General features: G+C 40.7%; 1 protein-coding gene across 2 annotated transcripts; it reads right to left on the bottom strand.

Moving 5' to 3' along the window:
- Positions 1–1,983: 1,983 nt before the first annotated feature.
- On the bottom strand, positions 1,984–52,749 carry LOC103114370 (CCR4-NOT transcription complex subunit 10). Of its 2 annotated transcripts, none has more exons than XM_060184800.1 (13): positions 52,499–52,748; positions 31,788–31,882; positions 28,034–28,195; positions 26,126–26,276; positions 21,638–21,780; positions 19,600–19,686; positions 15,636–15,719; positions 14,473–14,590; positions 12,064–12,213; positions 10,127–10,329; positions 6,281–6,402; positions 3,661–3,837; positions 1,984–2,086 (listed from the first exon to the last, which is right to left on the bottom strand). In XM_060184800.1, exons 1-13 carry the CDS (start codon positions 52,518–52,520, stop codon positions 2,002–2,004), a joined length of 1,599 nt encoding a protein of 532 aa, XP_060040783.1. In that variant the 5' UTR covers positions 52,521–52,748; the 3' UTR covers positions 1,984–2,001. The 2 variants fall into 2 exon arrangements, with proteins under 2 accessions (XP_060040783.1, XP_060040784.1); XM_060184801.1 differs by having other exon boundaries at positions 1,987–2,083; positions 52,499–52,749.
- Positions 52,750–61,269: the final 8,520 nt, after the last annotated feature.

Genomic DNA, 61,269 nt, shown 5'->3' with positions numbered 1-61,269 from the left:
CACCCCCTATATAAAGCAAGTGATACATTATTATCTTTATCTGAGACAAATAATTTTTTAAAAATTTCCTATAATGAGAACTTTTAAGATTTATTCTCTTAGCTACTTTCAGCTATACAATACAGTATTATTAGTCACCATGTTTTTGTTTTTTGTTTTTTTAATCCCCAGGACTTCTTTATCTTATAGCTGAGTTTTATTTTAAATTTTTATTTATAAAATGGAAATACTGACCAGACTATAAGGATAAGAAGGATACATTTCCGGGAGTCAGGCGGTAGTGTAGCAGGTTAAGCACACGTGGCACAAAGTGCAAGGACCGGCGTAAGGATCCCAGTTTGAGCCCCTGGATCCTCACCTGCATGGGAGTCGCTTCACAAGTGGTGAAGCAGGCCTGCAGGTGTCTCTCTTTCTCTCCCCGTCTTCCCCATCTCTCTACATTTCTCCCTGTCCTATCTAACAATGACAACATCAATAACAACAATAATAATAACAACAATAAAAAACAAGGGCAACAAAAGGTAAAATAAATATATATTTTTAAAAAAGGTACATTTCCACACAATTCCCACCTCTAGAACTCCGTATCCAATCCCCTCCCTTGATAGCTTTCCTATTCTTTATCCTTTTGGGAATATGGATCCAGGATCATTATGGGGTGCAGAAGGTGGAAGGTCTGGCTTCTCTGCTTCCCCGGACAAATAAAAATTTTAAAAGTCTCAGAGGTAATAGCCCACCCAGCAGAACACACACTTTGCTGTGTGTAAGGTCCAGGGTTTTTGAAGCCCAATACTACACAGAAGTATGAACAGCACAAGTGGGGAAGATATTTGGGTGATGAAGCATCACAGTGGCATCACTTCCTCTTTCTCTCTCCTCTCTCTCAAAAAAGGGAAAAAAATGAATAAAATTTAAAAATTGGGCTGAGGCAGTCTAGGAGGAGGTGTAGTGGGTGAGGTGAGTTCTCTCTAGCATGAGGTCTCAAGTTCGAGGACTATAAAAGCTGGACACTGGCTCACTTAATGGTGGCCTTTTTGGTCAGTACCAAGCCACCCCATCACCTGGGGCACTAGTCAGGGAATCTTTGGTTTCCCCATAGATATGATGGGGCTAGACCTTTAGCTGATCCCTCTTGACACCATCACTGGTCACTTCCATCATGGGTCTTTTGGGGGGCCTCTCTAGGACCATGCCCTCATAGTGGACTACCCCACTCAGAAGAGAGGCTGGGTCAGCCTACTCTGCCATTTGAAGACAACTTGTCCTGAGATGAGAGAAGCCTAGAATGTTCCCAGCTGCGACCAGGGATTGTGAGCTCAGTCTGACAGGGATTTGAAGGTTATACAGGCTCCTGTGCGTGTCAATGGATATGGACTCCAGGTCAGATTGGTGTGGTAAACAGTTATTTGTGTTTATATGTGTGGGAGTTACTCTCTGCTCTAATCCATCTTTTTTTTTTTTTAATATTTCTATATTTATTTATTTATTCCCTTTTGCTGCCCTTGTTTTATTGTTGTAGTTATTGATGTCATTGTTGTTGGATAGGACAGGGAGAAATGGAGAGAAGAGGAGAAGACAGAGAGGGGGAGAGAAAGACAGACACCTGCAGACCTGCTTCACTGCTTGTGAAGCGACTCCCCTGCAGGTGGGGAGCCGGGGGCTCGAACCGGGATCCTTACGCTGGTCCTTGTGCTTCGCGCTACCTGCGCTTAACCCGCTGCGCTACCGCCCGACTCCCTAATCCATCTTTTTAGTTCTATTCTCAACTCTGACACAATCTTCCCACACAATATTTTTAGTTCACCTCCATGTTAGCTATTATTTTCAAACAAATATTACTAATATGTTGGGGGCCAGGCGGTAGTGCAGCGGGTAGAGCACACATGGTGCGAAGAGCAAGGACTGGTGTAAAGAACTACATCACTGTACTCTTACAGTCTGTAAACCACAAAAACAATGTGCTCATTTCAAATAGATACAACAGTAGTTCTGTTTACATACTCACTTTAAGTTTTCTAATTCCTGCTTTCTCAATGGGGAAGAAGGTGGAGCTGGAATGAATTTATCTCCATCATGGCTTTTACTGCTAAAACAGAAACATACACAATTATGAAGAGGAACAAGCTAAGTGTAAAATGCTACTTCTTTATATCCACTTCCATGTAGTTTAAGAAAAAAAAAGTTGAATTTATTAGAGACAGAGAGAAATTAAGGTGGGGAAGGCAGATGACACCTGCAGTAATGATTCGCCACTTGTGAAACTTCCCCCTGCAGATGGGGACCAGGGGCTCCAATTCAGGTCACTGAGTATGGTAATAAATATATACTCTATAAAGAGTGCCACTGCCGACCCCAATTTTTAAAAATATTTTTATTTATTTTGAATAAAGACAAGAGAGAAATAGAGAGGAGAGGGGGAGATGGAGAAGGAGAGAGACTGGGAGACACCTGCAGCCATTTCACCACTTGTGAAGCTTTCCGCCTGCAGGTGGGGACCAGGGGCTTGAGCCTGGGTCCTTGTGTACTGTAATATGTGCATTTAACCAGGTGTGCCACTGCCTGGTCCCAATCCCATGTATTTTTTTGACAATAGTGGAAGAAAGCCAACACAATGAAAAATGCTTAATTATGTGGTGTCACTGATGTGTTAAAGCTCTACCGTGCACTAGTTTTTTCTAATATGCACTGCTGCTTTAAAAAAAAAAACCCTAAAAACAGTATCTCTACTATACAAAGAAAATCACCTCAGTATTACTATACATTTCCCATTCTAGTTACCTTTTATCTAGAGTTAAAATATAACCCGACAGAGGAAAAAAAAAAAAAAAAGAATCCTCCAAATTTTTTAAAAAAATTTTTCTATAATAAACATGCATTCTATTATAATAAAAATATGTTGCAATAAGAGACTTGACTTTATTGGTTCATACGTTTAAAAACTGAGCTTCTTGTATTTGTTTTGGTTTTGTTATAATGAGTTCTCTTAATTTTTACAAACTGGCATAGTTGTTAGTGCATGCTTGAAAAAAAAAATTCTATAGGAAGGCTAGGGAGTGTAATTACGCACAAAGATTCTCATGCTTGCTGCTGCTGTGAGGTTTCAGGTTTATCCCCAGCACCACTGTAAGCCAGAGCTAACTAGTGCTATGGTCTCTGTCTCTCCTATTAACTCCCTCCCTATAATTAAGCTTTCTCATAATAATTCTTTTTTTTTAATATTTATTTTATTTATTTATTCCCTTTTGTTGCCCTTGTTATTTTATTGTTGTAGTTATTATTGTTGTTGTCGTTGTTGGATAGGACAGAGAGAAATGGAGAGAGGAGGGGAAGACAGAGAGGAAGAGAGAAAGATAGACACCTGCAGACCTGCTTCACCGCCTGTGAAGCAACTCCCCTGCAGGTGGGGAGCCAGGGTTTGAACCGGGATCCTTACGCCGGTCCTTGTGCTTTGCGCCACCTGCGCTTAACCCGCTGCACTACAGCCCGACTCCCAATAATTCTATGAGAAATACTTAACCATTCATACTTACTATTCAAAGCAGAGAATTTTGGCAATTTAGACTCCAGATTTAAAGAATACATCTAAAGGATAAAGAAGCTTACTAATGAAGCTCTGAATGGATTGTGTCAAGGTGGGTAATGGTAAAGGGATTAGAGTACCTGCAAGTTTCACTGCTTTCACTGTTTTCACTGTTCCCGCTGAGCTGACTACTACTTTTAGATCCATTTTCCTGCTTTGGATCTTGCTGTTCTTCTGGTAACAACAACAGGGCGTTTCTGAGACAAATGGCTGCAAACTCCATACTGGCCACAGGAATGGCTGAAGACTGCCCATCACTTCAAACAAACAAAGACACATCAAAACTAAACAAATGACATAAAAACAAGTATGACCTTTTCTATGATCAGGAAGCACTGTAAATGAAAACTTTACTTATCGAGGTGGAAACTTTAAGCAGTTAAAATAAAATTTATAAAGAAATGGGGAAAAAAAAAGGACAATGCTGGAATGTTTGTGTTATTTGACTATAGAACTGTATCAAATCTAAATACATTTAATATGTAAACAGTACAAATAGTAGACTGCAAGTCTATACATTATATATACTGTGTCCAGGCATGGGCTTTATCTTCAATGTCAATGTTACTACAAAAGAGGGTACTATAGGGAGCCGGGTGGTAGCCCAGCAGGTTAAACGCAGGTGGGGCAAAGCACAAGGACTGGATTAAGGATCCCGGTTCGAGCCCCCGGCTCCCCACTTGCAGGGGTGTCACTTCACAAGCAGTGAAGCAGGTCTGCAAGTGTCAATCTTTCTTTCTCCCTCTCAGTCTTCCCCTCCCCTCTCCATTTCTCTCTGTCCTATCTAACAATGATATCAGTAATAACAACAACAAAATAAAAAGGGCAGCAAAAGGGAATAAATAATTATTTAAAAAAAGAAGGTACTATAGATAAGAAAGATTGGGTCAGGATAGGTATAGTAAGTATTAGAGAAAGTGGGAAAGTAAAATTTTATACTGAGTCTTACTTTGGTTGATTTTTGCTTTCAAAAATGTCTTATTTAAGCTATGAAAAAGTAGCATTATCTTTTGTCTTATATATATATATATATATATATGTATTTAAATCTTTATTTATTTACTGGATAGAGACAATCAGAAATCAAGAGGGAAGAGGGAGATCGGGAGAGAGACAGAGAGACTGCTTCACCACTTGTGAACCCTTCCCCCTGCAGATAGGGTAGAAAAGCTATTAAAACTTTGAAAAGGGGCCAGGTGGTGGCACACCTGGTTGAGCACACATTATAATGCGTAAGTACCTGGGTTCAAGCCTCCAGTCCCCACCTAAAGGGGGAAAGCTTTGTGAGTGGTGAAATAGCGCTGCAGGTATCTCTCTGTCTCTCACTCTCTATCACCCCTTCCCTCTTTTCTGATTTCTGTCTCTATTCAATAAATAAATAAAGATAAGATTTAAAAAAAACCTTTAAAGCGACAGTACATATAATTTTAGTTTTTGAAAAAAAAATTTTTTCTTCCTCCAGGGTTATTTCTTGGGCTCAGGGCCTACACTATGAATCCACTGCTCCTGGAAGCTATTTTTTTCCCTTTTGTTGCCCTCGTTGTTTATTGTTATTATTATTGTTGTTACTGTCACTGTTGTTGGATAGGACAGAGAGAAACCGAGAGAGGAAAGGAAAACGGGGGGCAAAGGGGGCATGTACACCTGCAGACCGGCTTCACTGCTTGTGAAGCGACCCCCCCCGTAGGTGGGGAGCCAGGGGCCCAAACCAGGATCCTTATGCTGGTCCTTGCGTTTTGTGCCATGTGCGCTCAACCTGCTGTGCTACCGCCCCCCACCCTTTAAGTTTAGTACTTTGGGGCTAGAGAAACAGGTCACTGGGTGGGGTGTCTACACTCCCACATATATGAACCAGGTCTGAGCCCCAGAACCACAAGGGAAGTGCTATGGTAAGAGCAAGTTTTGGTGCTATGGTGTTTTCCATGTGTCTGTCTGTCTATCTGAATGAAAAAAGTAGCCTGGAGTGGGAAAATCCTGTGTTCCAACAAAACAAAATGCAAAGTTCAGTGCATACTGTTCAACTAAAGGTTTCAGAAGAGACAGTTTTGCTTTGGTTTAAACTGCTCTAGTTGCTTTATGTATTAGTATTTGTTTCTCCTGGTATTAAGAGTTAAGTTTTAGAGGGGGGTGGGCAGTAGCACACTGGGTTAAGCGCACACATAGTATGAAGCACAAGGACCAGTGCAAGGACTAGCGCAAGGATCTCGGTTTGAGTCCCCGGCTCTCTACCTGCAGGGGGGGTCACTTCACAGGTGGTGAAGCAGGTCTGCAAGTGTCTATCTTTCTCTCTATCTTCCCCCTCCCCTCTCAACTTCTCTCTATCCTATCCAAAAAAAAAAAAAAAAGTTAGTTTTAGGGACTATAAGAAAGTAAATCCTAAATGAAAATATCCTCTATAACCAAACTTTATTAAAAAAGGAAATATCCATATGCCCTCTTCTGGACATTCTGAATAATAGCATTAAGTATACAAAGGTTTAAACCATGAACAGTTTCAGAATCTATGGAGAAGATAAACTAAATTCCTATGCCAGATAATATTTCCTACAGGTCTGGGTAAGGGAGTCAATTTGTTGAAGAAGCAATAAACCCTAATTATAAAATGGTTCCTCCTACAAAATTAGTCTTAAGCAAAATTTCATTCATAAGTAACATTTATGCATATTATATATACACATTTTCTTTTTGCAAAATACTTACTTATATACAGTATTCTGTATGGATTGTGATGCCAGCACTATTTTACGATGATAACCTTGACCAACAATAGACTGTACAATTCCTTTCTTACTTGGAAGACCTTTAGTTTCTTGTTCAGAAGTCTACAAGATACAAATAATTTACAATTAATTTAATACAGGATCTGAAAAATGATCCAACACTTTTCACAATATTCATAATTTTTTTTTTTAAGAAATGCTTTATTTTATTTTTTGATAGGACAGAGAGGAATTGAGAGAGGAGCAAGAGAGATACCTACAGACCTGCTTCACCACTCTCGAAGCATCTCCCCTGCAGATGGGGAGTGGGGACTCAAACCCTGGTCCTTATGTTTGGTAACATATGCACTTAACCAGGTATGCCACTACCTGACCCCCCCTCATAAGAGTTCTTATGATTTTTAACAGTGTATATTTATTTATTTATGAGAGGGATAGGAGGAGAAAGAACCAGATCTCTGGTATATGTGCTGCTGGGGATTGAACTGAGGACCTCATGCTTGAGTGTCCAACACCTTATCCATTGCGCCACCTCATGGATCACACAGTGGAGTTTTTTTTTTTTTAATTATGTTATTTATTTATTATTTGATAGATACTTCAAACACGCAGGTCTTGTGCCACTGCGCCACCACCTGGCCATGCTAAATTAGTTTTAATGTAAAAGGGTTGGATATAATTTAAATATTCTTTAGTTTATAGTGCCTGGAAATTATAACATTCAACTAACTCAGAAAAATAAATGCTACACTTTCAGAATATTGTAGTACAATTTATTATTTTATTTATTATTTTAAAAAAAATTTATTTATTTATTCCCTTTTGTTGCCCTTGTTTTATTGTTGTTGTCGTTGTTGGATAGGACAGAGAGAAATGGAGAGAGGAGGGGAAGACAGAGAGGAGGAGAGAAAGATAGACACCTGCAGACCTGCTTCACCGCCTGTGAAGCGACTCCCCTGCAGGTGGGGAGCCGGGGTTCAAACCGGGATCCTTATGCCGGTCCTTGTGCTTTGCGCCACCTGCGCTTAACCCGCTGCACTACAGCCAGACTCCCTTATTATTTTATTTTAAAAAATATTTATTTATTCTCTTTTGTTGCCCTTGTTGTTTTATTGTTGTAGTTATTTTTGTTGTTGTCATTGTTGGATAGCAGAGGAAAATGGAGAGAGGAGGGGAAGACAGGGGGAGAGAGGAAAGACAGACACCTGCAGACCTGCTTCACGGCTTGTGAAGCAAACCCCCTCCCTGCAGGTGGGGAGCCGGGGGCTTGAACTGGGATCCTTATGCCGGTCCTTGTGCTTTGCGCCACCTGCACTTAATGCCACCTGCACTTAACCCGCTGTGCTACTGCCCGACTCCCAATTTATTATTTTATTAAGCAAACCTCTTAGTTGATCACCTCCCCTGCAACTGGACCCATATTTTATATTTAGCAACCTTATATACTACACACTGCTCAGATAAGCATAAGGCCTGCTTCTACCGAAAGAGATCTGAAACAACATGAGTGATTCATCCAGGGAAAAAATGATCTTAGCAGAATCAATTTAGTCAACTGGTTCTTTTTATTCAAAATGAGTTTATCACTAAGGGATCCCTTCTGCTCTGAATAGTTATATTTTATAGACTTACTTTATTTGATGTTACTAATTTCTTCTATCTGAACTTTGCTCTCTGATTTAATGCCAGTGTTTGAGGACTGCTTTTACTTACTGAGGTCAGCTCAAACTCCCTCTCCTCCCCTCTCCTCTCTCTCTGATAGAGGGTAAGAGGCAGAGAGAGTGGGAGAGAGAGAACAAGAGACACCTGCAGCATTTGCTCCACTACTTATGAAACTTCCCTGCTGCAGCTGTAGTTGTGCACTTCAACTCACGTCTTCATGATTAGCAATGTGTGTGCTCTACTGGATAAGCTGCCACCTGGACCTTAAAAATCTTATTTTTTATTTTTTAATTTTAATGATTTGAGAGACAGAGTAAAGGGTGGGAGAGAGAGAAGAGAGAGACAGAGAGAAAGATCAAAGCACTCTCAGCTCAAGTTTATGATGGTGTTGAGGACTGACCCTGGGACTCTGGAGCCTCAGGCATGAAAATCATTTTAAACAACCATTATGCCGCATCTCCAACTCTCAAATTCTTTTTAGAAGGAAGAGAAGTATTGATAAGAGCAGATAATTACCTATGGAAAAATTTGTTACTAGTAGCACAGACTGAACCACTTATTTTTCTTTTCTTTACTTTTTACCAGAGCACTACTCAGTTCTGGTATATGGCAATACATGGGACTGAACCTGGGACTTTGGAGCCACAGGCTTGAAAGTCTCTTTGCATAACCATTATGTTATCTATCCCCTGCCCTTTAACCAATTTACCCCCCTTAATTACAAATTTAGAACTTTCTAGGAGAAAATGAAGATTTTGTAATGAAATCCACAAAACAAAGACAACCCTGCAAGTGCTACTGCTAAAAATAATTTTAAAACATTATTAAGCCTTACTTTATTATTCTGCCAGAAAAATGTAACGCTTGGTTCCCAAGAATTATACAAAAGACTTCTAACACTTAAATTTATGAATGGATTAAAGATAGTAAATGATTTTTAAAGTCCTTTTTATTAAAAAGTAATATATACTACCTAGATTACCAGTTAATTGAGAATTATCCAGCGAAAAATGTTGCCTTTTCAGAGGCAAGGTATAATTAAGTCAAGTCATTAAAGATTTTCAAAGACAACACGGACCTCTTATCCTAGTGGTATTTTCAAATCATGAATGTCTTATGTGCATCTGTAAAAAGTGCCAGGCTTTTCAAAACCCTCCTTGTAACTATTTTTTCTAGGAGTGCTGCTTGGAAGGAGAGTTTCAACATTTTCTTTCTTTCTTTCTTTCTTTCTTTCTTTCTCTCTCTCTCTTTCTTTCTTTCAAGATTTCTTTTACTTATTCATGAGAAAGATAGGAGGAGAGAGAGAAAGAACCTGACATCACTCTGACACACGTGCTGCCAGGGATTGAACTGTCATGCTTGAGAGTCCGATGCACAGCCTCCCGGACCTCAACATTTTCTATCATCTATGACAGGCATGCCAAACAAAGTCTCAGGATGCCATGCTTCCCCAATCTCCACACACCCAAACAGCACTATAAGGGGTGTGAACAGGAAAGGGGGCGGCAAAGACATCTGAGAATCCCTGATTACTAACTTCTCTTTCCCTGACACCCACTGACCTCACTTTGTGATTCTAAAGGTTTTTACTAGCTGCCAATTGGAGACAATCTAGGCACGGACACAGGTGTAAGCTATGGCAAGCAAGTGTCAGAGAGGAAACAGCTCAGTAATCCATGAACTCCAAACTATCTGCTGAAGCAAATGTAAAATCCCCAGGCACTGGAGGAAAGGCAATTCGGAGCAGTTCTTTCCACACTTACTATGTTATCATCAGGTCTTCTCTCATCACCAATGCACATAGCGTTCTCACGCCGGCAGATAGCGTGACCCCTGCCCTGCCAGCTAGCAGACCACTGTTCTAACAGATAAGACCTCCTTATTGGCTTCAGCTCTTTAATGTGACTGCTGATACATGTTGCCACATTTACCCAGAACTGGAATATTAACAAATAATATTATGAAACTAAACATTTTGTCTAACTGTTAAGACCAGAAGCTTAGAAATTTCCTAAGAGTTACGAAATGGAGAAGGTCTTGTGTAATTCCAAGTACTTTTGCCTTTTGCTTTTTATGTATCAAATGTGTGTGTGTGTGTGTGTGTGTGTGTTGGGGGTGGTGGTGGTGGTGGGTGGGTTCAAAAAGATAGCCCAGCAGCACTCACCCCTTTATTGGCAGCAATGCAGCACTCAGCAAGCCGTAGCCAGAGGCGGGGATTTGCGTGATAAACCTGAACAGCTTCAATCAGACACTCAAAGGCAGCTAGAGGCCTTCCGATGTGAAGAAGCTGAATTCCACAGTTATACAGCAACTCATACCTTTTGTTGATGAGTAATGTACACATGGGTCTTCCTGAAAATTTTTTGCCTAATGAAAATTAATATGACATTAGCTTAAAAATAAGTTACACTGAACACACTAATTCTGCTAAGAACTGAAACACATGCTTAACAGCACTAACCCCAAGTTGAAGCTGTAATAGCTCTCACCAGTGGTGGTCTCCATGCCCCTCCCTGCAGATATTCTCCAGTCATATCAGTGGTTCCTGCTGGCAGGGCCTGAGATGTCTCTTATCTGCCAGTTCTTCAGGCCACAATGTTTCAAGAAGGCAAAGAAAAGAGATAGGACCACTTTTCACTCCCTGTCCTGTCTTTTCGCATCTTTAAATCCTCTAAGTAGATTATATTTGCTTTCTAAAATATAGTATTTATTTCATGAGTGAGAACCACCTCGCAAAACCACAATGTTCTGCCCTTTTTCATTTTTTAAAAAATATTTATTTATTCCCTTTTGTTGCCCTTGTTGTTTTATTGTTGTTGTTATTGATGTCGTCATTTTGAGAGGACAGAGAGAAATGGAGAGAGGAGAGAAAGATAGACACCTGCAGACCTGCTTCACCGCTTGTGAAGTGACTCCCCTGCAGGTGGGAAGCCGGGGATTCGAACTGGGATCCTTAATCCAGTCCTTGTGCTTTGCACCACCTGCACTTAACCAGCTGCGCTACCACCTGACTCCCCTTTTTCATTTTTTATGTGGTGCCAGGAACAAACATGCATGCATAATACTGTTGAGCTGCCTCCTCTCTCTCTCTCTCTCTCTCTCTCTCTATATATATATATATATATATATATATATATATTTTTTTTTTCCTTCCACCAGAGCACTATTCAGCTCTGGCTTCTGGTGGTGTGGGGGGTTGAATCTGGGCCTTTTAGAGCCTCAAGCATAAGTTTCTTTTCATAACCATTATGCTATCTACCCCCACACTCTCTCTATATTTTTAAAAGATTTTAATTATTTACTAATGAAAGATCATGGAAGAAAGAGAGAAAGAGAACTAGAGCATCACCCTGGCACATGTGCTGCCAGAAATTGAACTTGGAACATCATGCTTAAGAGTTCAACACTTTACCTACTTGGCCATCTCCTGGACATACACATACATACAAACAGATATTTCACTCACTTAAAAAAAATCTATATGGGATTGTTTTTTTATTTATTCATTTACTTATTATTGGATAGATACAGGGAGAAATTAAGAGGGAAAGGGAGACAGAGGGAAAGAGTCAGAGAGACCACCTGCAGTACTGCTTTACCACTAGTGAAGCTTTCTCCCTGCAGGTGGGGACCAGAAGCTTGAACTCAGGTCCTTGTGCATTGTAATGTGAGCACTTAACCAGGTGCGCCACTGCCTGGCCCCTATTTTCTCTTTTAATTTTATTTTATTCACCAGGAACAGAGAAACAGAGTTAGGAAAGGGGAGATAGAGAGAGACACCTGCAACACTAATTCGCCACTTGTGAAGTTTTCCCCCTGAAAATGGGGATCTTGAACCTGGGCCCTTGTTCATGGTAACATGTGTACTCAATCAGATGCATCAATATTCAGCACTGAAGTTACTTTCAAATTCAAAAAAGATGACTATAATTTCAATGTCTCGGAGAGTTTAAAATTACTAAAACCACTCAGAGTCAAAGCTGTTGTCAGGATAGGTGCTTAGCAGGGACACATGGCTGTGTTCCAAGCAAATGCTTGCTCATTGGAATCACGCTTTGCTCAAGTACTAAAATGCAAATTGTCCCACAGCAGTGGGCTTACCTGGGTCAGTGCTGCCTGCACTGAGTTGTGCACAGACATTGTCATTCTCCTGAAGAGCCTTTTTAAAGTAGAAAATTCCCAAATTATGCTTGCTCATGGCAAAATGGATGCAACCAAGATTATTCCAAAACATGCATCGCAAGCATTCACCTGAGAAAAACACAAATAAATATGTTCACTGGAAAAGTTTACTGATGATGTATGTACCTCATGTGGAAAGTAGGCTTGTGGTCCAGGAGGTGGCACAGTGGATTCCCATCCATGAGGTCCTGAGTTTGATCTCTGGCAGCACATGTACCAGAGTGATATCTGGTTCTTTCTCTTCTCCTATCTTTCTCATGAATAAGTAAGTAAATTCTTAAAAAAAAAAAAAAAAAAAGCAGGCTTATCTAATGCAATTTAGTTCTACATGTAATTCTACTTAGTCCTAATAGAACAGTTTACAAAGCATTTGGAATACAGGAAACATCCCCTAAAATGAACTATTCTAAAAAAAAACTCATTAAAGGTGATAAACCCTATATTTTTGTTAATGTTTTCAGTTTTTTTTTCCTGTTTCTATTTTTTCATTTATAAAAAGGAGACATTAACAAGACCATAGGGTAAGAGGGGTACAACTCCACACAATTCCCACCACCAGATCTCCGAATCCCATCCCCTCCCCTGATAGCTTTCCTATTCTTTTTCCCTCTAGGAGTATGGACCCAAGGTAACCCAAGATCCTTGTGGGATGCAGAGGGTTGACGGTCTAGCTTCTGTAATTGCTTCCCCGCTGAACATGGGCATTGACAGGTCAATCCATACTCCCAGCCTGTCTTTCTCTTTCCCTAGTGGGAAGGGCTCAGTGGAAGCGGAGCTCCAGGACACAATGGTGGGGTTGTCTGTCCAGGGAAGTCTGGTCAGCATCATGCTAACATCTGGAACCTGGTGGCTGAAAATAGTTAACATATAAAGCCAAACAAATTGTTGACCAATTATGGACCTAAAGGCTGGAATAGTGCAGATGAAGAGTTGGGGGGGGGGGCCTCCATATGTAGATAGCTAGTAGGCATACTTTAGTTATATTCCAAAGGCTATACTAGTGTTTTTTTTTTTTTTTTTTTGCCTGTGCCTGAAATCTGATATGCAGATGGATCCAAGTTATTGTCTGGGGAGATGATGTCATGGCTGGAAAAGGGACAGAAAGCTGGATCAGGGAAGAGAGTAGCTCCCTATTATGGGAAAGGGGTATAAATATTGTTGACTGTAAACCCCATTGATTTGATTTGGTCTGGAGCCCATATTCAGCTTAGGAGCCTATGTGACCTCTGCATCCCTGTAGATCTGAGCTCACATTCTGTGGTCATGAGTAGGAACATTCCAAGCTGCCCCAATATCGAACCATCTTCCTCAGGTTAGCATAGAGTATGTTGTCCATCCTCCTTTCCGAGAATGGAACATTCTCTACTGTTGTTAATCCAAGTAGTTTTTTTTTTAATTTATTTATTTATTTTTGCTTCCAGGATTATTACTGGGGCTTGGTGTCTGCACTACAAACTACAAATCCACTGCTCCTGGAGGCCATCTCTCTCTCTTTTTTTTTTTTTTTTTTTTTACTATTGTTGTTGCTGCTGCTGTTGATGTTGGATAGTACAGACAGAAATTGAGAGAGGAGGGGAAGACACAGAGGGGCAGAGAAAGACAGACATCTGCAGACCAGCTTCACTACTTGTGAAACGACCCCCCCTGCAGGTGGGGAGCTGGGGGCTCAAACCGGGATCTTTATGTGGGTTCTTGCACTTTGTGCCATGTATGCTTAACCTGCTGTATTACCACCAGGCCCCTTTTTTTTTCTTCTTTCTTAAAAGATTTATATCTTAACAAAAGAGTGAGTGAGACACAGAGAAAAGATAGAGGTTAGAACATGAGATTTCATGCATGTACGTCCTATGCCTTACTACTGAATCACACTTTCATATTAAAAAAACTAGCAAAAATAGTAGCCTGGTAGGTGTTGCAGTAGATAAAAGTGCTGGACTCTCAAGCATGAGGCTCTGAGTTCAATTCCTGGTTTGCATGGAATGGAGTGACGCTCTGATTCTCTCTCTTTCCTCTTCTGCCACTAATAAGTGAACAATTCTTAAAAAAGCAAAACCACAACAAAACTAGCAAATAACTCTAAAGGCACTCTAATTGTGGTCCACAAACTTGTGTAGTAAATAAAACATTGTTCTTTCAAGCATAAAATCCAGAGTTTGATTCCTTGAACTGTATGTGACAGAGTGATGCTCTGATTTTTCTCGCCTTCTCTCTCATTAATAAGTAAGTAAATAAATATACCCCTCCCCCTTAATACTCTCGGAAGAAAATCAAGCAACAAAGGATAAAAGAGTCAAGAATAAAATTAATAAAAATTTACAAAATTTTCACCTGTTTTCATGAATCCTGGATGCTCAGCAATGTTGGAACTATTTAACAGTTTCACAGCTTTTCGATAATTGCCTCTTAAGTATTCAAAATTGCTTTTAAGAAACAGAGAGGGTGCAGACTGTAAAGAAAGTATAAGTTACTTATAATATGTTTTCAAATTCCTAATGTGAAATTATAATCATACTATTCCACTGCTGTGTGGTTCAGCATGATTAAGACACAAAAATTAGCCCCCCTTTTTTTTATTTAAGAAAGTATTAATTAACAAAACCATAGGGTAGGTACAATTCCACACAATTCCCACCACCCTCTCACAATCTAAAAACAAACAAAATACCTGTCAGAGTAAAGTGAACTATTAGAGAACTACCTACATATTCATATAAATACATATATGTAAGAACATAGTCTAACTTCATCTATTACCCTACTAACTGGAAGTCAATTTAAAAGCATAAACTAGGTACTTCATTTTAATAGTTGTTAATGAGACTGGTGGCCCTCTTATTTTTGAGCCTACAAATGCATCTCCAGCAGAAATTAAATAAAAAAATAAGATTAAAAAATCATTCTCAGAATAGAATTTCAAAAATGATTATTTTTATGAAAAACAGTAAGAAAGAGAGAAACCATAGCACTGCTTAGCTCTAGCAGACAGTGTAGGGGATTAAACCTGGGGTCTCTGGCATGCAAGTCTTGTGCTCAATTGTTGAAAAATATATATATATATATTAGTACAATGGAATACATACTAAAGTTAATGTTTAAGTGAACTGTGATAAACCACTCACAGGATACTGGAGACTATTTTAAAATGGTGGTCTGGGGGACTGGTGAGGTGGTTAAGTAGTACAGCACATACCCTGCATGCATAAGACTCAATCCTTGGCATTACATAAAATGGTAGTGTGGTCCTCTGGTGTGTCTATCTTTCATACAATTCAAATAAAATACTAAGGGAAAATGCCTGTTAGCAAGAAATGTATCCAGTTGCAGATCATTACTTCACAACTCACTGTCAGAATTTTATCTTATAGTATAGTGCACATACAATAACAGAAAAAGATAAATGATTTAAAATTGACCCATACCTACTATCTAAATTCTAGAACAGAGATGCCATAAATTGAAGGAAAAAACATAAAAATCAAGAAGAAACTTACATTTCCAGTTGTGTTCATAACTGACTTGATTTCTCTTTTGCATGCTTTCAAAGATTTCATTTGGATGTAAGCTCTTACTTTATACTGTCAAAGGAAAAATGCTAAAATGTAAGTATAATGGTGGATTTATCTATGTTGAAGTAATTTTACTTTCTAGCTAAGTAAATTACACCCAATTTATTTATTTTTCTTTATTTATTATTGGATAGAGACAGGGAGAAATTGAGGGGGGAGGGGAGAAAGAGAGGGAGAGAGAAACAGAGAGAGACCTGCTGCCCTGCTTCACAACTTGTGAAGCTTTTGCCCTGCACATGGGAACCAGGGCTTTGAACCTGGGTCCTCATGCAAAGTAATGTGAGCACTTAACCAGGTGCACTACCATCTGTGCCTCCTGTCTCTTTATGATATAGTTATTACCAGTTAACTGAGAACTAGGTCTTTAATATTTATTTTGTTTATTTATTCACTTTTGTTGCCCTTGTTGTTTTATTGTTGTAGTTATTGTTGTTGTCGTTGTTGGATAGGACAGAGAGAAATGGAGAGAGGAGGGGAAGACAGAGAGGAAGAGAGAAAGATAGACACCTACAGACCTGCTTCACCGCCTGTGAAGTGACTCCCCTGCAGGTGGGGAGCCGGGGTTCGAACCGGGATCCTTATGTCGGTCCTTGTGCTTTAGTGCCACCTGCGCTTAACCCGCTGAGCTACAGCCCGACTCCCAGAGAACTAGGTCTTAAATTATCTTAAATAATCTATTTTTACTATATTCTTGAAATACAATGCAAAAAACTTAAACACATGGTAGAATAAAATTTATATCTAAATTCCAATCAATGTTTATATGCACATGGGTAAATAACAGTAAAAATTTAAACTGTGTAAATTAATTTTTGTTAAATTTTATCATTTAACCCTGGCCCTTTCTCTCAATCTTCATAAAATTATAATTTATATTTCTACAAATGATATTATAACTTAAGTAGAACATATTTAAGGGAGATGTACTTCCAAATTATACTCCAAAGGCAAAGAAACATGCATGTCTTGAATTATTTATTTTTTTAAAATCTTTTTAATAATGGTTTACAGGGCAATTGTCACACAGTTATAATTTCTTTTTTTTATATATTTATTTACTCCTTTTTGTTGTCCTTGTTTTATTGTTGTAGTTATTGTTGATGTCGTCATTGTTGTTGGATAGGACAGAGAGAAATGGAGAGAGGAGGGGAAGACAGAGGTGGGGAGAAAGATAGACACCAGCAGACCTGCTTCACTGCCTGTGAAGCGACGCCCCTGCAGGTGGGAAGCCGGAGACTCAAACCAGTATCCTTACGCTGGTCCTTGCGCTTTGCGGCACATGTGCTTAATCCGCTGCGCTACCGCCTGACTCCCTTGAATTATTTAAAAAAATTTTATTTTCCCTTTTAAATTTATTTTATATTTATTTTCCCTTTTGTTGCCCTTGTTTTTTTTCATTGTTGTAGTAGTTATTATTGTTGTTGTTGTTGATGTCGTCGTTGTTAGATAGGACAGAGAGAAATGGAGAGAGGGGGAGAAGACAGAGAGGAGGAGAGACGACCCACCCTACTAGGGAAAGAGAGAGACAGGCTGGGAGTATGGACCGACCAGTCAACGCCCATGTTCAGCGGGGAAGCAATTACAGAAGCCAGACCTTCCACCTTCTGCAACCCACAATGACCCTGGGTCCATGCTCCCAGAGGGATAGAGAATGGGAAAGCTATCAGGGGAGGGGATGGGATATGGAGATTGGGTGGTGGGAATTGTGTGGAGTTGTACCCCTCCTACCCTATGGATTTGTTAATTTATCCTTTAAAAAAAAAAAAGAGAGGAGGAGAGAAAGATAGACAACTGCAGACCTGCTTCACCACCTGTGAAGCTACTTCCTCCCCTGCAGGTGGGGAGCTGGGGGCTTGAACTAGAATCCTTACACCGGTCCTTGTCTTTGCGCCCTGACTCCCTATTATTTATTTATTTATTTTTACCGTGGTATGGAGGATTGAACCCAGGACTTCAGAGCCTCAGGCATGAGAGTCTCTTTGCATAACTCCTATGCTGTCTATCCCTACCAGCATTATTATTAATATATTTTTACTAGTGCTTTGATTACAAGACTATAATGGGGCACAACTCTACACCACTCCCACCACCAAAGATCTTTGTTCCCCAGCCCCTCCAACTGTAATCACCATAGTTCTCCCAAGGTCATGGATAATGGGCTGAATATATATATATATATATATATCCATATATATATATATATATATCCTTTTCAAGTTCACAGTTTTCAGTTTTCTATATTCTACATGAGTGAAATCATTCTATAGTTACCCTTCACTTCCTTACATCACTAAACACAATCACTAACAGTTGCATTCACTCTGTCCCAAAGAATATATTATCTTTTTAGACTACTACTTTTTTTGTATTATAAGACTCAATTGAGTGATTTTTTAATCGTTTATTTTTGTGATTAATAGCAGATTACAGGATTGTAAGATTACAGTGTATAGTTCCACACCACATTCACCTCCAAAGTTCTGCGTCCCCACCATTTAATTCCACTGTTTAAGCCCTTCTGCCCCAACTCTAAGTATTCCTCATAGTGTTTTCTCTCTCATTTTCTTTTTTCTACTCAGCTCTAGTTTATGTCGGTGCAGGGGATTGAACCTGGGATTTTGGAGCCTCAGGCATGAAAGTTTCTGCATAATCATTATGCTATCTACCCCCTGCTCCTCATAGTTTTCTTTTCTCCCGATATATATATAGATATATTAATAATTATTTATTCCCTTTTATTGCCCTTGTTTTATTGTTGTAGGTCTTATTGTTGTCCTCGCTGTTGGATAGGACAGAGAGAAATGGAGAGAGAAGGGGAAGACAGAGAGGGGGAAAGAAAGATAAGACACCTGCAGACCTGCTTCATTGCTTGTGAAGCGACTCCCCAGCAGGTGGGAAGCCAGGGGCTTGAACTGGGATCCTTATGCTGGTCCTTAGGCTTTGTGCCACCTGTGCTTAACCCGCTGCGCTACTGGCAAACTCCCATTTCTCTTGATATTTTAAACTTTTAGTCAAGAAAATGAAAAAGCATCAAAGAAACTTGTGGACCATTTGGGCAAACATGGATAATACCATGTGGAAGCTCATACCTTTTTTTTTTAATATTTATTTTTATTATTTATTCTCTTTTGTTGCCCTTATTGTTTTACTGTTGTAGTTATTACTGAAGTCATTTTTTGTTGGATAGGATAGGGAGAAATGGAGAGAGGAGGGGAAGACAGAGAGGGGGAGAGAAAGATAGACACCTGCAGACCTGCTTCACCACTGTGAAGCAATTCCCCTGCAGGTGGGGAGCCAGGGGCTCCAACTGGGATCCTTTTGCAGGTCCTTGTGCTTTGCGCCATCTGTACTTAACCTGCTTGACTCCCTTTCACTACCTAATTCACACCTACACCTATTACAACTTCTAAGCGTGCTTCCTTTTTTCTCTTCTCTCTCAGGTAATGATAACGACAGCCTGACTTCTTCAGTTCCTCAGGTGTTCTCCAAATTCTCTTCCCTCTCAGTGATAGGGCAAAAACAAAGGTTCCTGATCACAAAAGTTTGGGTCCTGGTGGAACTGGGTCATCTTCCCCTAATACTTCTCCATATGAGTATGGACTACATGTCTTGAATTATTCACTGCATTTAATGACTTATCACATTCTTCATCATTCATAAATGTAATAATAAGTGATAATGTAATATGTATTTTAAAATTTAAATTTAAAAAACTCACATTACTTGGGCAGGGGCAGATAGCATAATTGTTATGCAAAGAGACTCTCATGCCTCAGGTTCCGAAGTCCCAGATTCAATCCCCGTACTACCAAAAACTAAAGCTAAGTAGTGCTCTGGTAAGAACAAAAAACAAGGAAACAAACAAAAAATACCAAAAAAATCACATTACCTGATGTATCTTTGATTTTGCAGCTTCTATTAGAGCTCCACTTTCAGCTTTATGATTAGATCCATCTTTGTTGGTGTTATTACCAGTCTGTAGGGTGGTGATACAAAGTTAAACCAAGTCAACAATTTTTTTTTCCTTTTACCAGAGCACTGCTCAGCTCTGGCTTGTGGTGGTGTGGGGGCTTGAGCCTGGGACTTTATGCTATCTACCCCCACCCCAAATTAACTATTTTTACTGTAATATAAATCAGCTAATGTGAATCAATTAGAAAGCACTTTCAAATTTAGAATCCCAAGTTCCATTTTCAAAGATTCAGGTTTAATAATCTAGAATGAGTGACAGGAAACTATATTTATGTCAGCATGACACCCCCGTGGTCTATCTTTAAGAACTTAATAAATGTAATAAAGGTCAGAGCAGCTCACATATTTCTCTTAAAAACTGTCTCTAGTATAAACATCGCCAACATAAGACTCTAATTCTTAGTACTCAAATATTTTGTTGTTGCTGTTGGCAGGGGGGAATGAACCTAGGGCCTCTCATGATTGAGGGATACCAGCACTGAGTGGCCTCCTACAGGTGATTTTTTTTTCCTCCTTCATTTTAGAGAGAGAAGGGGGTGGGGGGAAGCCCATAGCACTGCTCCATTATTCTTGGAACTTTCCCTCTGATCCCATGTGGTGCTGGAACTTGAACCCAGTCTTGAACATGGTAAGGAACAATGCTTTACCATAGGGGTGAGGCATTTTTTTTTCCCCTGTCAAAGGCCATCTGGAAATTTATAACATCATTCTCAGGTCATACAAAATTGCTAACTTAAAAGCTAGCACAATATTGCTATGAATAATGCTATAGTTGCCCTGGCAGACCCAAACCAAATGATTTCATGGGCTACACATGGCTTGTGGATCAACCATTCTCCACCAGGTGATCTACCAGGTGGGCTATGTTTCTCTTCCTAAAATTTTTTTTTTTAATTTCAGTTATTTACAAGATAGTTGTCACATGAGTGCAATTTATTTATTTAGGATAAAGACAGACAAATAAATCAGTGCTGCAGAGAGACCTGCAGCACTGATTCACCACTTGTGAAGCTTCCCCCGTGAAGGTGGGGGTTGGGGACTTGGACCCAGGCTCTTGCTCACTGTAACATGTGTGCTACTCCCGGCCCTCTAATTTTTTTTTTTAAATGCTATCCTTTATTTATTTATTTGGGAGAGATAGCCAGAATTAAGAGAAGGGCGGAGACAGAGAGACACCTGTAGTCCTGCTTCACCACTTGAGAAGCTTTCCCCCTGCAGATGGGGATTGGGGGCTCCAACCGGGGTCCTTGTGCGCTGTAATGTGTGCGCTCAACCTGGTGCGCCACCACCACCTGGCCCTAATTTATTTTTTAAAATATTTATATATTCTCTTTTGTTGCCCTTGTTGTTTCTGTTTCTTCTTTATTGCTTTCAAGTGGTGCCAGTGGTGGAATCCTAGTTCTCAAACTCGCCAACAGGTGCTCTACTACTAAGCCACCTGACTGGCCTATGTGATATTTTCCCTCTGCAAGTGGGGATGGGGGCTTGAACCCAGGTCCTTGCACACTGTAACACGTATACTCAACCAGGTATGCCGTCACCCGGCCCTGGCCCAACTGATTTATATTTTAATAAAGCAATTAAATAATAATGGGCAGGAGATAACACTGTGGCTACAAAAAATGACTTTTTTGGGGGGGCCCTTTCAGGTCTTGGAGCATGATGGTGGAGGAAGATCTACATGGGGGGTTAGTGTTTTGCAGAAAACTGAGAAATTAAACACATGTGCCAACAACTGTACTTAATGTTGACTGAAAACCATTAATCTCCCTAATAAAAAATAAAATAAAAAAGACTTTCATGCCTGAGGCAGTAAGGTTCCAGATTCAATCCCCAGCACCACCATAAGTCAGGGCTGAGCAGCGCTCTTGTTTTAAAAAAAGAGGGAGGGGAAATTTATTAACTAAAGATAAAAATCACATTTTAATTTCGTTTGATTACCCCAGAAAACTTACCTCATTCTTCCCATTTTTATTATTGTTACCCTGTGAAATCATTTTTTCTAGAACAGCAAGAAGGTGCAAAGCTTTCTCAGCTTGGTAAGTTAATATATACAGGTCCACAAGCAAAAAACAAACTGCCTGGGCAAATTTTTCTTCTAGGGGAGAAAGGAAATAGAAAAAGAAAAGTCACAATCCAAAGGGAAACAAGTATCTCAGACCACATGCCCATCAAAACCAAAAAGTTTTAAACAGTAAATTCTGTTATGTGCCCCCCCCACCCCAAACACACATACACAACCTCAGGCATGCTCCACTGTAACCAGGACATTTTTCACTCATTTATTTCAGTCAGAGGGAGGGAGGGAGGGAGGGAGGGAGGGGAGACACTATAGCAGCGCCCCACCGTCTGTCTGTATATTCCCCTTGGTGCTATCCATTACAATCCTAAGTGTGCATTCTACAAGGTGAATTATCTCTTGGTCCTCAAATTTAAGTCTTTACTATCACCTAGAGCCATTAATGAAAGCAACAAGCAATGCCAATGATATCATTCTATGAGGGCTCTCTCATTCTGGGCTCCAGTGATCAAGTCCCTTTGGGAAACTCTCTGGAACACATAAAATGAGGAAAGAAAGCTTGATTCTAATAACTGCTCTGTTACTTATTAGATGTGTGGTCTCTGCACATCACTGAACTGAAGAGAAACCTTTGCCTGCCCAGATGATCTTTTGAGGTCCTCTTCAGCTCTAGGACATATGTTTCCTTTTCAGGCATAGATATGGGAGCAAAAGACAACTGATTAAAAAGACAAAAGAAGCCAGGTGTCTACTGGAATATATTGGCAAGCTAAGAGAGCTAAGTGACAGCATAAATACAAAACTTTGAGAAAGAAGAGTCCAGTGACGAGAGGCATGGTAACCTGATATGACTTAACGCTATTTTCCTTTCCATTCAGAAAAGAAAAACAAGCTATAAAGGAAGTCTGCTATAATCAAGGAGAGGGAAAAAAAAAAACCTTTAGAACCTTCTAATGCATCTTCCTGATACCAGTCTCTTCTAGAGCAGTCAAAGGAATCCACTAAGTGGCCCAGCACCACTTAGGAGTGCTAGGGCACTACAGGAAGCTCTGGTGTTTTGGCATCTCTCCCTCTCTGTAGGGCATACAAAGAATGAAAGAGCTGGTCCAGAAGCAGTGGTCACTCACTTGTAAGGCCTATGTGCTGGCAAAAAAAATCCAAGTGAGACCTATGAAGTACACGTGCAAAGGTCACACATCTTCAAGGGTGTCCCACCACACTTAAAGCTTTACCTAGGTTACAAGGCTTCATTTGTTCTGCCCCAGGCTACTTCCACTTAATTTCCTATTATTCCTAATTCTTGTCATGGTGGTTTTCCTGAAGATCCTCTCATTCAATGAATTCAAGTGCATTTGAAGTCCTTTGCATATACTATTACCTTAAAAAAAAAAGTCATGTGCAGACCTCTCTATTCAAGTTGGTCTCCTTCCCTCCCCCGTCCCCATTTTTCTGAATATATTTATTTATTGGATAGAGACAGAGATAGAGATAAAAAAAATTGAGAGGGTAGGAGGAGATAAAGAGGGACAGAGAGAATGACATCTGAAGCACTGCTTCACCACTTTTGAAGATTTCCCCTACAGTTGGGGACAGCTGAGGCTTGAACTGGGGTCTTTGCACATGGTATTATGTGCACTCAATCAGGTCTCCTTTAGGTTTTTGTTTGTTTTATTCAAGGCCTTTCTTAACTACTTTATCACAAAACAACATCCCCAGCCAATCTTGAATGTCTTACTCAAATTTAGATTTTACTCATAGAATGTAACTACTTTGCCATATAAATTTACTGTGCTACTGCCTGCCCCATTAGCACATAAGCTTATTGAAGGTGGTTTTTCTCTTACTTGTTCACTGCCTTTCTGTGGATCCCAGAATGGTATCTGCTCCCATAGTACATGTTACCTTTTGTATAAAGAACCAAGTAACACAGGTGCTCTACTGCTGCCCCTCAGCTGAGTGTGTGTGTGTGTGTGTGTGTGTGTGTGTGTGTGTGTGTGTGTGTATAAATGGTGAGGAGGATTAAGCCCAAAGTCTCATGTACGTGAGGCATAGAAAAATGAATATAAGGAAAATAAATAAATAAAATGGGGGAGTTGGGCAGTAGCATAGCGGGTTAAGCGCAAGGACCGGTAAAAAAAAAAAAAGCACAAGGACTGGTAAAAAATCCCAGTTCGAGCCCCTGGCTCCCCACATGCAGGGGAGTTGCTTCACAAGTGGTGAAGCAGGTCTGCAGGTGTCTATCTTTCCCCTCTTTGTCTTCTGCTCCTCTCTCCATTTCTCTCTGTCCTATCCAACAATGATGACATCAATAACAATAATAACTACAATAAAACAACAAGGGTAACAAAAGGGAAGAAAGAAAAAAAGAAAGAAAGAAAGAAAATGAATATGAGGATTGGCAAAATAGCTCACTGGACTAGCTACTGAAGTCCAGGTTTAAGCCTGGTCCCCACTGCATGGAAGGAAGCTTTAGTGGGGACCCCCTTTCTTTGTTTCCTTTCTTTTTCTCCCCCACTTCCTCTCCCCTCCCCTCCAACCTCCCCCACACCCCTGTCCCTGTCCCCATATGAAAAAAGTCAGCCTGGAGCAGTAAAGTCCCAATGATGACAAAGAAAAAAAAAAAAAGAAAGAAAATGAATACTATATTCTCCTCAGCTATAGTACAGGTTAACAGGATTTCACAAACTTTTCTGGAGATTATGAAAAAAACCACCTAACATAAAAACATCTGTGCATCCTAGTATAGTTCTGATTCCTAGCTTTACAGAAAACACTAGTCACTATTTATATACCACTAAGGTCCCTAATGAGGAGCCTATCCAATCACCATGCCCTCAGGGTTAAGGGAAAGAAAAAAAGAATCTTAAAAATGCTGCCTGGGAGCCACAGTATAACCAGCTGTTCAACCAGCTGTCAGCAAAAGAGACCCAAAACACCACAGAGGAGCCACCACACCCCAGTGCCTGTTCAACTGTGACCACACTAGTAATCATTTATTTATAAATCAGGAATTTGCATTAGTGTTTTAAATCTCAAATCTGACTGCTTATGGACTGGAAACCTTCTCTAACAGTCATCTATCTCCAGAGGCCAACTTTACCACTTCATTTCTTCCCTCATTCTTCCTTTGCCCCGACCTTTCATACTGTTAGTTAAGACTAGTTATTATAAGATAATTAATAGAGACCATCATTCATATTGTTTACTCTGATAACGAACACAAATAACAGATGGGGGCTGGCAAGATAGCTCACTAGGACAGTGTGCCTGCTTTGCATACAGCCCAGGTGCCACCCTGGACGCACTGTATTATCAAGCTTTGATGATCTGATATCTTCTCTCTCCCTCTCTGACTCTGTCTGAAAAAAACTGACTGAGAGTGGTGCAGCCCCATCAATGACAGAAAATAGAAAGTGTCGGGAGTCGGGCAGCAGTGCAGTGGGTTAAGTGCAGATGGTGCAAAGCACAAGGACCAGTGTTTAAGGATCCTGGTTTGAGCCCCTGGCTCCCCACCTGCAGGAGGGGTCACTTCACAAGCGGTGAATCAGGTCTGCAGGTGTCTGTCTTTCTCTTCCCCTCTCTTCCCCTCCTCTCTCCATTTCTCTGTCCTATCCAACAACGACGACATCAGTAACAACAATAATAACTACAACAATAAAATAACAAGGGCAACAAAAGGGAATAAATAAATATAAAATAAAAAAAAGAAAATAGAAAGTGTTGAATGTTATGCATGTACAAACTATTGTATTTACTGTTGAATGTAAAACATTAATTCCCCAATAAATAAATAAATAAGTAAAAAGTGTCTAGTTATAAGGCAAAGTGAAATAAATACATTCTAAAACACTCCTGTGCTCTAATATATTTCTCAAGTAGGAAAAAGTCAGGTCTACTAAAAACTTGTTGAAAGAGCAAAGAAAAAGCAGCATTCCTAGCTTCAAAATTTGGAGCTGGGGGGAGGGGACCTGGACTCAACTAAAAGTGATAAAATTCTTGTCTTTTATAACCTTTAGGAAAACAGACACACCCTCCCTTTCTCTTTCTTTAAATGCTAATGTACTTCTCTGACTTAGTTATTGAGTACCAGAAACCTCTGAAAAGATAAGAAGTTTGACATGGGGGAGTCAGGCGGTGGTGGGTTAAGCACATGTGGTGCAAAGTGCAAGGACCGGGGTAAAGATCCCGGTTCCAGCCCCCGGTTCCCCACCTGCAGGGGAGTCGCTTCACAGGCGGTGAAGCAGGTCTGCAGGTGTCTATCTTTCTCTCCCACTCTCTGCCTTCCCCTCTTCTCTCCATTTCTCTCTGTCCTATCCAACAACGACATCAATAACCACAACAATGTTAAACAACAAGGGCAACAAAAGGGAAAATAAATAAATATATATATATAAAAAGAAGTTTGACATGGTAGATAACATACCAAAAGGTTCTATGAACTGATAGAGTTTTTCACCAACTGATATTGCTTCTGTATACTGGCGCAGATGATAAAGAATGACTGCCTGATTGTAGTACAACATGCTGTTTTCAACGTCATCTAATCCATCCATTTCTTCAACAGCAGAGTGGACCTATAATATGACAAAACAGTTCTAACAAAAGTAAGGAAATAACTAAATAACTAGCTAAAATGAAAGAACCTCTATTAATAAATAGGAACATGGGTCAACATTTTTTTAACTCAATTCTTCCATACTTTCACAGGATCTTTACAATTTTAATTACTTACATACTAAAAATTTCAATTAATAATGAACGTCTGTTAAGCTTTTTTTTTTTTTTTTTTTTGCCTGGAAGGTTTATTACTGGGGTTTGGTGCCTGCACTACTATTACACTGCTCCTAGAGGTTATTTTTTACATTTTGTTGCCACTGATGGATAGGACAGAGAGAAACTGAAAGAGGAGGGGAAGGCAGAGAGGAGGAGAGAAAGAGAGACATTTGTAGACCTGCTTCACCACTTGTGAAGTAAACCCCCTGCAGATGGGGAGCTGGGAGCTCCAACTGGGATCCTTATGCTGGCCCTTGCGCTTCACGCCATATGCACTTAACCTGGTGCCTGGCCCAGTAAGTAAAACATTTTGAGACTGCTTTTTTTGTTGTCACCAGGGTTATCACTGGGAGTTGGTGCTGGCATTACAAATCCACCACTCCTGGTGGCCATTTTTAGCTCCTCCCCTTCCTATTTTTATTATTTGACAGGACAGAAAGAAATTGAGAGGGGAGGGGAAGAAGAGGGAGAAGGAAAGATAGGTATCTGCAGATCTGCTTCATGAAGCATCCTCTTTGCAGGTGAGGAGCGAGGGCTTGGACTTGGGTTCTTGCACATGGTAATCTGTGCACTTAACTGGGTGTGCCACTGGATATATATATTTTAGCAGAGCACTACTCAGCTCTAGTTTATGGTGGTATGAGGGATTGAACCTGAGACTTTGGAGCCTCAGGCATGAGAGTCTTCTTGCATAATCATTACCTCAGCCCTCTGAATTGTACTTTTGTCCACAATCACATATTCTAAGCACAATGACACTTTTTAAAACCTATTCCACTTTCATTATTGCTTTGTTTGATTTAATGAGATTTTTCTCCCCCTTTGCTAGAGCAATTGATAAGTTATTTTGGTGAAGCTAGGAAATATGAGTTCAGGTATTGCTGAATCCAAGCCAAAACCCCACTTTCAGGTCAAGAATAAACTCTTTCTCAGCTCTTTCACCATTTACATATCTAATAGGAGGTGACTTCTCTGGAAATCAAGTTTTCTCTATTAAAAGGTGCTTTTTCACGTGGGGGGATAGCTTAATGGTTATGCAAAGAGGCTCGCTGGTTCAATCCCCTGCACCACCATAAGCCAGAGCTGAGCAGTGTTCTGATAAAAAGAAAAAAAAAAAAACTATTTAGAGATTATTTTTGGTTCCTTAAAAAAGAGATAAATGAAAATCATAAAGAACCCTCAAATTGTTTTTATGCACAAGCTGTTGGTCAGCTTAAACCAGTTGTTGACACTGGGAAAACCCCTTCTCTAGTCCTCTTCAAGGGTTTGAACCTGGATGACCTATGTGGCAAAACACACACCCTAGTAAGTTATTTCTCGGTCTATCCTGTTCTGGTGAAAAGCCCAACAGAAAATAAAAATCATATAATGTTTTTGTATGGAATACAAAACTGAAATAATTATTTTATACACATGCAATCAATAAAAAACAAAATGTTTTGGGTATTAGAGATTATGTTATTAATATTACAGAAGTCACATTAATTTTCCTCAACTATTCCTATTTCACAAATTAGAAAACATCACAATCACATAGCTAAATGTATTTGCATATCACCTGATTCTTCAGTTGAGTAAGTGTTTGTCTCAAATTATCAGTTGTTGTTTGGTTACTTTTAAAAAATTCAGCTACTGCTGTATTCAAAATTATTTTATAATCATCTTTGTTTATATCTTGTAGGCAGGCAAGATGTTGTAGACAAGCATCATAATTTCCAGCCTAAAATAAAAACACACCAACACAAACAAAATTACGTACTTAATTTAAGAACAAAACATTCATTTCCAAATATATTTCACTTAGCTTTATTTGAAAATTCTAAGGGGCTGGGTGGTGGCGCACCTGGTTGAGCGCATGTATTACAATGCGCAAGGACCCGGGTTCGAGTCCCTGATCCCCACCTGTAGGGGGAAAGCTTTGCAAGTGGTAAAGCAGTGCTGCAGGTGTCTCTCTGTGTCTCTCCCTCTCTATCACCCCCTTCCCTCTTGATTTCTGGCTGTCTCTATCCAATAAATAAAGATAATTAAAAATTAAAAGTGGTCCGGGAGGTGGCGCAGTGATAAAGCTTTGGATTCTCAGGTATGAGGTCCCAAGTTTGATCCCCGGCAGCACATGTGCCAGAGTGATGTCTGGTTCTTTCTCATAAATAAATAAAATCTTTATTTTTTAAAAAAAGAAAGAGAACCTTTAAAAAAATAAAAAAGAAAATTCTTTGAAAAGATATAATTCCCCTAAGTATATTAAAGTTTCTAGATGAAGCAACATTCATGTTAATTACAGAAATGTGATTGTTATAATAAAATGGGGTGGAGGTGTGAAAACGGTGGATATTTATTTAACATTTAAACTCCAGGAGCTGGGAGACAGCTCACCTGGTAGAGTACCTGCTTTATCATGCACAAGGTGCCAAGTTTGAACCCTGGCACTATATAAGCTGTAAGGGTGATGGGATTATACTGTGATGCCTCTTCCTTTTTCTCTCTCTGCCTCTATCTATCTGAAATAAAAAGAATGAAAAAGTTAGTCAGGGAGCACTAGAATCAACACACAAACAAGGTCCCATGCCAGTAAATAAACTCCAACACTGAAATACACATCTTTATAATCTGTATGTAGACGTATTTGTGCATTTACAACCTGTGGAAATATATATCATATCTACACAAGACATATATATATATATATATATATATATATATATATATGTGTGTATATATATATATACACACATATATATATGTGTGTATATATATATATACACATATATATATACACACATATATATATATGTGTGTATATATATATATATATATATATATATATATATATATATACACACACACACACACACACACACACACACAAGTATGTAATGTACAGACATAATATATTTAGGTATATGTTGCTAGCAGGGCATAGTAGCCAAGTCCGGAAAGGTAGTATGATTACTCAAATATTAATTTGAAGTAAACACACTATGAATATCCAAGTATCAAAGTCTTTCATTGACACAAATGTAACTGGAAAATCAAACATGACTTTCTTTTGTATCATTTAGTGCTCAAAAATTAAAATGTTGACAATAGACTTTCATTTTTCTAATGCAGCACCATGGAATGAACCCAGGGCCTTGGTGTTATGTATGATACTATTACTGAGAGGCCTGCCTGTCACAGTATTTTTCATTATTTACTTCAGAGAGACACAGGAGGGACACCAAAACACTGCTCTACCATCCACAGACCACACTTGGTGCCATCCATGTTGTTCCCATATGGTGCCGGAGCTTGAACCCAGCTCGTGTGAATCTAAGACTCACCGTCTACCACGTGAGCTAACTCATAGCCAGACAATAAACTTCTGAACTCCCATTTTAAAGCACATTCAAGAATTGAGCAGAATAGTGAAATGAACAGCTTGAGCTACATATTTACAAGTCTAAATGCAAATGACTTAAAACCATTAAGAGATTTCAAATATGATTATTAAAGCACAAAAACCTGGAAAAGGCTCAAATCACTCCCGTTCAACACCTTCAAACTAAAAGTGTTATCATTTAATACATTTTTTTTCTTTCCTTTTTAAAAAAATATTCATTTATTTATTTATTACCTTTTGTTGCCCTTGTTGTTGTTGTTGGACAGGACAGAGAGAAATGGAGAGTGGAGGGGAAGACAGAGAGGGGGAGAGAAAGTCACCTGCAGACCTGCCTCACCGCCAGTGAAGCGACTCCCCTGCACTACTGCCCGACTCCCTATTTAATATATTTTAAATATATATATATATATATATATATTTATCTTTATTTATTTGCTGGATAGATAAAGTCAGAAATTGAGAGGGAAGGGGGGTAATAGAGAAGGAGAGAGACAGAGAGACACCTGCAGCACTGCTTTACCACTTGTAAAGCTTTCCCCCTGCAGGTGGGGGCCAGGGGCTCGAACCTGGGTCCTTGCACACTGTAATATGTGCGCTCAACCAGGTGCGCCACCACCTGGCCCCTTTAAAAATATTTTTTAAGAAAATTTTTATTTAGGGGGCCGGGTGGTGGCGGACCTGGTTGAGCGCACATGTTACAATGCGCAAGGACCCAGGTTCGATCCCCTGGTCCCTACCTGCAGGGGGAAAGCTTCACAAGTGGTGAAGCAGGACTGTGGGTGTCTCTCTGTCTCTCTCCCTCTCTATCACCACGTTCCCTCTCAATTTCTACCTGTCTCTATCCAATAAAAAAAAAAAAGAATATTTTTATTTATTTTTCCTTTTCTTGCCCTTGTTTTTTTAATTATTGTTGTAGTTGTTGTTGTTATTGATGTCGTCGTTGTTAGATAGGACAGAGAGAAATGGAAAGGAGGGAAAGACAGAGGGGGAGATAAAGACACCTGCAGACCTGCTTCACTGCCTGTGGGGCGACACCCCTGCAGGTGGGGAGCCGGGGGCTCGAACCTGGATCCTTACAACGGTCCTTGCGCTTTGTGCCACATGCGCTTCACCTGCTGGGCTACTGCCCAACTCCCACATTTTTTTTTTTAAGATAGAAAAAGAGAGGCAGAGAGAGGACAGTGAAAGAGATCACAAGATCATAGCAGTGGGGGTAAGGCTTGAATTTGGGTCCTTGCACAATGTAATGTGTGTACTCAAGCAGGTGTGTCATCACCCAACCCCTCTCATTGTTTTCTAAATATATTTTATTGAGAGAAAGATACAAAGAGAGAGAGAGAGAGAGAGAGAGAGAGAGAGAGCCAGAGATAGAAACAGATATACCAGAGTACCAATCAGCTAGTGTGGAATTAAACCTGGGACTTTGGAGCCTCAGCCTGGAAAGTATTTTTGCATAATCATCATGCTATCTCCCATCCTCCAAGTGAGATATTTTACCAGCCCTTATTTTAAAACTATACCTTAACTTTCAAACTATTATAGAACAAAAAGTATAAATTTTAAAAATTCACTGTGAGATATTTCCTACTTGACAGACCCTAAAAATGAAGCAGTGTAAGAGAAACCTTTTTTTTTTTTTTTTGTCTCCAGGGTCATCACTGGGGCTCAGTGCCTCAGTGCTGGCACTATGAATCCACCACTCCTGGTGGCCACTTTTTCTTTCTTTTTTCCCCATTTTATCTGATAGGACCGAGAGAATTTGAGAGAGACAGGGAAGATAAGAGAGAAAGACACCTGCAGACCTGTTTCACTGCTTATAAAGTGTACCCCCTGCAGGAGGGGAGTAGGGGCTGGACCTGGATCCTGTGCATATATAACTATGTGCACCTAACTGGGTGCACCACCGTCTGCCCCCCAAGAAACCATCTCTTACCGTGAAAGCTTGGCAAGCACTGGTGGACAACTCCTTTTCTTGATCAGTGATCCCAGAAGACTGACCTGTCCCTTCATGTTTCTCTGCTCCCTGATCTGCAAACAGACACGTTTTACAGTTCTTTAGAAATAAGTTGTATAGAAAATTTATCTTCAGTTTTCTTTCTAATGAAGTTGTCAAAATTAGAATCCTCTCAACAACCATGGCTAGTGTTACAAATGAGTATGGAGCTTATTCTCTAAATATTTGAAAAAGAAATGTTTTCCCTAGTGGTGAAAAGTCCACCATCATTTACATGAGTATATTTTTTTATTGGATAGATACAGAGAGAAATTGAGAGGGGAAGGAGAGGGAATGAGACAGAGAGACAGAGATACCTATAGCCCTGCTTCACCATTTGTAAAGCTTTCTCCCTGCAGTTGGGGACCAGGGGCTTGAACTTGGGTCCTTGCATACTGTGGCGCACTTGCATACTTTGGTACACCACCTGCCCCCCCATGAGTACATTTATTTATTTATTTATTTATTTTTTCCATAAATAAGTAAGTCTTCAAAAAGCATTCTGATATTTGGATATATCAGAATTTTTAGTTCTAGGGCCAGAGAGGTAGCTCAGTATCATGGTACCTGCCTTATATAAGTGAGGGTCTGGGTTCAATCTCTGGTATTCACATAAGAATAGTAAAAGACAAAACAAGTACTGCCTGTACTCTTGCAGGGAAAACAGAACTGCTACTTCTGATAATTAAAGTTAGCAGATAAATCACATAGCATTTTATTTCCACTTCAGTATACAGATAAGTGAGAGAAGAATTTAAGAGCTTAATGGAAAAAACATTAATATTTTGAAATAGTATAGTTGGGGAGGTGGGCTCAGCCCCAAAACTTAGATGCTGGAGTATCAGGTACAATTCCTGGAACTGCATATACTGGAGTATAGAAGTGCTCTGAACTGAGTCTCATCTCCTCTACCTCCCTCTCTCTCTGATACACACACACAGTAAGCATATAAAATAAAATTTACAAGACAGATTTTATTATTTTTTTTTTTTCCTCCTCCAGGGTTATTGCTGGGCTCAGTGCCTGCACCATGAATCCACCGCTCCTGGAGGCCATTTTTCCCCCCTTTTGTTGCAGCTTCGTTGTGGCTATTATTATTATTATTATTATTTTTATTTAAGAAAGGATTAATTAACAAAACCATAGGGTAGGAGGGGTACAACCCCACACAATTCCCACCGCCCAATCTCCATATCCCACCCCCTCCCCCGATAGCTTTCCCATTCTCTATTCCTCTGGGAGCATGGACCCAGGGTCATTGTGGGTTGCAGAAGGTAGAAGGTCTGGCTTTTGTAATTGCTTCCCCGCTGAACATGGGCATTGACTGGTCGGTCCATACTCCCAGTCTGCCTCTCTCTTTCTCTAGTAGGGTGGGTCTCTGGGGAAGCTGAGCTCCAGGACACATTGGTGGGGTCTTCAATCCAGGGAAGTCTGGCCGGCATCCTGATGACACCTGGAACCTGGTGACTGAAACGAGAGTTAACATACAAAGCCAAACAAATTGTTGAGCAATCATGGACCCAAAGCTTGGAAAAGTGGAGAGGAAGTATTAGGGAGGTACTCACTGCAAACTATAGTGTACTTCTGCTTTCTTACTTTGGTGCCATACTCCAAACTCAGTCAATTTCTGCTTTGCATTTCTACTTCTTTTTTTTTTTTTTTACATGCATAACATTCCCCAGATTCCCATTTAACAATACAACCCCCACTATTTCATTCATCATCTTTCATGGACCTGTATTCTCCCCACCCACCCACCCACCCCAGAGTCTTTTACTTTGGTGTAATACTCCAATTCCATTTCAGGTTCGACTTGTGTTTTCTTTTCTAATCTTGTTTTTCAACTTCGGCCTGAGAGTGAGATCATCCCGTATTCATCCTTCTGTTTCTGACTTATTTCACTCAACATGATTTTTTCAATGTCCATCCACGATCGGCTGAAAACGGTGAAGTCACCATTTTTTACAGCTGAGTAGTATTCCATTGTGTATATAGACCACAACTTGCTCAGCCACTCATCTGTTGTTGGACACCTGGGTTGCTTCCAGGTTTTGGCTATTACAAATTGTGCTGCCAAGAACATATGTGTACACAGATCTTTTTGGATGGCTGTTTTGGGTTCCTTAGGATATATCCCCAGGAGGGGAATCGCAGGGTCATAGGGTAGGTCCATTTCTAGCCTTCTGAGAGTTCTCCAGACTGTTCTCCACAGAGGTTGGACCAATTGACATTCCCACCAGCAGTGCAGGAGGGTTCCTTTGACCCCACACCCTCTCCAGCATTTGCTGCTGTTACCTTTTCTGATGTGTGACATTCTCACAGGAGTGAAGTGATATCTCATTGTTGTCTTGATTTGCATTTCTCTGACAATCAGAGACTTGGAGCATTTTTTCATGTGTTTCTCGGCCTTTTGGATCTCTTCTGTGGTGAATATTCTGTCTATGTCCTCCCCCCATTTTTGGATGGGGTTATTTGTTGTCTTATTGTTGAGTCTGGCAAGCTCTTTATATATGTTGGTTATTAAACTCTTATCTGATGTATGGCATGTAAAGATCTTCTCCCATTCTGTGAGGGGTTTCTTGATTTGGGTAGTGGTTTCTTTTGCTGTGAAGAAGCTTTTTAATTTGATGTAGTCCCATAGGTTTATACTTGCCTTAGTCTTCCTTGTAATTGGATTCGTTTCATTGAAAATGTCTTTAAAATTTATGCGGAAAAAAGTTCTGCCAATATTTTCCTCTAAGTATCTGATAGTTTCTGGTCTAACATCCAAGTCCTTGATCCACTTGGAATTTACTTTTGTATTTGGTGAAATACAGTGATTCAGTTTCATTCTTCTGCATGTTTCAACCCATTGTTTCCAACACCATTTGTTGAAGAGACTCTGCTTTCCCCATGTAATAGTCTGGGCCCCTTTGTCAAAGATTAGATGTCCATACGTGTGGGGCCTCATTTCTGGGTTCTCAATTCTATTCCACTGGTCAGTGTGTCTGTTCATGTTCCAGTACCAAGCAGTTTTGATGACAATGGCCCTATAATACAGTTTGAGATCTGGCAGTGTGATGCCTCCGATTCTGTTCTTTTTTCTCAAGATTGTTTTGGCAATTCTAGGTCTTTTCTGGTTCCAGATAAACATTTGTAGCATTTTTTCTATTCTCCTAAAAAATGCGCTTGGGATCTTGATGGGGATAGCATTAAATTTGTAGATGGCTCTGGGTAATATATTCATTTTGATGATGTTAATTCTTCCAACCCATGAACATGGAATATCTTTCCACTTCTTTGTGTCTTTTTCAATTTCTTTGAGTAGTGACTCATAATTTTCAATATACAAGTCTTTCACTTCTTTGGTTAGGTTTATTCCTAGATATTTTATAGTTTTTGTTGCTATAGAAAAAGGATCTGATTTCTGGATTTCAATTTCTTCTAACTTAGTGTTTGCATAGAGGAATACCACTGACTTTTGAATGTTAATTTTATAGCCTGACACATTACTGTATTGCCTGATGATTTCCAAAAGCTTCTTGCTGGATTCCTTAGGTTTTTCCATGTATACTATCATGTCATCTGCAAATAAGGAGAGTTTGACTTCTTCTCTTCCAATCTGTATGCCTTTAATTCCTTGCTCCTGCCTGACTGCTATGGCAAGAACTTCCAACACTATGTTGAATAGTAATGGTGATAGTGGGCAGCCCTGTCTAGTACCTGATCTGAGGGGAAATGCTTCCAGTTTTTCACCATTGAGTATGATGTTGGCTGTAGGTTTGCTATATATAGACTCCACTATCTTCAGGAATTTTCCATCTATTCCTATTTTTTGTAGTGTTTTGATCATAAAGGGATGTTGTATTTTGTCAAAGGCTTTCTCTGCATCTATTGATATGACCATGTGGTTTTTGGTCTTGCTTTTGTTGATGTGGTGGATCACATTGATTGACTTACGTATATTAAACCAACCTTGCATGCCTGGGATAAACCCCACTTGGTCATGATGAACAATTTTTTTGATATACTGCTGTATCCGGTTGGCTAGAATTTTGTTCAATATTTTCGCATCTATGTTCATCAGAGATATTGGTCTGTAGTTTTCTTTTTTGGTTGTGTCCCTGTCTGCTTTTGGTATCAGGGTGATGTTGGCTTCATAGAAGTTGGCAGGGAGTATTCCAGTGTCTTCAATCTTCTGGAAGACTTTTAAAAGTAGAGGTATTAGTTCTTCTTTGAAAGTTTTGTAGAATTCATTTGTAAAACCATCTGGTCCAGGACTTTTATTTTTGGGAAGATTTTTGATAACTGTTTCAATTTCATTAGCTGTGATGGGCCTGTTCATGTTATCCACTTCCTCTTTACTTAGTTTTGGAAGTTGGTAGGTATCTAGGAAATCATTCATTTCTTCCAGGTTCTCTAGCTTGGTGGCATATAGTTGTTCATAGAAGCCTCGCATGATATGTTGAATTTCTGCAGTGTCTGTTGTGATTTCTCCTCTTTCATTTACTATCCGATTTATTTGGGTCTTCTCCCTTTTTTGTTTTGTGAGTCTGGCTAAAGGTTTGTCGATTTTGTTTACTCTTTCGAAGAACCAACATTTACTTTCATTGATCTTGTGTATGGTTTTCCTATTCTCAATGTTATTTATTTCTGCCCTAACTTTAGTAATTTCTGTCCTTCTGGTTGCTTTAGGATTCCTTTGTTGTTCTTCTTCTAGGTCTTTGAGATGTGCAATCAGGCTGTTTATTTGTGCCTTTTCTTGTTTCCTAATGTGTGCTTGTATAGCTATGAACTTCCCTCTTAGGACTGCTTTAGCTGTGTCCCAAATATTTTGATAGCTTGTGTCTTCATTTTCATTGAACTCTCGAAACATTTTGATTTCCTCTTTGATCCAGAAGTTGTTAAGAAGTGTACTGTTGAGCTTCCACATTTTGGGACTGTTACTAATCTTTTGTTGATTGTTAAGTGTTAGTTTAATTCCACTGTGGTCTGAGAAGATGCTTGGGATGATTTCAGTGCTCTTGAATAGGCTGATGCTGTCTTTGTGGCCTAACGTATGGTCTATCCTTGAGAATGATCCATGTGGATTTGAGTAAAATGTGTATTCCAGTTTCTTGGGATGAATGACTCTGAAAATGTCCAATAGTTCTAGTTTATCTATCTCTTCATTTAGCTCCCTTATGTCTTTACTGATTTTCTTCCTGGATGATCTGTCAAGTTGAGATAGTGGGGTGTTGAAGTCCCCTACTATGATTGTGTTACTGTTAATATATTGTTGTAGCTCTTTCAGTAGAAGTTTGATGTATTTAGATGGCTTCTCATTGGGTGCATAGATATTAATAATTGTTAAGTCCTCTTGATTGACTGATCCTCTGAGCATTAAGTAGTATCCATTCCTATCTTTTTTAATCTTATCTATTTTAAAGTCTATCATGTCAGATATGAGAATAGCTGTTCCTGCCCTTTTTTGTGGGCCATTGGCTTGAATGATAGTTTTCCATCCTTTCACTTTAAGTCTGTGTTTGTCTTGTTGCGTTAGGTGAGTTTCCTGTAGACAACATATTGTTGGGTTGTGTTTTCTGATCCATCTTCCTACTCTGTGTCTTTTAATAGGTGAATTCAGGCCATTCACATTTACTGATATCAAAGATTGTGAAGATATTTTAACGCCATTCTTGTAGAGTTTTAGAGTGTTTTGATATATGTCCTATTTGTGGTGGTCTGACTGTTTATAGGAGACCTTTCAGAACTTCTTTCAAGGCAGGCTTGGTGATGGTTGCTTCCTTCAACTGTTGCTTGTCTGAGAAGGTTTTGATGTTTCCATCTAGTCTGAATGACAATCTAGCAGGATATAGTATTCTTGGCTGAAAGCCTTTCTCATTGAGCACTCGATAGATATCTTGCCATTCTCTTCTGGCCTGTAGTGTTTGTATGGAGAAGTCTGCTGCTAATCTTATGGGTTTTCCTTTGTAGGTGACTCTTTGTTTTTCTCTTGCAGCCTTGAGGATCCTTTCTTTATCCTTATTCCTTTCCAATCTAAGTATGACATGTCTTGGTGTCTTTAGGTCTGGGTTAATTCTGTTTGGGACCCTCTGGGCTTCTTGAATCTTTATGTCTTTGGTGTTGTCTAGACTAGAGAAATTTTCAGCTATTATGGCCTGGAGAACGCTTTCTTCCTCCCCTTCTCTTTCTTCCTCTGGTAAGCCAATAATGCGTATATTGTTTCTTTTGAAGTCATCCCATAGGACTCTGTTGTTGTTTTCAGCATCTCTTAATCTCTTTTTGAGATCTCTTACTTCTTTTTTTGTTGTCTCTAATTCATCCTCAATTTTGCTAATTCTGTCTTCAACCTCATTGATTCTATTCTCTCTGCCCTCTACTGCTTTCTGGAGGTCATCTATTTTGTTGCCCTGCTGTGATACTGTTTTAGCTTGTTCAGCTAGTTGCCTTCTTAGCTCAGAGATTTCAGCTTTCAGCTCTCTAATAACCATGAGATAATTAGAATTTTCTTCCATATTCTCATTTGTTGTTCCTGCATTTCTGATTACAATTTTTCAAATTCTTTACTCACTCCTGTTATTATTTCCTTAGCTAATGTTTGGATGTTGAACTCGTTTTGTGCTTCACCCTCTGGAGGACTTTTAGCTGGACTCTTGTCCTGGTTCGAGTCTCCAATATTTTTTCTTGTTGTTTTAACCATTTTAAATAAGTTAACAGTTTTTTCAATCCCTGAGTTGGAGTTCAGTGGTGTAAAAGCCTTTTTTTTTTCCCCTGTAGGCTATGGGAGCCTGAGGGCTTTTAAACTATCAATAGGCTTCTTAGCTTAATCACTGACTCCTGACCAAGAGATAAAGCAGGGTGTGGCAGAGATAATCCAGTGGTTATGCAAAGAGACTTTCACAGCCCCTCAGCTATGCCACCGAGGTATAGGTCTTCTGAGTTTCCCGGTTAGATCTCTGTACCCTGTTGTCCCTCCCTGTTGCTGCTCCAGATTCTGAGGGTAGTAGCAATGGAGACTCAGAGTTGCACTTGGGGAGTCTCTGGGGAGTCCTTTCCTCCCTTCAGCTGTCCCCTTGTTGGTGGAGCAGACTGAAGGTGGTGTCTCCACTGACAAACTGTCGAACTGTTAGCAGTCACTTAATCTCTCCTTAGGCCCCTCTCTCCTCTCTGTCACCAGCCACGCGTGTTTGTACTCACGGGTGATTTACTGGGTTTCTGTGGTCATTCTAGTCCTGTCTTGTTTCGGTCCGGGTGGTCTCCTTTGGTATTCCTAGTTGATCCGGGAGAGGAGAGGAGAGGAGAGAAAGCGATCTGCTGCTCGTAGCTCCGCCTCCGGAAGTCGAATCCCCTGGCTATTATTATTATTGCCCTTGTTGACGCAATTCGTTGTTGGATAGGACAGAGAGAAATGGAGAGAGGAGGGGAAGACAGAGAAGGGGAGAGAAAGATAGACAACTGCAGACCTGCTTCACCGCCTGTGAAGCGACTCCCCTGCAGGTGGGGAGCCGGGGGCTCGAACCGGGATCCTTACGCCGGTCCCTGCGCTTTGCGCCACTTGCGCTTAACCCTCTGCGCCACCGCCTGGCCCCTAGATTTTAATTTTTTTTTTTTTTACTTGCTATTTTGTGCTTAGGAGCCATGGTTTTATGCCTGACAGGCATGTTCTCTAGCACTAAGGTGCATGCCTGGCCTTACCTAATAGAAAGTTAGTAATACTGAGTTGGCTGCAAGACTGCTATTTACATAATAGTTATGCAGTGAAGATCAATTTCTTTAAAATGTGTAAAGACGGTTGGTGCAGGAGATAGTGCATTAGATAGCATGTCATATTTGCATGTGTTAGGCCCTGGCACCACATAAGCCAGAGTGATGCTCTCATTTCCCTCCTTCAATGAATGAATGTTAAAAAAAAAAAAAAAATATATATATATATATATATATATATATATATATATATAAACTTAAAAAAAATTTTTAACCAGAGCACTGCTCAGCTCCGGCTTATGGTGGTGTAGGGGATTGAACCTGGGACTTGAGAGCCTCAGGCATGAAAGTCTCTTTGCTGTCAATGCTTCCTTTTTATATATATATATAAAAGTCTCTTTGCACAACCGTCATGCTATACCCCCACCCTATTTTAATTTTTTTATTGGAGGATTAATGGTTTACAGTTGAAAGCAAAACACAATAATTTGTACATGCATAACATTTCCCAGTTTTCCACATAACAATTCAACTCCTACTAGGTTGGTCCTCCTCTGCCATCATGATCCAGAACCTGAACCCTCCTCCCCCACCCCAATGCCTTTTCCTTTGGTGCAATACACCAACTCCAGTCCAAGTTCTCCTTAGAGTTTTCCCTCTGATCGGGTTATTCAACTTCTGTATATGAGTGAGATCATCCCATATTCATCCTTCTGTTTCTTTTTCTTTTTATAATTTATTTATTCCCTTTTGTTGTCCTTGTTGTTGTAGTTATTATTGTTGCTGTTGTTTTTGGATAAGACAGAGAGAAATGGAGAAAGGAGGGGAAGACAGAGGGGGAGAGAAAGATACGACACCTGCAGACCTGCTTCACCACTTGTGAAGCGACTCCCCTGCAGGTGGGGAGCCAAGGGCTTGAACCGGGATCCTTGAGCTAGTCCTTGTGCTTTGCACCATGTGCGCTTAACCTGCTGTGCTACCGCCCGACTCCCCCTTCCTTCCTTCCTTCCTTCCTTCCTTCCTTCCTTCCTTCCTAAGGCAGTGAAGCTGAGTTTTTTTTTTTTTAATTTTTTCATTATCTTTATTAATTGGACTAGAGACAACCAGAAGTCAAAAGGGAGGGGTGTGAAAGAGAGGGAGAGAGATAGACACCTGCAGCATTGCTTCACCACTTGCAAAGCTTTCCCCCTACAGGTGGGTAGTAGGCGTTCGAACCTGGGACTTTGTGCACTGTAACATGTGCACCCAACCAGGTGTGCCACCCAGCCAGCCCCCTTGTTTCTGACTTATCTAACTTAACATGATGCCTTCAAGCTCTATCCAAGATGAGCTGAAAAGGGTGAAATCACCATTTTTAATAGCTGAGTAGTATTCCATTGTATATACAGAACACTACTTGCTCGGTCACTAGTTTGTTGTTGGACATCTGGGATGTTTCTAGGTTTTGGCTATTACAAATTGTGCTTCTATGAACATAGGTATACACAAATCTTTTTGAATGGGTATGTTTGGTTCCTTAGGATATATCCCCAGGAGAGGAATTGCAGGGTCATAGGGAAGGTCCATTTCTAGCTTCTAAGGGTTTTCCAGACTGCTCTCCACAGGGTTTGGACCAATTTACATTCCCACCAGCAGTCCAGAAGGGTTTGGTTCCTTTGTCCCCACAACCTCTCCATTTGTTGCTGCTACCTTTTCTGATGTATGACATTCTCACAGGAGCAAAGTGGTATCTCATTGTTGTCTTTATTTGCATTTGTATGACAGTCAATGACTTGGAGTATTTTTTCATGTTTGTTGGCCTTTTGGATCTCTTCTGTAGTGAATATTCTGTTCCTATCTTCTTCCTATTTTTTGGATGGGGTCATTTGTTTTCTTGTTGCTTCTTCTTCTAGCGTTTGCCCTTCTTCCGTAGCCAGTCAACAGCGTCAGGTTGAGCCTGATGTAAAGTTTCGAGACCTCCTTTGAATCTGGAGAGGTGGCAGTCGTTGACTATGTGGGTCAGAGTCTGTCTGGAGCTCTTGTTCTTGTTGCTGAGTTTGGTTATTAGCCTTTTGTCTGATGTATGGCTTGTAAAGATCTTCTCCCATTCTGTGGGAGGTCTCTTTATTTGGGTGGTAGTTTCATTTGCTGTGCAGAAGCTTTTCAATTTGATGTAGTCTCATTGGTTTATTTTTCATTTAGTCTTCTTTGTATTTGGATTCGTTTCACTGAAGATGCCTTTAAAATTTATACAGAAAGAGTCCTGCCAATGTTTTCCTCTAAGTATTTGATAATTTCTGGTCTAACATCCAAGTCCTTGATCCATTTGGAGTTTACTTTTGTGTTGAGTGAAATATAGTGGCTCAATTTCATTCTTCTGCATGTTTCAACCCAATTTTTCTAACACCATTTGTTGAAGAGACTCTCCTTTCCCTATTTAATAATCTGGGCACCTTTGTCAATGATTAGATGTCCATAGGTATAGGGGCTTGCTTTTGGGCTCTCAATTCTATTCCATTGGTCAGTGTGCCTATTTATGTTCCAGACCAAGCAGTTTTGATTACAATGGCCCTATAATACAATTTGAAATCTGGGAGTGATGCCTCCAGTTCTGTTCTTTCTTCTCAAGATTGTTTTGGCAATTCTAGGTCTTTTCTGGTTCCAGATAAACATGTGTAGCCTTTATTCTATTCTCCTAAAAAATTTGGTTGGGATCTTAATGTGGATTGCATTTAAAAATATTTTTTATCTGTTAGAGAGATGAAGAGAGAAAGAGGGGGGAGGGAGTGAGAGGAAGAGGGGAGGAGGGAGAGAGGAAGAGGGGAGGGTGAGGGAGAGAGAAGAGGGAGAGGGAGAGAGAAAGGAGAGAGGGAAAGGGAGAGAGAGAAGACACTAGAGCATCACTAGTACAAGTCCTGCCAGGGATCAAATTCAAAACCTCATGCTTGAGAGTCTAATGCTTTATCCACTGGGCCACTTTGTGGACCACGTGTTTTGTTTTTTTAACCAAAGCACCGCTCATCTGACCTACAGTGGTGCTGGAGACTGAATCTATTGAGACTTCCTGAACTTCAGGCATGTCTTTTTATTTTTTTTAAAGAAAAAATATTCTATTCATTGGATAGAGATAGAAATGGATAGGAAGACAGAGAGAAAAGACACCTGCAGTGCTGCTTCAGTGCTCCTGAAGCTTTCTTTCCCCCTGCAAGTGGGGACTGGAGGCTTTGAACTTGGGTTCTTCAGCATGGTAATGTGTTCAACCAGATGCACTACAGCCTGGGCCCCATAAAATTCATTTGCCTAATTATGTTACTATCTCCTTGGACCTAAATAATCCTTTAACAAACCACTATTTTAATTTTCTTCCAACTGCAATTTTTAAATTTTTTACAAGAAACAGACATGTTTATAACTAGTTTAAAAAAGAAATCACTTTGACTGCTAACTTCTTACCAGAAAGAGTCTGCACATAATTCCACAATGTGTCTTTATTTGTCCAAAAGTAGTCTCCATTGCCAATCGAAAGAGTATATGAGCGTTCATTCATAAGCTTGACTTTCCTTCTAGTTTGGCCGAGTGAACATGGCAGGTCTTCAAGACGTGCAGAGTTCCTTGAGGCACATGCCTTGACACTTTTTATGCCAACAGGCTTCATTTCTAACTAAATAATTACTTGGAAGTTTGAACTAGAAAAAAAGTAAAACACATGGCTGCTTTTTCAAAACTGAGAAAAATCAGTTAACTGAAAGCATAGACACATTCCAATGAGGAATGTTAATATCTCAAATCTGATTGGAGAAGCATCTTCCTTTCAAGTTACACTTTTCAAAATAATGAACTCCAGTGATGCCCAAGACAAGAAATGTTTTCAGAAGGGTGGTGTGTGTGTGTGTGTGGGGGGGGGGTAGGAATGGTAAGGGATTGGGAGTAAGTTCACCCGGTAAAGCATGCACTTTATCATGTGAGGACCTAGGTTTCGGACTCTGGCCACCATATAAGCACACCGTACAAAAACAGTGGAGAAATGCTGTGATGTTTCTCCTTCCCTGTCTCTCACCCTCAACCTAGAAATAAAAGGGGGGGGAGATGATAAAAAGTCTATCAGAGCAGTGGAATTACATAGGCACAAAATCGAAGGCTCAAGGAAATCTATCGCTACACTCACAAAATAATGACGATGCCTTTTAGAAGGAGCAATTTATTTATTTATTTATTGCCTCCGGGGTTACTGCCAGCACTCAGTGTCTGCACTACAAATCCACTGCTCCTGGAGGCTATTTTTTCCCTTTTGTTGCTTTGTTGTTTATCACTGTTGTAGTTATTATTGTTGTTGTTATTGCTGTCGTTGTTGTTGGATAGGACAGAGAGAAATCGAGAGAGGAAGGGATGACAGAGAGGGGGAAAGAAAGACACCTGCAGACCTACTTCACTGCCTGTAATAAAGTAATAACCAAACCCCTCATCAGGTGGGAGCCAGGGGCTGGAACCCGGTTCCTTATCTAGTCATGTGCGCTTAACTCACTAAGCTACCGCCTAGCACTGTGAAGGAGCATTTATTTAAGGAAGTAATTTCAAAACACGACAATTATCATGTTCCCCAAATTCACCACATAGCTTAGTTTATTACCTCTCATTTAGATTTCTATCATGTCAAGTACACCTGCTTTATCAGCCACATATAATAGCTGATTTCTACATGGCTTAGAAAAATAAAATGCGGGAGCCGGGTGGTGGCACAGTGGGTTAAGCGCACATGGCGTGAAGCGCAAGAACCCACATTAAGGATCCCGGCTTGAGCCCCCGGCTCCCCACCTGCAGGGGAGTCACTTCACAGGCGGTGAAGCAGGTCTGCAGGTGTCATCTTTCTCTCCCCATCTTCCCCTCCTTTCTCGATTTCTCTGTCCTATCTAACAACGACGACAGCAATAACAACAATAACAACAACGACAATAAACAACAAGGGCAACAAAAGGGAAAAAAAGAAAATGCTACTAGTAAAGCTACATACCCGAATACCCTATTTAGCAATGCAAAGTGAACTGTCTTTGGAGTGTCTTTGTGAAACTGTCTCTGGAGAAGACATAAAATGATCCTTAGTATGAAAACAAAAATCCTTTGGCAGTGTTAGTGGTCTGCTTTACCTGTCTTCCCCAAAGCATGCTCTTGTTGACTTCCTTATGTAAAATGCTCCATTTACAAATCCATTGTCATTATTTTGTGAGTGTAGTGACAGATTTCTCTGGGCCTTAGACTTTGTGCCTATGTAATTCCACTGCTCTGATAAGATTTTTTTCTTGTCCATTGCACTAATAAGACTTTCTTCCCTTTCTTTCTTTCTTTCTCTTCCTTTTTTCCAGATTGAGGGTGAAAGACAGGAAGGAGAAATATCACAGCATTGCTTCACTGTTTTGTGTGGTGTGCCCATATGGTGGCCAGGGCCTGGAACTGAGGTCCTCACACGTGATTAAGTACATGCTCTACTAGTGCAAAACTTCACCAACAGTGAAGCAGTACTGCAGGTGTCTTTCTGTCTCTCTTGATTTATGTCTCTATCATATAAAATTAAAAAAATATATTTTTTAAAGTTAAAAAAGTACCAATTTCTTAAAGTTTCCCCAAGACCACACAAATACCAAGTGGTACTTCAAGGATAAACCTAGGCTTCTGATTTGAACGCAATGCTCCTAACTCTTCATCAACTCTCACCTGATGCAGTTACTTAAGTCAGCCACTACAGTCTCCTAGTGTTTTCCTTCATTATCATCATTTAGGGACAAGCAGAAGGCCAAAGACAATGAAAGAGACCACAGCACCAAAGTTTCTTTCAATGTGGTGGGGGCCAGGCTTCAACCTGGGATTGCACACATGGCAAAGCAGCACACTACCCATGTGAGCTATTTCGCCAGCCTTTGGCTTCCTATTGGTATGAATTCAAACTTCGCCCACTGGTGGAAGGCCTGATTAAGAGTCAGCCCCTGCCACAATGCTGACTTCATCTCTTCCCACGCTTTCTTTGCCCACTACGCTATAACTCTATCATGAACTGCCCTACATGCCAGGTATTGCTCAGACACTGGCACCAGAACATGACTAACACCATCAAAAGTCTCTTTCCTCAAGGTGCTTATATTCAAAGGGCCTTCTTCTTGTTCTTTAAACTTTTTCCCCATGGAAATACATGATGCTGTTTCTCTTACCTGGATCATTCTTTTCCTACAAGGCTAATTTTTCATCTTTAGGTCTCTGTTCAAATGCAGAATCCCCCCATCACTAACCAGCCCATTATAATAAGATGCTTGCTTCTCACCTAATGTTCTTTTTTAAAAAATTTTATTTATTTATTTTCCCTTTTGTTGCTCTTATTGGCTTTTTATTGTTGTTTTAGTTATTACTGTTGTTGTTATTGGTGTCATCGTTGGATAGGACAGAGAGTAATGGAGAGAGGAGGGGAAGACAGAGAGGGGGAGAGAAAGACAGACACCTGCAGACCTGCTTCACCGCCTGTGAAGCGACTCCCCATCAGGTGGGGAGCCGGGGGCTCCAACCGGGATCCTTAGGCCCTCAGCCGGTCCTTGCGCTTCACACCTCTCCATGTGTGCTTAACCCGTTATGCTACTGCCCGACTCCCACTTAATATTCTTTCACCATACTCATTTTTCTTTTCTTTTTTTAAAAATATTAAAATTTTTTTTAAACTTTATTTTTTTATTGGATAGAGACAGAGAGAAATTAAGGGGAAAGGAAGATAGAGATGGAGAGACAGACAGACACCTGCAGTCCTGCTTCACCACTATTGAGGCTTTCTCCCTGCAGGTGGGGATTAGGGGCTTGAACTGGAGTCCTTGTGCACTGTAGGGCGTGCGCTTAACCAGGTGCGCCACTGCCTGGTCCCTCTTTTCTTTTTTAAAAAGATTTATTTATGGGAGTCGGGCGGTAGTGCAGCAGGTTAAGTGCATGTGGCGCAAAGCGCAAGGACCGGAGTAAGGATTCCGGTTCGAGTCCCCGGAGTCAATTCACAGGCGGTGAAGCAGGTCTGCAGGTGTCTTTCTCTCCCCCCTCTGTCTTTCCCTCCTCTATTTCTTTCTGTCCTATCCAACAATGATGACATCAATAACAATAATAACTACAACAATACAACAAGGGCAACAAAAGGGAATGCATAAACTTAAAAAATTCTTTAAAAAATTAAAAAAAAACAGATTTATTTATAAGAGAGAAAGAAGAGGGGAAAGAGAGAACCAGAACATCAGTCTAGCCCATATGATGCTAGAGATGCAACTCTGGGAGCTCATGCCTGTGGATCCAATGCTGTCCAACGCTTTATCCACTGAGCCACCTTCTGAGTCACTTCCTCATTTTTCTTTTCTTCACTTCATCCTCACAACTTGAAATCATAATTGTTACCTTATTTTGTTCACATGCTTTTCTTTTATACTACAGTATATGCTCCAGGAAGATGGAGATATTGTAGCATCTGGCAAAGTACTACTGAATATTTACTAATTAGTATCATTAGTTGGTCTCAGCTAGTTGCTGGGTTTCCAGTCTTTTGCTTCACTTAAATACAAGCTCTATCACAGTGAATGTAATTAAGTTATTAAGAACTTAAATAGCTTTTCTTAGCAAAGGACAAGCACACAAAGACCCTCCACAACAAGGGCCCTGGCTTTAGAAACTCAAAGATAAAGCAACATACAAAACTTACAACGTATTGTAAACAAGTGTTCACACAGAGAAAGAAAGAGGTCTGGGTGGTGGCAAACCTGGTTGAGTGCACATGTTACAATGCACAACAGTCTGGGTTCGAGCCCCTGGTCCCCACCTGCAGGGGGAAAGCTTTGTGAGTAGTGAAGCAGTATTGCAGGTGTCTCTCTCCCTTTCTCTTTATATTTTTAAGAGTCTTTAAAAATTATATTTATTTATTTATTTATTGGATAGACAGCCAAAAATTGAGAGGGAAGGAGACACCTGCAGCACTGTTTCACCACCTGTGAAGCTTTCCCCCTACAGGTGGGGACCTGGCCTCAAACTCAGATCCTTGCACATTGTAACCTGTGCGCTCAACTAGATGTGTCACCACCCTCTGTCTCTCTCCCTCTCTATCACCCCCTTCCCTCTCGACTTCTGTCTGTCTCTATCCAATAAATAAATAAAGATTTAAAAGAGAGAGAGTGGGAGTTGGGTGGTAGCTCAGCAGGTTAAGCGGACGTGCCACAAAGCACAAGGACTGGCATTAGGGTCCCAGTTCAAGCCCCCACTCCCCACCTGCAGGGGAGTCGCTTCACAAGCGGTTACGGGTGTCTATCTTTCTCTCCCCGTCTTTTCCTCCTCTCTCTCCTCTCTTCATTTCTCTCTGTCCTATCCAACAATGATGACATCAACAATAATAACTACAACAACAATAAAAACAACAAGGGCAACAAAAAGGAAATAGATAAATATTTTTAAAAAATAAGAGAGAGAGAAAATACTGCTCAGAAGCTCATCATGCTTGCCAAGTTATTTTTGGTATGAAGAGTTTTATGTGTTGATATTAGTAGCTGGAGGGGCCAGGAAACCAGACCATTCAGTAGGGTGTGAACCTTACCAAACACAAAACCCTGACACTACATAAGAGCACGGCACCAAGGGAAGTACCATTGATGGTAGAGCAGTGCTTTCCCTATGTCTTATCTGAATATAGACTGTGTAGAGTCCCAGAAGAAATATTCAGATGGTCTGGGAGGTAGCGCAGTGGATAAAGCACTGGATTCTCAGCCATGAGGTTCTGAGTTCAATCCCCAGCAGCACGTGTACCAGAGTGATGTCTGGTTCTTTTTCTCTCTCTGCCTGTCTTTCTCATGAATAAATAAATAAATTCTTTCAAAAAAATAAATATTCAGATTGATTTGGCAAAAAAATGGTACAATCTTAGAAAACTTGTAGGCAGTGGAATGGTATGACTCAAGCAGTGTTTTAGAAATAAAATAAAGAAGCCCGTGGCTCCCCACCTCCAGGGGATTCGCTTCACAGGCGGTGAAGCAGGTCTGCAGGCGTCTGTCTTTCTCTCCCCTTGTCTTCCCTTCCTCTCTTGATTTCTCCCTGTCCTATCCAATGACAGCAATAACAACAACAAAGATAAACAAGGACAGCAAAAGGGAAAATTTTTTTAAAGTTAAAAAAATAAAATAAAGAAGCAGCAATGAGAATAAACTAGAAAGAAGTAGACAAACACCAGTCAGAAGGCTGCTTAATGTGAAATAGGACACATTAGGAGATAAAGGTCTAGGGGCTGGTGTAGTGGATAAGATGTTGCTCTCAAGCATGAGGTCCCGAGTGCAATACTTTGTACTGTATGTTATCAGAGAGATGCTTTGGTGTACGCCCCCCGCCTTTTGCCTCTCCCTCCTCTCATAAGTAAATAAATCTTAAAGGGGGGGTAAATGTCAGATCTGCAGCAATAGAAATGGGAAAGGAAAGAGATTCAATGGAGCCAAACTAAACAGTAGAGATTCATATTTATTATTTTTCTTTTTAAAATGTTTTTATTTATTTATTATTGGATAGAGGCAAAGAGGAACTGAGAGGAGAGGGGTAGACAGAGAGGGAGAGAGACAGAGAGATACCTGCAACCCTACGCCACCACTTGTGAAGCTTTCCCCATACAGGTGGGGACCAGGGGCTTGAACCTACAACCTTAAGCACTGCAATGTGTGTGCTTAACTAGGTGCTCCACCACCTGGCCCCTCAGATTTATTTTCTAGTCAGGAAATTTCCTTTAACATACGTATATTTTGCTTAAGCCAATCAAAGAAACAGTTCCTAAACCACTTTGGATATTATGCTTCTATTATATATATTAATTAGCTCTTAACAAACAGAAGTTGCACGACAATATAACAAATTATGATAGTAGGTCTTAAAAGGCAGAGAGTATACCACATACACTCCACTTCAACATCTAAGGCATCATCTGGCATTCAATCTTTGTGAACAAATGTATGAACAAGTAAAATATTTTATAATTGAGGCAGGATGCAGCCTGGATGGTGACACAGCACTGGACTTGAAAACATGAGGTTCCTGAGTTCAATCCCCAGCACTCCATGTGCCAGAGAATAATGCTCTAGTGTGTTTTTCTCCCCACCTCCCCCCATTAATATGAGTGGTGGACTGGCGAGAGCCAAGTCAGGCCTGCTGTATGGCACAGCCCCAGCAGGCTAGGGCTAACTGCAAAGCAGGGAGTCCTAAGACTAAAATGAAGCTATTTTTCCTTACATTGATAATTTAAAGACTTATTGGCTATATTCGATATGCATAAATAATATCTGGGGACAATAAAAGGAGATCCCTGGGGAAAGTACATTGTGACAACAATTATGGCAGTGAGTGTAACAAGACTAAAAATGGCCTAAGAGCTTAAGCTGCTGTACCCATTGGGAGGCTTTCAGAAAAAGAGCTATTTGTCACCACTATAGTTTCTCAATTAACTGGACTGAGACCAAAAGCCAGAACTATGGGTGGCTTGTAGCATGAGCGAGAAACTTTAATCTCCACCTAAATATAAAAAAGCCCTATTGCTTACCCTCACCCACAAATCACCTGCTTCCACTTAAAGGCATACATGATGAATATAGAGGTTGTGTAGTTAAATAGCCAATGGTAGGGTGTATGGGTAGGAGTTACTAAACTTTCTTTTTAAAAAATATTTATTTTATTCCCTTTTGTTGCCCTTGTTGTTTTTTTGTTATTGTTGTAGTTATTATTGATATTGTAGTTGTTGGACAGGTCAGAGAGAAGCGGAGGGGAAGACAGAGAGGAGGAGGGAAAGACAGACACCTGCAGACCTGCTTCACCGCTTTCGAAGCAACCTACCTGCAGGTGAGGAGCCGGGGGCTCGAACCGGGATCCTTAAGCTGGTCCATGTGCTTTGCGCCACCTGCGCTTAACCTGCTGCACCACCGCAGGACTCCCCGTTAGTAAACTTTCTTATATACAAAGGTTAACCAGAAGAGAGCCCCCATGGTGTGTGCTTACTTTACAGCAGATTTCTTTAGGTGGACAGTTTACTATATTACAAAAAACTTGGTTTATGATCTAGTTAGACCCACCCAAGAATGGGTGATGTCTGGTTCTTTTTCTCTCTCTGCCTGTCTTTCTCATGAATAAATAAATAAATTTTTTCAAAAAAAATAAATATTCAGATTGATTTGGCAAAAAAAATGGTACAATCTTAGAAAACTTGTAGGCAGTGGAATGGTATGACTCAAGTAGTGTTTTAGAAATAAAATAAAGAATGGGTTGAAAAGTAAAGCTATTAGATATAGCTCCAGGGAAAAATTTTTATTCATACAGATGGTCAGAACAGGGAGATGGTCAAAACACAGATGGTCATTTCAAGGGAAAATTTAGACTATTCTAGAACAAAGAAACTTTCAAAGGTAGATTCAGGCTACCCCAGACCCAAGAAACTTTCAAGGGGAGATGAGGATGCCCCAGACCTAGGGAACTTTCTAAGGAAAACATACTACTACTACTACTACTACTAATGTTGTTTAAGGTTATTCCTGATGTTAATGAAAACAATCTTGCATGATGTCAACTATATCCGGGCAAAAAGTGTTTAAAATAAAACTCTGCAGAGAGACGGCAGAGTCACTTCTCTCCTGCACCTAAAGCAGCTGATGTGTCTCTCCATTCATCTCACGGACTCCCCCTTTCCTTCAGGGACTAGCAATTACTTTCGTCCGGGCTGGCTCCCGGCAGTGGATGGGTGCTTCAAGCGTCTCTTTCTCTTCCCCTCTCTCCAACTCCCTCTAAATTTGTTTCTATCAACAAAGTGGAAGAAAAAAAAGGGGTGGGCAGGCGGGCAGGAAAAGAAAGGCCACTGGGAGCAGTAGCTTCATGGCACAGGCACTGAGCCCCAGATATATCACTGAGGGTGGTCCAGAAGGTGACACAATGGACTCTTTTTTTTTCCTTTTTTATTTATTTATTTAGTTAGTTAGTTGCCCTTGTTGTTTTGTTGTTGTAGTTATTATTGATGTCATTGTTGTTGGAAAGGACAGGGAGAAATGGAGAGAGGAGGGGAAGACAGAGAGGGGGAGAGAAAGACAGACACCTGCAGACCTGCTTCACCACCTGTGAAGTGACTCCCCTGCAGGTGGGGAGCCGGGGGCTCGAACCGGGATCCTTATGCTGGTCCTTGTGCTTAGCGCCACCTGCGCTTAACCCACTGCACTACCGCCCGACTCCCACAATGGACTCTTTAAGCATGAGGTCCCAAGTTCAATCCCCAACAGCACATGTACCAGAGTGATCAGTGACGCTTTGGTTCTCTCTCTCTTCCTATCTCATAAATAAATAAATAAATAAATAAAATCCCCCTTTTTAAAGAGAGAACATTTACAGCAATTACTGGGCCTATGAAACAGTTCACTTAGATAACGTGCTGCTTTGTCATATGCAACCCAGGTTCAAGTCCAGCCTCCAAAACATTGAAGCAATCTTTTGTGCTGTAGCCTTTCTCTCTCTGTCTCTAAATAACAATAGTAATAATAATAGTCACTAAAGGTGCCCGCAGGTGGCATACTCCATGGGGTGTACGTAAATCTTGGAGTGGGGAGACAGCATCGTGGTTATGCAGAAGACTCATGCCTGAGGCTCTGAGGTGGCCGAAACGACCCAGCTGGACGTGAAGGGGACCTGTGTGCTCCTTGATGAACTTCACTGGCTAAGTTGAGAGGTCTATGTGGCGGCTGCATGAATTCAAGCAACATCCCGGAGAGCGGGTCAATGGCGATCAGAAGCGGCTTCGTGACGTATTTATGTAATAATAATAAATTATTGGACCTGTGGCCCACCGAGTCCGGTTAGCGACGCTTGAGAGAGAAATGCATGTTCAAAGTCTCCAACCTGGCCCCACCCGGGGCCCCGCCGCCCCACGGATCGAGCCAGCCCGCCCTCGCGAGTCTCGCGTCTCGCTGCTCCCAGCGCGAGCGCCTCACCTGCGGGCTTGTCTGCAGCCATCTCCCCACCCCGGCTCTGCTTCCTCTCCGCAGTCGGCGTGGTCTCGACTCCAGCTGCCCAGACCTCAGAGGACGTCTGTTCTGCCCACCCTCTGGCTCCGGGTCCCTGGGTTCCGGCCTGGGGATGGGCGGCCTGCAGGCTGAGGAAGTGACGAAAGCTGACTCGCGTCGTCTAGCAACAGCAGCAGCGTCTCCGCCCGAGCAGCGCTACTACCTTCAGCTACATACACTCGGTTTCCGCTGTGTTGAGTCCCCGGTACACACTACTTCCGGGGGCCGCGGCCAGCGTGGGAACCGTGACTAGCCCCGCCTCCTCACGCCGGCGTCCCCTCGTACCCCGCCCCCTCCGACGTCAGAGCGGGGATCCTGGCGGCCGCGCTCTCCCAAGTCTGGCTGGGCATGTTAGTATCCTAGGAGGAAGTTTCCTTATCACTGTTGAAATACTAAGTGTCAGAGTGCTAGGACCTCATTTAATTTAATTTTTATTTTTTAATTAGACGTAGAGAGAGAGGTAGAGTAAGAGAGAGAACCAGTGCATTGCTCAGCTGTGGTTTATGGTGGTGCTAAGATGACAGGGTTCCCGAATGCTCCTTAGTTCTTATTGTGCATATCTTTAATTGTTAAACTATTGCGGTGTATCTGTCAAATCTAAGAAACTACCTTGATTGGTACATTACTGATGAAAAATTTTATTTTAACTCCCCCCCCCCCCCAGTTTCCTACCACTGTCCCTCTTTTGTCTCTGGATCAGATCCAGGATACCTCATGTCTTTATAGGCTTTAAAATGTTTTTTATTTCAAGGGGGCGGGTGTAGATAGCATAATAGTTACGCGAACAAACTCTCATACCTGAGGCTCTGTCAAGTCCCAGGTTCAATCCCCCACACCACCATATGCCAGAGCTGAGCAGTGCTCTGGTAAAAATAAATAAATAAATAAATAAATAAATTAAAATATATATATTTAATAAGACAGATAGTAGGATAGAGAGGAAGAGAACCAAACATCACTCTCATATATGCACTGCAGGGGAATGAAACTCAGAACTTTATGCTTGGGAGGTCAACACTTTCTTTATCCACTGTGCCACCTCCTAGACCACTAGATAATTCTTGATTGTGGTAAGTTCTCAGATTTTCTTTCTTTCTTTCTTTCTCTCTCTCTCTCTCTCTTTTTTTTTTTTTATCATGACTGAGACAATTTTTAGGAGTACTGGTTAGGATTTTGGGGAGTAATCTCTTGAGATTTCTCCACTTTTTTTATCCTCCATGGTTATTTAGGGCTCGGTGCCGGGACTATGAATCCACTGCTCCTGGCAGCAATTTTTTTTCCATTTGATAGGACAGAGAGAAATTGAGAGGGGAGAGGAAATAGAGAGGGAGAGAGACAGATAGACACCTGCATGTGAAACAACCCCCCTACTGGTGATGAGCGGGGGCTCAGATCCGGATCCTTGAGCAGTTCTTTGCGCTTCTTACTATGTGCGCTTAACCCATTGCGCCACTTGTTCATGTTTTTAATAGCACCAAAGCATCTTTCAGTGTAGTGGGGGCCAGGCTCGAATCTGGGTCTCCCACACGCATGGCAAAGCAGTGCACTATCTAGGTGAGCTATTTTGCTAGTCCTCACTTGTGATTCTTTTTTTCTTTGACCAACTGGTTGTTTAGGGCTGTTGTTTAATTTCTACATACTTGTCAGTTTCCCACATTTCTTTCTGCTATTGATTTCTAGTATCATTTCATGGTTACTAGACTATATATTGCTGCTTTTGAATTTATTTATATTTTTGTTATGTCTTAGCATACGATTTTTCTAGAGAATATTCTATGTGGGGGTCAGGCAGTGGCACCCTGAGTTAAGCTCACATAGTACAAAGTTCATGGACCCACACAAGGAGCCTGGTATGAGCCCCAGCCTCCCCACCTGCAGGGGGCTGCTTCACAAGTGGTGAAGCAGGCCTGCAGATGTGTATCTTTCTCTTTTCCTCTCTATCTCATCTCCCGTTTCAACAGACTGCCAGGACCAGTGGATTTGTAGTGCAGACACCCAGTCCCAGCAATAACTCTGGAGGCAAAACAAAAAAGAATATTCCATGTACACTTGATAAAACCTATATTCTGGGCAGGCAAGCAGTGTTGAACCAAGTTGAGAGCATATGTTACAGACTGCAAGGGCCCAGATTCAAGCCCCCATTCCCTGCCTGTAGGAGGAAAGCTTCACAAGCAGTGCTGCAGGTGTCTCTATTTCTCTCTCCCTTTCTGTCACCCCTTTCCTTCTCAACTTCTGTTTCTATTTAGCAGATTAAATAAATAAAACCAAAAAAAAATCCACATTTGAGCTGGGCAGTGGTGTAGGTCACATAGGATTAAGCATGTTTTCTGCCATGTGTGGTATCTTTATTTATTTATTGGATAGAGACAACCTGAAATATAGAGGGAAGGGGGAGATAGAGAAGGAGAGAGGGTGGTCCAGAAGGTAGCATAGTGGATAAAGCATTGGACTCTCAACTATTAGGTCCCGAGTGCAATCCCCGGTAGCACATGTACCAGAGTAATAACTTTTTCTCTCTCCTCCTATCTCTCTCATAAATAAATAAATTCTTTAAAAGAGAGAGAGAGACAGAGAAACACCTGCAGCCCTGCTTGACCACTCGCAAAGCTTTCCCCCTGTTGCTGGGGACCGGGGGCTTGAACATGGGTCCTCACTCATTGTATCATGTACACTCAACCAGGTGTGTTAACCACCTGGACCCTCAAGTTATATCTTTTCTGATAATCTCTACTAATGTGAATTTGTCACCATATATTACTTTTCTTTTTATCTCTCTTATATAGTTTATTTATTTATTTATTGGATAGAGATAGAAGTCAAGAGGGAAGGAGAACTAGAGAGGGATAGAAATAGAGAGACACCTGCAGCACTGCTCTGCTGCTTTTAAAGCTTCCTCCCTTGCAGGTGGGCACCAGGAACTTATACCCAACTCCTTGTGCATTGTAACATATGTGCTCAATCAGGTATGCCACCTCTGGCCCCTTTACTTTCCATTCTAAACATAGCACTTTATTCACCGCACCACCTTGCAGGCAAGGTAACAGGCGCACTTTACCTGGTGTACTATGACCACACCCCTATTTTAAAATAATTTTCATCAGTTTCACCAGAGACTGGTTCCATGGCATTCTCGTATGCTGGAAGGCTCTCTCCTCTTTGCTTACTTCTTACACTACACCCAGACTTTCTTAGTTCCAGCAGCCCAGAGTAGGTTTTTGTTTTCACTTTGCTGAAGTAACATTGGTTGAGGAAGCTTGGAGTGCAGGATGGTGAGCCACTGTTCTACTGAAGACTGCAAGTAAACTGAAACAGAGAAGTTCATCACCTACAGGTCCTGGGGGAAGTAGAGGGCATAGCTCCAGGGAGGGAAGGCAAAGAGGCAGGATCACAACCTTTATTGAGGGCTGTGGGTAAAGTGCTTTGGGGTTCTTAGATGAAGGCAAGGGTTTTGCTAACTAATGGTCAAGGGAGCTTGTCTAGAAGATATACAGGAAGAAGGCCATAGGAGGCAGTGGAAGCTTGCTGATTATTTGAGCCATTGAGGAAGTCAGATGAGGAACCTGTATTTGTTTATTATCTAGGGCATGTATTTGTGGGGCCAGGCTAATGCCAACTTAAGCTCTCAGTCTATCCCCAGGCTACTTAACCAAACAAAATGAATGCCATACTACAGTATCATCTAGAAACTTAGCCATATTCTTAACATTTTTCTAATGAAACATGAGACAATTTAAAATCTCTTCCCATTAAAAATGTATAATGTGGGGGCCACACATTAGCGCACTGGATTAAGTGCTTATAGCACAAAGTACCAAGATCTGGGTTGGAGCCCTAGGCTCCCCACCTGCAGGGGGGTCGCTTCCTAAGTAGTGAAGCAGGTGTCTTTCTCTCCTCCATTCTGTCTTCCACTCCTCTCTCAATTTTTCTATCCTATCCAACAACAGCAGCAGCAGCAACAACAACAACAAAAAGATGGCTGCCAGGAGCTCCTGGAGGAAAAAAAAATATGTATAAAGTATATTTAATACATGCTGAAGATAATACACCAAAATGTATCATTCATTTTTCAAATGAATTAGGCTTATAAAATAGTTAAAAATATTCCTATTTAATTTCCACTCAATTTCATCTAATTCTAGCACCTATGATTATTTTTCTTCTTAAAAATTATATATATTTTTAAATTATATATATATATTTGCCTCCAGGGTTATTTCTGGGCCTCGGTGCCTGCCTGCACTACAAATCGACTGCTCCTAGAGGTCATTTTTATCTTTTGTTGCCCTTGTTGTTGTTGTTATTGTTGCTATTGCTGTCATTGTTGGATAGGACAGAGAAATCAAGAGAGAAAGGGAAGACTTGGGGGGGGGAGAGAAAGACACCTGTAGATCTGCTTCACAGCTTGTGAGGTGGCTCCTCCAACCCCCCCACCCCCCTGCAGATGGGGAACCGGGATCTCGAACCTGGATCCTTAGGTAGGTCCTTGCTCTTTGCGCCATGTGTGCTTAACCCACTATGGCCTGGCCTCACACCTTTTTTTTTTCTTTTAATTTATTTTTTATTTAAGAAAGGATAAATTAACAAAACCATAGGGTAGGAGGGGTACAACTCCACACAATTCCCACCACCCAATCTCCATATCCCACCCCCTCCCGATAGCTTTCCCATTCTGTATCGCTCTGGGAGCATGGACCCAGGGTCGTTGTGAGTTGTAGAAGGTGGAAGGTCTGGCGTCTGTAATTGCTTCCCTGCTGAACATGGTCGCTTCCCCGCTGAACATAGTCGGTCCATACTCCCAGTCTGCCTCTTTCTTTCCCTAGCAGGGTGGGTCTCTGGGGAAGCAGAGCTTCAGGGCACATAGGTGGGGTCTTCCTTTTTTTTTTTTTTTTTTGTCTCCAGATTTATTGCTGGGGCTTGGCGCCTACACTACAAATCCACTGTTCCTGCAGACCATTTTTCCCATTTTGTTGCCCTTGTTGTTGTTATAGCTGCTGCTGCTGCTGCTGTTGGATATGGCAGAGATAAATTGAGAGAGAAGAGAAAGACAGAGAGGGGGAAAGACATATATCTGTAGACCTGCTTCACTGCTTGTGAAAAGACGCCCTGCAGGTGGGGACCTGGGGGCTCGAACTCGGATTGTTACTCCTGTCCTTGAGCTTCACGCCATCTGTGCTTAACCCACTGCACTACTGTCTGGCCCCCTAATTATATTTATATTCATATATTATTGGATAAGGACAGAGAGAGATTGAGAGGGGAGGGGGAGATAGAGAGGGAGAGAGACAAAGAGACACTTGCAGGCCCTGCTTCACTACCCTGCAGGTGGGGACCAGGGGCTTGAACGTGGGGCCTTGCACACTGTAATGTGTATGCTTAGCCAGGTGGGCCACTGCCTGGCTATTGTTATTATTTTAACTAGGGAACTGCTCAATTCTGCCTTATGGTGGTGCAGGGGATTGAACCTGGGGCCTTGAGGTTTCAGGTGTGAGAATCTCTTTGCATAACCATTATGCTATCTACCCCTGCCCCTAACTTTTTAAAAAAATTTTAACATAGTACATGTACAGTGATTTAAATCAGGAAATTAAATGAACTTTGGTATAGTGCCATAATCTGAAGTATAGAAATCACTAGCATTTCTGCAGTGTTTCTACTACTGCCTTCTTTCTGCTGCAGGATTTCATGCAACATTTAGTAGTTAGTCCTGCTTAGTGTCTTATACTCTGTGACAGTTCCTCAGTCTTTCCTTACTGTCTATAACTTTGACACTTTTAGTCAGGGCTAACGGAAACTGGAGTTGAAGTTTATGGTCAGGCTTGTTGTTTATAATTGACTCTAGTGCTGAACTCATGTTCATTCTGCATTAGCTCTTTAATGTCATATTTTAATGTCATATATATATATGGAGAGAGAGAGAGAGAGAGAGAAAGAAAAATAGATAAGAGGAGAACCAGAGAATCACTTTGGTACATGTGGTACCAGGGATAGAACTCAGGAATTCATGCTTGAAATTCCAGTGTTCTAGCCATTGTACCAACTCTTAAACAGTTAGTTTAAAAGTCACCCTAAATGAGAATTGTAATCACTGTTTCACACAATGTACAAATAGCTATGAATGTGTTGTGCTAAGTGTTGATTCCATAGAAAATGAAATGAATCAGGCTCTGTCTACTTACTGATCAAGAACCTATAGGCATCAATTAATATATATATATATATATATATATATATATATATATATATTTATTTATTTATTTTAAAGACAGGAGGAGAGAGAAAAAACCAGACATCACTCTGGCACATGTGCTGCCGGGGATTAAACTCAGTACCTCATGCTTGAGAGTCCAAAGCTTTATTACTGTGCTACCTCCCAGACCACTAAATATTTATATTTATACTTATTATGTGTATAAATATTCTTCTCTCACATGAGATAATAACATACATATTGCAAGGACCGGCTTAAGGATCCTGGTTCGAGCCCCCAGCTCCCCACCTGCAGGGGGGTCGCTTCACAGGTGGTGAAGCAGGTCTGCAGGTGTCTATCTTTCTCTCCCCCTCTCTGTCTTCCCTTCCTCTCTCCATTTCTCTGTGTCTTAACAACGATGACATCAATAACAATAATAAGTACAACAACAATGAAAAACAATAAGGGCAACAAAAGGGAAAATAAATTTAAAACATTAAAAAAACATACATATATTATTCTATATGTTTGCTGTGTGTTCTTATCACACATAAGACAGAGAAGAAGGAAAATGCATACTTATCACCTAACTTTCTTCTTACCAGAGCACTGCTCAGCATTGGCTTATGGTGGTGCGGGGGATTGAACCTGGGACTTTGGAGCCTCAGGCATGAGAGTTCGTTTGCATAACCATTATGCTATCTACCCCCACCCCTCTCTAACTTTTCCTTAGTAGTTACCATGTATACTATGGTATGAATGTTTCTTGATTCATTATAGCCAGTCCATTGAGATATTTTTCTTTCTTTTTTTTTGATATCTAAACACTAAAATAGTAATATCTTTATACATGTAACTTTTCTTCCATTGCATGATAGCTGTACAGATATATGTCAGTGCAGGATTTAAGTACAAACACCCTAAATAAGTTAAATAGGGTTTCATTTTTCTTTCCAGAACCTGCTTTCACTGTAGCTCAGCTTCTTTTGAAAACTTATTTTATTAGCGAGGCCTGTATCTTAATTTCCAGTTGTGAATTGTTTCAAGTTCTTTCTTTATTTAGCTGTGTTTAGGAGTGCTAGGCCATTGCAAAATGAAAAGGGGAAATTAAGTAATTGTTTAAAAATGTCACAGAATGGAACTTTAGTTAGAGTCAAGTTCCCTAAACCATCCAGGATAGGGGAAATAGTTCTGCACAAGGGCCATATGGGCTCTCTATTTTTCTTTTTCTTTTCTTTTTTTTCTTTTCTCTCCCCACAGTTGAGGGCTTCCACATGCTGTTGCACTACTTCTAGGTTACTTTTTTCATTCCGATAGAAAGAAGGAAAGACAGAAAAAAAGAAAGAGAAAAAGAGTAAGGAAGACTACAGTACCAAAATTCTCCCCATTGGCCTATCATCTCCCCTGTTATGCCAGAGTTTGAACCTGGGCTCTGTGCATGGCAATGATGGGCCCTACCTGGTGAGCTATGTCCCCAGGGGTGCTCTCTAGAAGCCACATTTTCTTACCCACTGCTTGTCAGCTTTATTGATGAGCATCAGTAGTCAGTTGTAGTTGAAGAAAAGCCAATTCAGTTACTTCATTTGCAATATGTATAAATGCCCGGGGAATACAGATGGGAATGAACAGAATCAGAGAACAAGATGCTCAGCAGCACTCTTTGGACTAGAGAGAAGTGAAAATTATAGAACCTAAAATTGAATCTCATCACATGTGTGGGCTTTCATGGGGTGGAGGGGATGAATCACAGGTGCATAAGTCAGAGCACATTAAGCCTGTAGTTCCTTCCAGTCTTCTGTTAGCCTCATCAAACCTGGCTTAAACTAAATCCATCAGTACTATGGCACCATACAAGTACCTCCACTCAGCATGAATAGCCTTCACCAGGACTCTCTCCAGTCTCAGGTAAACAGACCCTGATCCAAACATTCTGGAATTCAGAATTGAGGACCTCAGGTGAGGCATAGTGAGTGCCCTGTAGTCTCTAGATCATTCAACCAGCCAATCCTTAGATCAAATGAATAACTTACCTGCAAACATCTAGGATGAGAATGTGGAATCATCTTTCACAATCTTACTTGTTTATTTATATTTGGATAGAGACAGAGAGAAACTCAGAGGGAAGAAGGAGAGTAGAGAGAAGGGTTGGGCTATAGCACTGCTTTATGACTTGTGAAGCTTCCCACCTGCAGGTTGGGATCAGGGGCTTGAACCTGGGCCCCTGCGCATGGTAACATATGCAGTCTATCAGTGTGCCACTTCCTGGCTCCATCTTTCACAATCTTTGCCCATTAATTTTCCTAGCCAGGACTATTTCCCGTTCTAAGACCTCATCCTACTAAACATTGGAGTTAGTGCCAGAAATGACCTTTATGGTTCTCAATTCTCTACACAACATATGTGGCTTACATTATCCATAAATTAGATGGCTTCAGTTGAATATATATATATATATATATATATATATATATATATATATATTTTTTTTTTTTTTTGATAGGACAGATCATTT

Source organism: Erinaceus europaeus, unplaced genomic scaffold, assembly GCF_950295315.1.
Source record: "Erinaceus europaeus unplaced genomic scaffold, mEriEur2.1 scaffold_721, whole genome shotgun sequence".
NCBI classification, from domain to species: Eukaryota; Metazoa; Chordata; class Mammalia; order Eulipotyphla; family Erinaceidae; genus Erinaceus; species Erinaceus europaeus.
This window is presented reverse-complemented; position numbering and strand designations above follow the sequence as displayed.

Bases quoted from the DNA above. Each gene is read 5' to 3' on its own strand.
- LOC103114370 (XM_060184800.1), bottom strand. From the start codon at position 52,520: ATGGCTGCAGACAAGCCCGCAG. The intron at 15,720-19,599 runs GTAATGTGATTT...TTCCTTTGACAG, and splicing joins CAAAATCAAAGATACATCAG to TATAAAGTAAGAGCTTACAT. The intron at 10,330-12,063 runs GTAAGCCCACTG...AATTTTCATTAG, and splicing joins TGCAGGCAGCACTGACCCAG to GCAAAAAATTTTCAGGAAGA.